The sequence below is a fragment of the Oncorhynchus keta genome, chromosome 26, assembly GCF_023373465.1.
Source record: "Oncorhynchus keta strain PuntledgeMale-10-30-2019 chromosome 26, Oket_V2, whole genome shotgun sequence".
Taxonomy (NCBI): domain Eukaryota; kingdom Metazoa; phylum Chordata; class Actinopteri; order Salmoniformes; family Salmonidae; genus Oncorhynchus; species Oncorhynchus keta.
The window spans coordinates 5,698,209-5,770,297 of record NC_068446.1 but is presented as its reverse complement, the minus strand read 5'-3'; the positions used below and the strand labels follow the sequence as shown (position 1 = coordinate 5,770,297).

The following is a 72,089-nucleotide window of genomic DNA, read 5'->3' as shown; positions in this document are numbered from 1 at the left end:
CAATTGGCCCAGCGTTGTTAGTGTTTGGCCGGGGTAGGCCGCCATTGCAAATAAGAATTTGAATCTTAAATGACGTGCCTAGTTCAATGAAGGTTAAATAAATTAATAATTCATTTTAATTAATAAATTAAAAGGGTCTCATGTTAGAATCCTTAGTTGCTACTTAGATTTTTGCACTTATAAATAAATCATATATACCCATTGCTTCTTGAAGAATATAATTTAGAAATGCCTCAGCTAAGTTCAACTGTCGTACCCCATCAGAACACAAAATATAAGCTTGTTTTCTCCAATCTTTATAAACAATGTACGTAAAAAACACTGTATAGACTCAAAACAAGGTTAAAACTAGAATTGTGATATCATGGATGGTCAGTCCTGGCACCCATAGATCTTTCTATCAATTTGACAGACATTTCTCCAGGCCCATCCTTCAGCTTTTTTTTAATCAAAAAACAGAGATGGGTTTTCTCATTTGTTATTGTTTCAATTAAGGACTCTAGCTTTAATAGGCCTATGTCAGGAGAAAAGGCAATGACTTGTTAGGCCTACATCTAAACATAACAGTTGGCCATTACCAGAGGATATTTTGTTATGGCAAAAAAACTAATAAAAACAACTCACCTCTCGGCTATCTTCCCATCGGAATAACCAAATTAGATTGTATCGGAAGAATTGTTCTTGGACAACAATCTATCCTGGGGATTAACCGAAAGAATTCCTGTCAGATGACTATGGTTTCAATAAATGCAATTTGAGACAACTGGGCCCTTCTTTCAAATAAATCAAATATTTACAGAGCGCCTAATGTGCTAAATCGGGGACGAGGACTCTTCTTGTTCTTGACAATAACTGTGGGTCATAGATTAAAGGGAAGTAAATGAACAGCTACTATAGAATTGTTGTGGGGACCCAAAGAATTAGGCTGTCATTTTGCAAATAGGTCCAAATTAAAGGTGCAGTTCACCAAAATTACATGTTGGTTTGCTTACCCTGTAAGCAGTCTAAGAACAAGGTAAGACATAATCCATGCTTTGGTTTTATTTATCTGGCCACTGTATTCAAATATTTCTCTGAATAATAAGTTAGCATCAACATCAGAGACAAAACGTTGGGATCAGTGAATGGCTGGGCTCATGGTGAGTTTTTAAAAATGGGTTTTCTTATTCATTGTTAATTGTTACAGTGGATATAAAAGCCTCTTGGTTTCCTCTCCATTCAATTGACATTCCTGATGGAAAAGCCCCGAATTCCTAATGAGCTTCAAAACATTACAGATACTGGCAGAAATCCAGATATCGCTCGGAGCAAGTGTCCCAAACATTCCCTTTCTCTCTCTTCAAGAATCCCTATCAACATCCTCCATCACAACACCGAGGCATAAATAAGAGATGTATGCAACTTCCTCAATGTTATCCTTCACTGGCTTGCTTTGTCTCAGATGTGTATCCAAACCATGTACATAGATGAATGACCCGGCTAAGAATTCCAGCAGCACAGCTAAGTGAAATGGCTTATGCCGAGCAAATGTAATATGTGGTTTTTCTCAGACAATACATGGGTTTGAGGGCTCTGCCATGCCCTGAGGCTGGGTGATAAAGAAAAGCAACACAGAGAAGAATGGAGCCTTTGTGAGATTCCCAAAGTTTGAAGGCCCCTTACAGGAGGATGACGCTGCCCTAATAGACGTGCAACTGTAGGACATTGTAAGAAACGACAGAGGTTCATACCAGGTAGACACGAACACAAAAGTAGGAAGATGTCATATGTGGAGCGGAATCGTGGAAAAGTATGAGAGAAAGGTCTTGCATCTTCATGTGTATCTACACTGAGTGTACAACACATTAGGAACCCCTTCCCCCTTCCCCCTTTGCCCTTTGCCCTCAGAACAGCCTCAATTCGTAGGGGGCATTGACTCTACAAGGTGTCAAAGGGCGTACCACAGGGATACTGGCCCATGTTGACTCCAATCCTTCCCACAGTTGCGAAGGTTTTCTGGATGTCCTTTGGGTGGTGGGCCATTCTTGATACGAACGAGAAACTGTTGAGTGTGAAAAACCCAACAGCGTTGCAGTTCTTGACACCCTCAAACCGGTGCACCTGGCACCTACTACCATACCTCGTTTAAAGGCACTTAAATCTTTTGTCTTGCCCATTCACCCTCTGTATGGCACAATCCATGTCTTAATTGTCTCAAGGCTTAAACATCCTTCTTTAACCCGTCTCTTCCTCTTCATCTACACTGATTGAAGTAGCATTAATAAGGGATCATTACATTACATTTACATTTAAGTCATTTAGCAGACGCTCTTATCCAGAGCGACTTACAAATTGGTGCATTCACCTTATGACATCCAGTGGAACAGCCACTTTACAATAGTGCATCTAAATCTTTTAAGGGGGGTGAGAAGGATTACTTTATCCTATCCTAGGTATTCCTTAAAGAGGTGGGGTTTCAGGTGTCTCCGGAAGGTGGTGATTGACTCCGCTGTCCTGGCGTCGTGAGGGAGTTTGTTCCACCATTGGGGGGCCAGAGCAGCGATCATAGCATTCACCTGCATTCACCTGGTCAGTCTATGGCATGGAAAGAGTAGGTGTTCTTAATGTTTTATGCCCTCAGTGTATATTGTAATTATGCTCATTATTATTAGTTTAATACTTATGACAAAAAAATAATGTATATAATGCGTCTTGATGATAAGTCCCCAAACTAATGTCTGGGATTTAGCTCATTGGGTTAAAACAGTCTTGTGGCACATAGGTGTCCCCGGATTCAAGCCCTGGTCTGTCACACAAACAAATTGTTTAGGCTCGTATTCGATCCCCAGTAACATCAAGGCACCCGAGGGCACAACACTGGGTGCTGCATGACGCCGGGCGGACACACAATTTTTCTGATTGAATTTAAACACATAAAGCACTTTGTAAACATTTGATAACATTCAAAGGGGGTCAGTTGTTCCAAATGAGATTACCCCACTAACACAAGTCATCTGACAGGAATACCTCTAATTTCTCGTATAGATTGTTTTGATGCAGAATTCTTACATGATAATTGAGTTTGCTGTTCTGGGCTCCCTCTCTCAAGTCCCATCACATGGACACAGTTGGTTAGCAGGTTCACTCTGCTGAGTTGTAAGAGATTACAGGGATAGCGGGGGATGCTGCCAATTGACAATTTGACACCGCGCTTTGATGATTTTGTCATGTGTTTAAACGAGACAAATTCTGATTCTCAGACTGTCATCAGACTGTCATTACAGACTGTCATCGTTTACAAAGTTGCACTGAACAAACTTTTGACACAACCGGGGCAAAAAGGCCGGCCTAAGAGATGCGCATTTGTACAGATTTGATATGCATAGGCTCAGCTGCATATGTTTGAGTTCATTGCAATCTTACACAATTCTTTAGCATTTTGCCACCTGATAAATAGCCACCTGATAACCAATTTCAACACCTTTCAAAGATACTATATGATAATCATAAATCACCATGCTTTCATCTATAAAAAAAACAGTTTTCCATGAGAGGATGTCCTCATTGGTGGACATTCTATGGACATCCTTTGTGTTGTCAGTGTGTTAATACTGTATCTATTACCGGTTGCAACCAACTGACGGCACATCACAATGAACGTTGTGCAAATGGGAGTTTATTACAGAACTGAATTTCTGATATGTATACAGGGAAACACTACCCATAGTACTTCTAACTTACAAACCTCTAGCATGATCAGAGATACACTTGCATGTTGCCCCACATAAAAAATACTACAGTTTACTATAAAATACTGTACTACTCACTATAGAATTCTGTAGTAAAATGTAGTATACTATACGACACACTGCAGTATCCCTCGATAATGTGTAGTACTAATTACAGAATGTTGTAGAATCCTGTACTCCACACTGTAGTATCCCTCGATCATGTGTAGTACTAATTACAGAATGTTGTAGAATCCTGTACTCCACACTGTAGTATCCCTCGATCATGTGTAGTACTAATTACAGAATGTTGTAGAATCCTGTACTCCACACTGCAGTATCCCTCGATAATGTGTAGTACTAATTACAGAATGTTGTAGAATCCTGTACTCCACACTGTAGTATCCCTCGATCATGTGTAGTACTAATTACAGAATGTTGTAGAATCCTGTACTCCACACTGTAGTATCCCTCGATCATGTAGTGCCTACTTTAGAATTTTGTAGTATACTGGAGAATACTTTACTACATATTGCAGTATCCCTCGATTGGGCGGCAGGGTAGCCTAGTGGTTAGAGCGTTGGACTAGTTACCGGAAGGTTGCAAGTTCAAGCCCCCGAGCTAACAAGGTACAAATCTGTTGTTCTGCCCCTGAACAGGCAGTTAACCCACTGTTCCTAGGCTGTCATTGAAAATAAGAATTTGTTCTTAACTGACTTGCCTAGTTAAATAAAGGTAAAGGTAAAATAAAATGTAGCGCTTACTTAAGAATTGTGTCGTATATGGAGAGTACTATACTTCACTCAATCGTGTAGTGCTTACTATAGGATGTTGTAGTATACCGTCAAATACTATACTACACACTGTAGGGTTTACTATTGAATATTGTAGTACTATTGTACACACTGTAGTATCGTTCGATCACGTAGTGTTTACGTTAGAATTTCTAGGTCGATTGGACTGCTTACCCAGCTTTACTGCTAGCTGTTAGCTTTGTCAATGCTGTTTTGATTTGAACATGCTGTCCTTGGGAAGCTCATGTTGGATATTTCCTCTGAGGTCCCCCCTCGATCGTGAAGCACTTACTATAGATTTTTGTGGTATACTGTGGAATACTATAATCCACACTGTAGTATCCCTTGATCGATTGATTTTATTTGGCTGATGAGAAACACAATACAAACACAAGTGTGGATACAATGCATTTAGAAACATTAGAACATGTTACACATTTACAGCTAACCCACATGAAAAAAATACTATAGTATATTATGGTCTAAATACGGTATCATTAATATATGTCTATACTATATTATTCACTGTATTTTTGCAGACTTTACTGTGGTATTCACTGTAGTGTTTTTGAGGACATGACTGTAGTATACTATAGTATTCACTGTAGTGTGTTTGAGGACATGACTGTAGTATACTATAGTATTCACTGTAGTGTGTTTGAGGATATGACTGTTGTATACTATAGTATTTATTCACTGTAGTGTTTTTGAGGACATAACTGTAGTATCCTATAACATTCACTCTAGTGTGTTTGAGGACATGACTGTAGTATACTATAGTATTCACTGTAGTGTTTTTGCTGACATAATTGTTTTATTTATACAGGGTGGGTCACCATTGAGACCAGGGTCTAATTTGCCCTGTGAACATTAACATACAATAAATAATATCAATAAAATAAATACAAGGTAAAAAATTAACTCTTACATATCACCTTATAGTCGATCTAAACTTTTCAATGGGGACCAGAAAGTCTATTTTCAAGGTGGCCTGAAGACTATTCCATGAGCTGGAGACATAAAAACAGCATTGTTCCCCCAGGTCAGTGGAGACGGGACCTCCAGAACCATCCAGTCCAGAGAGCGGGTCTGAAAATGGCTGGATCTTCAGTTGTGTGAGCCAAGGTAGTGGGGAAGCCTGAAGAACCGCTTTCTATACAAAAAGTAGCCAATGCTGGACCCTTCTGGTAGTCAGAGCCTCCCAGCAAACAGAACTCCACAAAATGCAGTGATATGTATGAAAATTGTCCCCAGTGACAAAACAGTGGCTGAGTGATGAAACTGAATCTAAAGGTTTCAAAGCAGAGGCTGCTGGGAGAAGTGTTGCTTGAACAATCTTCCTTTTACACGACTAATATACTGTTGCATTTACTGCAGTGTTTTTGCAGAGATGACTTTAATATACTGTAGTAACACCAGCTGTAGCAACACCACCAGTTACTGTTTAATGAGGGGAACACCTAAACTAAGAAAGGTTCGTGACAGGCCACCTATTGAGTTGGGTCAACAGTTTTGAGCAATGCAATGGACTAGACAACACCGTGGCAACAATATAAAATGTTTTATTACAATTGTACCATCTAAAAGGTTCTAGGTTCTAAGCCCGTTACATGGAAGCAGGACAGAGGCAGAACAACCACGAACGTTTAAAGCTCAGGGGATTAGGTTTGCTTGTTTGACACATTAACAAGAGTACATGAAATGATTAAAACACATCTCAACCTTTTATTTAACGAGGCAAGCCAGTTATTAAGGACAAATTCTTATTTCCAATAACGGCCTGTTACTTCCACTACACAGCTTTCTGAAATACAACAGTGATTTCACAGAGATTCAGTTGGCCAAGTTCACAAGATGACCAAAAACAGTGAAAATAAACAGTTGACCACTCCATTTACACAAACACGAGGTATTTTAGAAATACAAAATGACTTCACTTAAAGACGGTCAACTTATTGGAGGGCACTGCTAATAAACTGCCTGGATCTCAAACCAGCAAAGCCTCTCCAAACAAACTGAAAACAAAATGACATGGCAGGAGCTTTACATTAAATCAGCATCTTGAATATTGTCAAATGAATCAACTCAATGATGGTCAAACTCAACACATACCATTCAGAACAAATCGACCGCACCCCAAACATTTCTTCAAGACTCACAGAAATAAACCAACACCAACAATAGCTTGTACACAAACGACATTCCAGGTACAAAGCTCTCGCCTGAACATGCGGGTGCCCAGGGAAACAGTGACCAAAACTTTGGTTCACGGCCTGTTGCAATCTTGTAACTGAACAATATTGTGTAACTGATTGAGGTTTAGGTGAGGGTTGTGGCGACGCCCATCGACTGTGGGACTCCAATTAAAGAGCAGGCGGAGGCAGCGATGCAGTTCAGTTTACGAGTCTTTATAGATTCAGGTAGTGATATCTGGCAGGGAATGATTGACAGTTGACATGTGGCTCATCTTGAACTGAGACTTGGTTGGCTTTGTATGGAGATTCTGAAAGGAGACACAGAAAGGTGTAAATAATAACGGGCAATAACATGCATTAACCCGGCTATAAGTGGCAATAATCAATGACAATATGCAAATGCAATAAGCATATAAATGGGTAAAGGAAAGCCTAAATATAGCCAGAAAGGGATTGCAATAGAACAGTATGCTGAAGCTATAGCAGTTCAATTTAGCAATGGTAGCAAACAATCAACACAAAGCTAACAATAGTAGTACGCATGGCCATAAAGCAGGCCTAGTTATTATAACAAAGGCAACGCACAAAAAGTTTTACAACTATTAACGTGTCCATTAACACTACAAGTACATAAGTGAATAGATCGATAGACTCAAAGAGGCTGTTTGACAAGGCCATTAGTGGCCGATCTCAACCATACAAAACACAAACAATGATCGAGTCCTATTCTTATCCTCTCAAATAAGATAAAACACTTGTACTCACATTTACATATACAGGTTGTTATTTGTCGTGCTCAGCTACTCAGCTATCTGGGTGTAGGATCTGGATTTAAATTAAATATCCTCGAACCTACCAATATAAATACCTTGCCATAGAGTTATATAGAGGGCACACCTGCCACGAGTGCCCTCCCTCCTTACGTGACCATAGAGATGGGTGGAGGGCACACCTTCCACGAATACCCTCCCCCGCATCCACGTTACCAAGCAGGGAATTAAAAACCAACTGGCAGACAACCAATAACACCTACCCAGATAGTGGCTTGCTCTAATCATAAATACTTTGGACTTCAAGTCAAATATCATATCATCAAAGAGGATAATTTCATATGCCTAGCATATTTATGATTGTCCAAGAAAAGCAGGCAAACAACAGGTCAAGGCAGAGGTCAGTAGTCCAGAGCAGAATCCAAAGTGTACAGAATGGCAGGCAGGCTCAGGGCAGACAGAGGCCAGTAATCCAGGGTGGTGTGACAAGGTACAGAATGACAGGTAGGCTCCGGGCAGGCAGAATGATCAAAAACCGGGAAAGCTAGAAACCAGGAACTAGAGACAGAAAGGAGCACGGGAAAAAATGCTGGTAGGCTCAACAAACCAAAACTAACTGGCAACAGACAAACAGAGAACACACGTATAAATACACTGGGGATAATGAGGAAGATGGACAACTCCTGGAGGGGTGTGGAGACAAGCAAAGACAGGTGAAACAGATCAGGGTGTGACAGTTGTTTTTTAATCCGTACAGAATTCCCTGCTTGGTGAACAGTGGAGGCTGCTGAGGGAAGGATGGCTCATAATAATGGAGTGGATGGAATGGTATCAAATAGATGGTTTTCATGTATTTGACAGCATTCTATTCATGCCAGCCATTACACTCCATTCCCACCATTATTATGAGCCATCCTCCCCTCACCAGCCTCCACTATCAGTGACGTGGATGCGGGGGAGGGCATTTGTGGCAGGTGTGCCCTCAACCCATCTCTATGGTCACGTGAGGACGGAGAGCGCTATATAACTTAATGGCAAGGTATTGATACGGGCAGGTTAGAGGATTGAAACTGTCAACTGTCAAGACAAAGCTGAACACGACAAATCGCACTCACAAACGAGTGATGGGAAACCAAGCCTTTCTGAAGGCTTCTGCGCTTTCAACAAATTGTGCCAGAAAAAAACGGTTCATTACTCAGAACTTCATTATCTGTTCAACAACGCACATTAGTGACATCTGCTGGTCAACAATAAATAGCAGTGTGTGATTATCAGCAAAACTCTGTGGCAAAGGTAAGTCATTAGCTTTAGTAGCCTATAATCAAATAGAACATCAGGCTGACATCATGCTTTGCTTTTTGCCTTCAAGTTTACTATTCTTAAAAAACTGAATCTATGGCTTTGTTTAGGATGTTAAGACAGAAGCTTATACAATACTAAATAAACTGAATTCATACCCTCACGTCCTTGAATGTTCCACGGAACCACGGCGAAATCAGTGGGATCTCGCGTTTTGCAACACACGGTTTGAAAAACCAAGTGATCAAACAAAGCTTCGGACATCATTGACATACTTCTTATAAAGTGATACACGCATCGGCACACTGCTTCAAAGTCAGCTGCTTAGCGATTTCGACGCATGCCTCAGAGCTCCGGTATCAAACGTAGCATTACTATCACAAATAACCACTGCGTCATTAAAATGTAAATACAAGAGGATAAGGAGAGAACTCCCTCACCACTTATTTTTGTAGGCTATAGTTGATATCGGCCACTAATAGTGTTAAGGGACGGACTTGTAGTGTTAATGGTCACGTTAACAATTGTAGCACTGTTTGTGCATTGCCTGTGTTATGCTAACTAGGCCTGCTTTATGGCTATGGGTGCTACCTTCATTAGCTTTATATAGTTTGTTTGTTTGTCATGCAGCCATTGATAAATTAGCCTGCTATAGCTTCGGCCTACCATGGCGCATGCTACTGCACCTCCTTTCTTTGATTAACTGCTGCTCTACTTATGCATAACCAATTTATACTGAAAAAATATATAAACGCAACATGTAAAGTTTTGGTCCCATGTTTCATGAGCTGAAATAAAACATCCCACAAATGTTCCATAAAGCACAAAAAGCTTATTTTTCTAACATTTTCTGCACGCACTTGTTTACATCCCGGTTAATGAGCATGTCTCTTTTGCCAAGTTAATCCATCCACCTGACAGGTGTGGCATATCAAGAAGTTGATTAAACGGCATGATCATTACACAGGTGCACCTTGTGCTGGGGAAAATAAAAGCCCCCTCTAAAATGTGCAGTATTGTCACACAACACAATGCCACAGATGTCATGTTTTGAAGGGGCATGCAATTGGCATGCTGACTGTAGGGATGTTCACCAGAGCTGTTACCAGAGAACGTAATGTTAATTTCTATACCATAAGCCACCTCCAATACCATTTGAAAGAATTTGGCAATACGTCCAACCGGCCTCATAAGCGCAGACCACGGACCTCCACCCAGGATATATCCGCCACCCGGACAGCTGATGAAACTGGATTTGCACAACTGAAGAATTTCTGCACTAACTGTCAGATAAAAATTCTCAGGGAAGCTCATCTGTGTGCTCGTCGTCCTCACCAGAGTCTTGTGGCAGTTCGCCGTTTGTATATATGACTACAGTGGGCAAACACTCACCTTAGATGGTCACTGGTACGTGCTCTTCACGGATAAATTCCAGTTTCAACTGTACCGGGCAGGTGGCAGACAGTGTGTATAGCGTTGCGTGGCCGAGCAGTTTGATTGATGTCAACGTTGTGAACAAAGTGCCCCATGGTGGCGGTATGGGCAGGAATAAGCTACTGACAAATCAAATCAAATTTTGTCAAATGAGCAAGACCTTACAGTGAAATGCTTACTTTACAAGCCCTTAACCAACAATGCAGTTTTGAGAAAAATCCCTAAAAAGTGAGAGATAAGAATAAAAATATACAGGGGGCTACATACAGGGGGTACAGGAGTCAATTGTTAATGCAACTAGTCCAGGTAGCCATTTGATTACATGTTCAGGAGTCTTATGGCTTGGGGTTTGAAGCTGTTGAGAAGAACCTCTTGGACTTGGCGCTCCGGTACCGCTTGCCATGTGGTAGCAGAGAGAACAGTCTATGACTAGGTTGGCTGGAGTCTTTGATTTTTAGGGCCTTCCTCTGACACCGCCTGTAATGGAGGTCCTGGATGGCAGGAAGCTTGGCCCCAGTGATGAACTGGGCCCTACTCATTACCCTCTGTAGTAGTGCCTTGCAGTCGGAGGCCGAGCAGTGGCCATACCAGGCAGTGATGCAACCCGTCAGGATGCTCTCGATGGTGCAGAATCCTGAGACTTCCTTAGATATCGTGCACCAGCTATTGTTTACAAATATGCATAGGCCCCCACCCCGTGTCTTACCAGAGGCTGCTGTTCTGTCCTGCCGATAGTGTATAACCCGCCAGCTGTATGTTCTTAATGTCATTGTTCAGCCACAACTCAGTGAAACATAAGATATTACAGTTTTGTCCCATTGGTAGGATATACAGTGCCTTGCGAAAGTATTTGGCCCCCTTGAACTTTGCGACCTTTTGCCACATTTCAGGCTTCAAACATAAAGATATAAAACTGTATTTTTTTGTGAAGAATCAACAACAAGTGGGACACAATCATGAAGTGGAACGACATTTATTGGATATTTCTAACTTTTTTAACAAATCAAAAACTGAAAAATTGGGCGTGCAAAATTATTCAGCCCCCTTAAGTTAATACTTTGTAGCGCCACCTTTTGCTGCGATGACAGCTGTAAGTCTCTATCAGTTTTGCACATCGAGAGACTGAAATTTTTTTCCCATTCCTCCTTGCAAAACAGCTCGAGTTCAGTGAGGTTGGATGGAGAGCATTTGTGGACAGCGGTTTTCAGTTCTTTCCACAGATTCTTGATTGGATTCAGGTCTGGACTTTGACTTGGCCATTCTAACACCTGGATATGTTTATTTTTTAACCATTCCATTGTAGATTTTGCTTTATGTTTTGGATCATTGTCTTGTTGGAAGACAAATCTCCGTCCCAGTCTCAGGTCTTTTGCAGACTCCATCAGGACCATTTCTTCCAGAATGGTCCTGTATTCTTATTTTCAATGACAGCCTTGGAACAGTGGGTTAACTGCCTGTTCAGGGGCAGAATGACAGATTTGTAGCTTGTCAGCTCAGGGGTTTGAACTTGCAACCTTCCGGTTACTAGTCCAACACTCTAACCACTAGGCTACGCTGCCGCCACACTCTGACAGGGCTCCAGTTCCTCTGTGGAGATGGGCAAACCTTCCAGAAGGACAATCCTCTCTGCAGCACTCCACAAATCTGGCCTTTACGGTAGAGTGGCCAGACGGAAGCTACTCCTCAGTAAAATGGCACATGACAGCCCGCTGGGAGTTTGCCAAAAGGCACCTAAAGACTGAGAATGAAACCAAGATTGAACTCTTTGACCTGAATGCCAAGCATCACGTCTGGAGAAAACCTGGCACCATCCCTACGGTGAAGCATGGTGGTGACAGCATCATGCTTGTGGGGGTGTTTTTCAGCAGCAGGGACTGGGAGACTAGCCAGGGAAGGGAAAGATGAATGGAGCAAAGTACAGAAAGTACAGATGCTGGACTTGAACCCGATCAAACATCTCTGGAGAGACCTGAAAATAGCTGTGCAGCAACGCTCCCCATCCAACCTGACAGAGTTTTGGAGGATCTGCAGAGAAGAATGTGAGAAACTCCCCGAATACAGGCGTGCCGGGTTCCGAGCGTCATACCCAAGAGGCTGTAATCGCGGCCAAAGGTGCTTCAACAAAGTACTGATTAAAGGGTCTCAATACTTGTGTAAATGTCATATTCCATTTTTTTGGTTCATACATTTGGTAGCATTTCTAAAAACCTGTTTTTGCTTTGTCATTATGGTGTATTGTGTGTAGATTGTTTTTTTCCCCTCATCAATCTAATCCATTTTAGAATAAGGCTTTAAGGTAACAAAATGTGGAATGTGAAATGTGGAAGTTAAGGTGTCTGAATATGTTCCAAATGCACTGTAGGTAGGGATAAAGTGACTCGGCAGCAGGATAGACAGTAAACAGGAACAAACTATTTTTTTAAAACAACTTACAATAGAGCACGCTGGGAAATATGACAATGATGGGTGTGGTTTTGATTCAACTCTGGTTATTAACACCAACACTGCGGTTATTTTACACCACTGAGTGATAAATTTAACACCTGAATCAACAGGAGAAATGTTACACTGATAAAAGCAACACTAATTAACACTGGCCAATGTGCTTTGTGTTATGAAAGGGAAACATCTGCAGCTTCAGTGTAGTAAGCCTACTTTCTGCTTTGGGCCCTATTCCAAACTAGTGCACTAAATAGGAATAGGGTGCCATTTGGGACTTAGATATAATTACCTGCGAGGGGGGACTTGTGATCTTTTGAATTATTCTGTACTTCATTTTCTATCCCACCATTCAAAATGCAACATGAATATGGATTGCTACGAAGATCCATCTTTAAAAAATCTCCCAGGCCCATAAATTATACAACTTTGGTCCATATAGGGGATGGGGCGTGGATGGCGAGGCACAAGTGGATCTCTTTCATTGCCTATCCCCTCCGTCAGCAGCCCCAGTCTCGACCCTGGCTGTGAAGTGTCGGGGCTAATTGAATCGACTGCTCTTTGGAGCTGAAATGGGGGAGAAAGAAGAAAAAGAAGTAGGCCTACACTTGTTATCTTGTGAACCCCTCAAACATGTAAAAGATAGGAATCGCTTGCATGTCAGCAGTATGAGATGGAATTAACAATAGATTTTTTTTTTTTATTGTTGCAAAGGTTATTAGGGCTGATAGACAGGGGTAATTATGGAAATGATCTCCCCGGTTCTGCAGAATGTTTTCCCGCTTCCATACGGACTAGAGAGCCATTCAATCAGCCCCTCTCGTGGGAAAGTTCAGCCATAACTGCAAGTGTACCAGCAAGATCTAATTAAGCAAAGAGATTCCATTAGTATTTATAGCCTAAAGGAATTTGTAAAAGTACAGAGCCAGTGAAGTTATATGGGACTGAATAGAGTATAATTATTGGTTAATGACAAAGGCCATAGAAGACATGGGTGTTGAATAGATCATTGAATGGTGTTAAGAATGAACAAAAATTCAGGAGAGGGCCAGACTTGAAAGCAACACTTAACTAGTTGCCTTGAACGCAGCGCGATAGCAACTCAACAAGCACCAGCTGCTACTAATTGCCAATCAGCCTCCATGCCTGTTTGCATCACTTTAACTAGTTGACTTGAACAGAGCTCCTCAACAAGCATCAGCTCATTGCTAATCACACCTCCACACCTGTCCTCACTCTCCTTAATCACAACTACCGCCTTACTTAAACCTGGGGCGCCTTACTTAAACCTGGGGCGGCAGGTAGCCAGCCTAGTGGTTAAGAGCAATAGGATCAGTAACTGATTCAACTAGGTGAAAAATCTGTCGCTCTGCCCTTGAGCAAACCCTAATTGGTCCTGTAAGGCATTCTGGATAAGAGCATCTGCTAAATGATTTACATTTGGAAATGTAATCATTATTTCAAACAGTTTCTACTCACGTTTCTGTTGGAGAGATTTAAGGTAGGTCCCTCCCTGTTTGCTCAACCTGTCCAATAGAAACTCTTTTTTTCGTTGCAAACTGGAACTGTTTGGAGTAAAGATTACACCCCTGACCAAACTAACAGTCCTCTCTTTTGCATTGCAGGACACTGCATTACTGGCCTTAGGCTCTGCATGGTCAATCTGACATTGCAGTGGCTGTACAGAAGTCGAAGAGCTCATACGTCTTGTGCTTAGGAGCGCTGTCCTAAACATCCAATAATTTCGTCTGCACCGCACCACTCGTAGTGATTCAGGGCTAATCTTGATAGCCATCCAGCTAATTACAAACAACTAGCTGAAAGACAAGACCTTACCTCATCTGAGATGTGGCGTCATTTTCCTAGTGCTTGACGTAAGAGCTCACCCAAGAGCGCATGACGTAGGACTGCATCGTTTTCCCACAAGGATCCCATCGCAAATCTAACCATTGCTCCCCAGACAAATTAGCCTACATTTAGGCTGTTTATGTGTATTTCACATGTTGAGGTAGAAATCGGAGTATAATGCTTGTACGGATGTCAACTCCAATACATGTTCATGTCATTAATCAACTGTATTACAGGTTTTTTTTTAACTACAGTTAACTACCAACACCTATTTCTGTATGCTAGCTATGCTACCAGCTTATATGAATGGGAGTTAGCATTTAGTAGTCACTTAAATCTGGAAAAACTTCTAAATGTTACGCATCAAAAACAGCCAAATATATCCAAATCATTGTGGGCCTGTTACAATGACGGATTTGACAAATATCCACTGTTAACGTGGATTTAACGTTTATCGATTTCTTTATCGCATCCCCATTGCCTTCCCGATCTCTTTCCAGTAGTTCAAACAAATTGTTGTCTTTGAAATCCCTAAACATCATCATAAAGATGTTTTTTTTCTGGTAGCCTTTCCTCAAAATTATCAATTTAAGGTAGTGAGTTTCTGTTTATACGGGAGTTTATTTGTTTATAAAGCATGTATCACCATTACGTCCCCGATCTCTTTCCAGGAGTTCAAACTAATTTCGGTGTCTTTGAAATGCCTACGCAAGGTATCAAATGTTTATTTTTATTTTTTTTGTAAAATTGTTATCCTTCCCACAAAATAATGATCCATGTTTGTCATGGAAGTCAATTTGTGTTTTATACAGGATGTAAGCCACCCGCGTCTACCTTCAACCAATCATGTCAATACAGAGCTATATGGAGCCCTCAGCATTGTTACAAAATGTGGAAGGCGCACAGCAATGCTTGATTTGGCCACAGCAAGCCTCTGGAGTCTTCGATTGCATCACACCCTCTATATGGAGCCTCTGTTCTACATTTCCAGATCAAGCATAAATGGGCTTTTAATCTGCAGCCCTCTGCTTCATCCGGTCCATTCTCATTCCCCTCCTGAATCCTCATTCTCACATCCATTCAATTTCTTCAGTAAATATTCTAAACCCATTTAAATGGCTGGTCCTTAAAGTTGTGAATTGCATCTTTGAAGGGAAAGCTGGGGTGAAGTAAAATGCTAATGGTCTTGTGAGTGACTTTGGACTCTATATGGATCCGTGTGTTGTTGCTTTAGGAGAGTATAAGCCTGTAACACACACATAAAGTATATGCCAATATGGATGATAACATGCATGTAAATACAGTGGGGAGAACAAGTATTTGATACACTGACGATTTTGCAGGTTTTCCTACTTACAAAGCATGTAGAGGTCTGTAATTTATCATAGGTACACTTCAACTGTGAGAGACGGAATCTAAAACAAAGATCCAGAAAATCACATTGTACGGTTTTTAAGTAATTAATTTGCATTTTATTGCATGACAAGTATTTGATCACCTACCAACCAGTAAGAATTCAGACTCTCAACAACTGTTGACGCAATTATTAGAAAATGGAAGAAGTTCAAGATGACGGGTCTATCACCCTCGGTCTGGGGCTCCATGCAAGATCTCACCTCGTGGGGCATCAATGATCATGAGGAAGGTGAGGGATCAGCCCAGAACTACACGGCAGGACCTGGTTAATGACCTGAAGAGAGCTGGGACCACACTCTCAAAGAAAACCATTAGTAACACACTACACACTACGCCGTCATGGATTAAAATCCTGCAGCGCACGCAAGGTCCCCCTGCTCAAGCCAGCGCATGTCCAGGCCCGTCTGAAGTTTGCCAATGACCATCTGGATGATCCAGAGGAGGAATGGGAGAAGGTCATGTGGTCTGATGAGACAAAAATAGAGCTTTTTGGTCTAAACTCCACTTGCTGTGTTTGGAGGAAGAAGGATGAGTACACCCCCAAAAACATCACATCCCAACCGTGAAGCATGGAGGTGGGAACATCATTCTTTGGGGATGCTTTTCTGCAAAGGGGACAGGACGACTGCACCGTATTGAGGGGAGGATGGATGGGGCCATGTATCGCGAGATCTTGGCCAACAACCTCCTTCCCTCAGTAAGAGCATTGAAGATGGGTCGTGGCTGGGTCTTCCAGCATGACAATGAACCGAAACACACAGCCAGGGCAACTAAGGAGTGGCTCCGTAAGAAGCATCTCAAGGCCCTGGAGTGTCTTAGCCAGTCTCCAGACCTGAACCCAATAGAAAATCTTTGGAGGGAGCTGAAAGTCCGTATTGCCCAGCGACAGCCCCGAAACCTGAAGGATCTGGAGAAGGTCTGTATGGAGGAGTGGGCCAAAATCCCTGCTGCAGTTTGTGCAAACCTGGTCAAGAACTACAGGAAACGTATGATCTCTGTAATTGCAAACAAAGGTTTCTGTATCAAATGTTAAGTTCTGCTTTTCTGATGTATCAAATACTTACAGTGGAGCAAAAAAGTATTTAGTCAGCCACCAATTGTGCAAGTTATCCCACTTAAAAAGAAGAGAGATGCCTTTAATTTTCATCATAGGTACACTTCAACTATGACAGACAAAATGAGAAAAAAATCCAGAAAATCACATTGTGGGATTTTTAATGAATTTATTTGCAAATTATCGTGGAAAATAAGTATTTGGTCACCTACAAACAAGCAAGATTTCTGGCTCTCCCAGACCTGTAACTTCTTCTTTAAGAGGCTTCTCTGTCCTCCACTTGTTACCTGTATTAATGGCACCTGTTTGAACTTGTTATCAGTATAAAAGACACCTGTCCACAACCTTAAACAGTCACACTCCAAACTCCACTATGGCCAAGACCAAAGAGCTGTCAAAGGACACCAGAAACCAAATTGTAGACCTGCACCAAGCTGGGAAGACTGAATCTGCAATAGGTAAGCAGCTTGGTTCGAAGAAATCTACTGTGGGAGCAATTATTACCCAAAGGGCTCACATTCTTGATGTCTACCCTTACTAAAGGTGGGTGACGTAGTGTCCCCATGAGTGACAGAATACTGAGCCAATCACGGTGCAATGCTCCTATTTTCTGCTGGCCTGCCCATCCACCACAGAAAGCACTGAGCTCGGCTGAAACACCTACATTTTGGAGCTGCCTGTTTGTGTATGTGACACGTATTAATGGCAAAATAACATGTAAAACAGGCAAGTCCCCCAAAAATGTTTGGGCTTGATATATATATTTTTTTTTTATTTATTGAAAATGATTTGATCTCTGCCCCACTTGAACAGGAAGGTGGCACTGCTGTATTTTGCCAGTATGAGCTAAATTTTTTCAGAGTTCCCAGTTGTCTCACTGAAGTCTGAGATTTCCGAGTTTCCAGTTGTTTTGAACGCGGCAGAATGTTTATCATTTTAAGCTTCGAAAAGAGACCCTTAAACCCAGACTTGAACCACAACCCTCTCCACCGAATACCAGGGGAAGCAAAATAGTGATTGCTTTGCAAAGCTTTAAGTTAGCCACTGATTCCTTCCAAACCATGCATTGTTGAATTTGTGATTTCCAACTTGTTGTGTTATGGTTATGTACAATGGCTGATGAGCATGAATAACGTTTTATCTATAATTTCTCTTCACATGACAAGGATTGAAAAGGATTTGCCAGTAGATTGTCGACATGAAATATGATGACTGCTTGTCTAGCTTGCTAGCTGAGATTTTGAAAGTACGATGTTGACATCAGTCCAATCAAAGCTACGGTAGATATAACTTGATTTGACGCCATTTTATCTGTGGCCAATGACCTTGAGGCACTTCTAATGTAAATCTATGGCAGCACCCAAAGGGGTTTGAACTTTCCAGCTCTCCCTGTAGATTTTGCAGTAGTGTGTCCCCAATTGGTGGCTGACTAACGTAGTGTCCCCATGAGTGACAGAACACTGAGCCATTCACGGCGCAACTGGAGAACATTACCAACCCCTAAGCTCTGTATTTTCCGCTCGCTGCCCCTCCACCACAGAAAGCACTGAGCTAGGTTGAAACACCTGCATTTTGGAGCTGCCTTACTCAAGAATGCAAAAAAGAGATTGTTTGCAAACTGATAAGTGACTCGTATTAATGCCAAGTTAACATTCAAAACATGTTGGGCTTAAAACAGGTGGGGCTCTGCCAGTGCATAGAGATAGTGGAAACATCCTTATTAGTATCATCATTATTATTGTCCAGTTCCCCTACCCATTCCCCAAACTACCTTGAGTCAGTAAGTGTGCTCTCCAACTGCAGTGGGTCTATTCAAACCCCGCTGCAGTGAGGTTCTGAGAACGTTTTACTCTGGCTCCTTTAAAGTTTTCCTGTAAGGTTTTATTAATGCTGTGAGAACGGAAATGAGGGTTTTATTTTGAGGTGTTTTTAATAACTTAACCTTCCCTCACTGTTTCAATAAGAAGTTGTATTAACACTGCCAGCTTATTTGGGGTTAACTTTTTTTTAAACTCCAAGCACAGATAGGACACATGGAAATTAATTTCCTTGGGCATTACTCATGCAAACACATTTTTTATTTTTTATTGTGACATGGCATCAGTGAGATTCGACCCTATAATCTTTTGCTGGAATTAATCCAGTAAGCCACCAAGATGAAGCTAGCATACCATGTTATTTTTTACACATACAAAGCTGTTCATTTTAGTCTATTCAAACGGGCCCCATTTCAAAGGAAACAAGCACTCATTGAGATCAGGTGGGGTCAATTAGTGGGGCGCGGCCAACCCACCTGAACACACTTAACAACAGAGGATAGAGAGAGTTTTGTTACTGAGAACGGAATGTATATGTTTTAAAGTAACATTCTTAGATGTTCTCTGAATGTTACCAAAGTTTTCTAGTGTTTTTTTTTTTTATGGAAGGTTTTCTTAAAATAGCGTTAAGAATGTCATTAGAATCTTCGGCAACACTTTACTTAACACCTTATGACATATTCATAACCATGTCAGAATATGTCATAACAGCTGACATAACTTCTCATAATATGGTCATAACATTTTCATGACCCATATATTTACAACTGTTGCGACATATATTGCGTTATTTCATGGCTGGTTATCACACCTATGTAAGTGTCAAAACTCACATTTATTCAAATTAGTTTTGTCCCTGCCAAGAGGTTTCCTATTGTTTTAAAAGTTTGTTTCTTAAATCCTTTGATGTTTTAATGAATTCTTTAGTCATGTTTTTTCATCATATTTGAAATAACTTGTAGAAAATACACTTTACGACACTGTCATGAAGCATTATTACCATCCTGTTTCACTTTACTTGGACTAAGAAAATACATTTTAAGACACTGTCAAGAAGCATTATAAATGTCATAATCATATAAGCCAGATAGGCCTATCACATACATGCCCATATATCAGTCATCTGTCAAAAATAAGGTGTCTTGTCCTGGTCCTGAAATCTGCTCCTGCATTCATCCCAGTTATCAGCAACAGAGCATCGGAGTAGGTACATGTCTGACATTAATGTGTGCCCAATTACAATGATCATTTATTAAGGTCAATTAAATACATACAATGCATTCAGAAAGTATTCAGACCCCTTCCCCTTTTTCCACATTTTGTTACATTACAGCCTTATCCTAAAATGGATTAAATAAAAAATGTTCCTCATCAGTCTACCCAATAATGACACATTGAAAACAGGTTTTTAGAAATGTTTCCAAATGTATTAAAAATAAAAAACATAAATACCTTATTTACATAAGTATTCAGAACCTTTGCTATGAGAATCGAAAAATGAGCTCATGTGCATCCTGTTTCCATTGATCATCCTTGAGATGTTTCTACAACTTGATTGGAGTCCACCTGTGGTAAATTCAATTGATTTGACATGATCTGGAAAGGCACACACCTGTCTATATAAGGTCCCCCAGTTGACAGTGCATGTCAGAGCAAAAACCAAGCCGTGAGGTCAAAGGAATGGACCGTAGAGCTCTGAGACAGGATTGTGTCGAGGCACAGATCTGGGGAAGGGTACCAAAACATCTGTGAAGCATGGAAGGTCCCCAAGAACACAGTGGCCCCCATCATTCTTAAATGGAAAAAGTTTGGAACCCCCAAGACTCTTCCTAGAGCTGGCCACCAGGCCAAACTGAGCAATCAGGAGAGAAGGGCCTTGGTCAGGGAGTTGACCAAGAACCCGATTGTCACACTGATAGAGGTCCAGAGTTCCTCTGTGGAGATGCGAGAACCTTCCAAAAGGACAACCATCTCTGCAGAACTACACCAATTAGGCCTTTATGGTAGAGTGGCCAGAAGCCACTCCTCAGTAAAAGGCACATGACAGCCCGCATGGAGTTTGCCATGTAACCAAGATTGAACTCTTTCGCCTGAATGCCAAGCGTCACGTCTGGAGGAAAACTGGCACCATCCCCCTATGGTGAAGCATGGTTGTGGCAGCATCATGCTGTGGGATGTTTTTCAGAGGCAGGGACTGTGAGACTAGTCAGGATCAATGGAAAGATGAATGTAGCAAAGTACAGAAAGATCCTTGATGAAAACCTGCTCCAGGGGGCTCAACACCTCAGACTGGGGGCGAAGGTTCGCCTTTCAACAGGACAATGACTCTAAGAACACAGCCAAGACAATGCAGGAGTGTCTTCGGGACAAGTCTCTGAATGTCCTTGAGTTTATTTTTTAAACATTTGCAAACATTATTTTTTAAACTTTTTGCTTTGTCAAAGGGGTCTGAATACTTTCCAAATGCACTGTATATATACAATACCAGTCAAAATTCCAGGGTTTCCTTTATGTTTACTATTTTCTACATTGTAGAATAATAGTGAAGAAATCAGAACTATGAAATAACACATATGGAATCATGTAGTAACCAAAAAATGTGTTAAATAAATTCAAACATGTTTTATATTTGAGATTCTTCAAAGTAGCCACACTTTGCTTTGATAACAGCTTTGCACGCCCTTGGCATTCTCTCCACCAGCTTCATCAGGCAGTCATCTGGAATACATTTCAGTTAACAGGTTTGCCCTGTTAACCTCTCTGCGCACGGAACCCGGTAGCGGGATGAAATTCCACAACATACGGTGGTGATCTTAAACATTCATGAAAATACAAGTGTCTCACATGGGTCGAAAGCCTAGAATATTGCTAATCCAACTGCGCTGTCAGATTTAAAAAAGGATTTACTGCGAAAGAATACGATGCGATTATCTGAGGATAGAGCCCCATAAAAAACAACTATTTCAACCAGCACAGGCGCAACAAAATCACAAACTGCAATAAAATAAATTGTTTACCTTTGACGATCTTCCTCTGTTTGCAATCCCATTGTTACACAATGAATGGTCTATTGTTTGATCAAATCCATTTTTATAGCCTAACACGAAACATTTTGTGAACCGCTTGTGTCGTTAATTCCGTCTCATTCCATTTTCGACGACACACTCGAGGTAAATACACACATAGAATGTGACTTTTCCAGTCATGTTTGGTTTCATTGCAATCAACTGGTTTGTTTGTAACACAACCAAACCTGATGGGTCATTTCGCGGGATGTATTGACTGAAAGAAACCAATTTGAAGACAACAAGAAATGACATCATTGTGCACCAATGATATGACCGCTGTTTCATTGATTGACTGTATTTTAACCCAATGACCACTGATCATCTTGAAATCTTGCTGGGTAGATCGCCAATGAGCTGAGGTAAACGGCAATATGTAATGTTTATGTGTTGGAAGACCAACCCATGTAGTAAACTCCAGCGTAACGAGGGTCATTCGCCATTGAAGTTTCATACTGGAAGGAGCAAAGCATGTTGCGCACAGCGTTGTTTTGGTAAAGCGCATATTCAGCTGTTTATATATCAATCAGTATGGCGACTAAGTCAGGGAAAACTCAATCTAAGTCTAGATATACAGATGTACACACAATTTTCGAAGAAATTGATCGAGGACGATTCATTTAGCGATTCCCAAATGGAGGAATATTTTTTGAATGGAGAGGACATCGTTTTGGACTGGTAAGTTCTTCTCATGCTAATGCTGTTGTTTGAAATTAATAATATAAAATATTATTTGTGAAATGAAATAGCCTCTTTGAGGCTGTTGAGGGGAGGGCAGGCCCACAACAATGGCCAAAGTGAAATGGAGACAGTAGATACAGCTGGTCTGTTGTAATATATTAAAGATAGTAGATCTAGCTGGTCTGTCATAATATAATAGAGACAGTAGATCTAGCTGAAATGTCATAATATAAATGAGACATCTAGCAGGTCTATAATAATATATTCAACCTTATGTTCCCTGTACTCTATATATATCTGTTTATTATACCTGTTGATACAGGGCTCATATGTGAAACTATTCTAACTGAACATTTTCTTTCACAGTGACACTGACTCCGAATGGGAGCCCCCAGTGCCAAGGTGTCCATCCCCCACTGAAGCTGGTTCATCCAGCTCCTGCCACAAGTGATGTTCATCTGCCCAAATGTATTTCTGCAGGCATCGATGTGCTATGGCACCTGGCATCAGCAGCATAATATTGTGAAGAGGACTGAGGGTCTTCCAAATATTGAAAGTGTTATTTTGTAAATGTATAATTTTTTTTCTTAATTTTGTTTGGGGTGGGGGGTGTTGGAATACCATTTTGGTATTTTGTATATAGGTATTGCATTCAAAATGTATAACTTCACAAATTTGGCCACTTGGGTACATTTGGGTTACTTGTGTGGGACACCTGGGTGACTTCATGATAAATAGCACACTCATTTTGGAAGTTATCATTCTGAAACTTTGCACAAGTACTGTTGCCCTCTTGTGTTTTTCACTGAAATTGTCCCCATCATCCTATCTGAATGTTTGTTTTATCTTGTTCATTTTAAAGATGATGACACAACAATAAAAAGAAAACAACGTATGTTTTTTTTTCATTGTATTATCTAAACCAGATCTATTGTGTTATATTCTCCTACATTCAATTCACATTTACACAAACTTCAGAGTGTTTTATTTCAAATGGTACCAAGAATATGCATATCATTGGTTCTGTGCCTGAGCTACAGGCTGTTAGATTTGGTTATGTCTTCAGGCGGAAATTGAAAAAAGTAGGAGGGTAGCCACACTTTGCTTTGATAAGAGCTTTGCACGACCTTGGCATTCTCTCCACCAGCTTCATGAGGTAGTCATCTGGAATACATTTCAGTTAACAGGTTTTCCTTGTTAAAAGTTAATTTGTGTAATTTATTTCCTTCATGCATTTGAGCCAATCAGTTGTGTTGTGTCAAGGTAGGGGTGGTATACAAAAGATAGCCCTATTTGGTAAAAGACCAAGTCCATATTATGGCAAGAACAGCTCAAATAAGCAAAGAGAAACGACAGTCCATCATTACTTTAAGACATGAAAGTCAGTCAATGCGGAGAATTTCAAGAACTTTGAAAGCTTCTTCAAGTGCAGTCGCAAACACCATCAAGTGCTGTCATTTAACTGGCTCACACCTCCTCCTCCATGCTTCACGGTGGGAACCATACATGCAGAGATCATCCGTTCACCTACAAAGACATGGCAGTTGTAATCAAAAATCTCACATTTGGACTCATCAAACCTAAGGACAGATTTCCACCAGTCTAATGTCCATTGCTTGTGTTTCTTGGCCCAAGCAAGTCTCTTTTTCTTACTGTTGTCCTTTAGTTGTAGTTTATTGGCAGCAATACGACCATAAAGGCTGATAAAGCCCTGATTCACGCAGTCTCCTCTGAACAGTAATGTTGACATGTGTCTGTTACTTGAACTCTGTGAAGCATCTTTTGGGCTGCAATTTCTGAGGTTGGTAACTCGAATGAACTTATCCTCTGCAGCAGAGATCACTCTTGGTCTTCCTTTCCTGTGGCGGTCCTCATGAGAGCCAGTTAAATGATAGCACTTGATGCCGTTTGTGACTGCACTTGAAGAAACTCTCAAAGTTCTTGAAATGTTCTACATTGACTGACCTTCATGTCTTAAATTAATGGACTGTCATTTCACTTTGCTTATTTAAGCTGTTCTTGCCATAATATGGACATCTTCTGTATACCACCCGTACCTTGTCACAACACAACTGATTGGCTCAAACACATTAAGAATGAAATAAATTACACAAATGAACTTTTAACAAGGCACACCTTTTAATTTAAATGCATTCCGGGTGACTACCTGATGAAGCTGGTTGAGAGAATGCAAAGAATGTGCAAAGCTGTCATCAAGGCAAAGGGTGGCTACTTTGAATAATCTAAAATATATTTTACTTTGTTAAACACTTTTTCTGGTTATTACATGATTCCATGTGGTATTTCATAGTTTTGATGTCTTCACTATTATTCTGCAATGTCGAAAATAGTACAAATAAAGAAAAACCCTGGAATGAGTAGATGTGTCCAAAATGTTGACTGATACTGTATATATAACATAAACATATTGTTGACACCTTTAGACTATAGTGTAATGGAACGTTTTGCCTTGTGTGGTAGGTTTTGTTGGTTTTGGCGCTCTTATGTAGGTGTCATAACCAGCTATAAAATAACTACCTGGTAGGTTGTGTGGTATTTTACGCTCTTATGTAGCTGTCATAACCAGCCATAAAGTAATGCAATATATGTCACAACAGACGCTGAATGTCAAGTAACGTGTAACCGAATCTTCTTCTGATGTATCTTCAGTAGCCGAGGTGTTTCCCGGAGTCTTCGTTTAGTAACGTGCATGGCTCGTAAAAACCTTTGCACATCTATGAGTGATCCAGACCACGCCAAAGGCAGCCAAAGTGCAGAACCTACACGCTTTTTTTTTGCATTTCCGCGTCACTTCATTCATAGATGATCTCTCAGCTAAACATAGAATCAAGATGTTTAGGTTATCTGTCTGATTGTGACTGCCGATAACTTCAGAAATAAGTTGTCTACGATCACAACGTTGCCAAAGTATTTGCAACGGTTACAAACACGTGAAGGGTACAATTATGCTTCAAATGAAAACCGAGATGACCACATTAAAAGATACATAGGCTATTTCAATCATATTGAAGTCAATGTCATGTTCAATCAATTGAGTTGTATTGCGTAACTAGGCTACTGTCTGTCATTTTTTTGCGTTATTATTGGGTAGGCGTAGCCATAGATGGTAGGCCTAATATCTCTCTAGGAGCTGATCCGTCGACAGTAGATTTATTGTGGAACAATTCTAGGTAAGATTTGAATGGAGACAGCTATTCTGAGAGCAGCGCTGCTTTTATTTTGATCCTATAAATATCGACACGTGGTATAACGACGAACCTAGCGAATGTTCACTCTATTTGCTTGTTTGGGAAACAAAGTTGGCTTGTAAATAACGATGCACCTGGTACGATTCTCATAATGCTTAAGTTACAGTGCAACTGGGAAAAGAGGCCCTGAGCAATAGGAAAGGCCACAATTCGTGCGTGTGCGTGCGCTCAAGCTTGTGCAAAAAGTGTTGTGTGTCTTGATTCTTGTTCAACGTGTTGTAATCATATTCTCTAATCGCTGGTTTGAAACCAACATGGCTGAATATCTCCACCAGGCGACCAGAAAAATTAGAGACCAGAACTAGAGGTTTTATCAGGTCCAAAAATACGGACCTGAGGACAACCCGACCTAGACCCGACCTGTACCCGAACAGTTCCTGGTCTAGACCAGACCCGATGGGAACCGAGTGACCAAAAAATGATCTTTATGAGCCAAGTTGCTCTTCTGGTTAATGACTAGGTCTTTATATGTTGGATAGGTCTTCTATACGTTAATAAATTCACCTTATTAGTGTAAAATAAATATGATATAGGCTATGCCGAGCCATGGTCGGGGCCATTAGGGTCCACTCTGGTTTATCAGCTGCAGTTAAATAGACCCATGACCCCATGATAATCAAACAGGACCCGATCCACCCCTGAGGGACAGGTTTCAATTTTGGACCCAGACCGGCTCGGGTCCCAAGTCGGTTTGCGGGTATTCGGGTTCGGGTGTACCGGTGAAGACCTCTAACCCCAATCATTCATTCTGACTCCCGGGGACAATCGCTACTATTCACCATCATTAATGGGCTCTGGAGCAGAAGACATCGTGTTTTCTTTGTTGTTTTACGTAAATGAAAGTGTTTACTTTTCTTCAGCCCCATTCCTCAGCTGTAATTGGCAGGGCTACTGTGATTTTAAATGATGAATTGTGCTTCTAAATGGTTTGCTTATTTGTGTGTCCCTTATTTGTTGTTTATCTTTTGCATGACTTCAGTTTGTAGCTGGAAATTAATAACTGAAAATGTACATGTTTGTGTTTTACCTACAATTTGTCATGATTGGCCATATGTCATTATGCATTTCTTCGAGGCTGTGTATTAAACGTTGCAACATAGTTATTGCTAGATGTATTTGTACTTTTACAAATGATCAGGTTCTGTAATAGAAAGAAGGTAGAAAAAATATAACCCAGCAAGAGCGTAAGAAATTACCCACTGCTGGGTAAATAAAAATAAAGTAATGATTACCCAACAATGAAGTAAAACATGAATAACAATAACCTGGAGTACACCGAGTGTACAAAACATTAGGAACACCTGATTTCAATGACAGATTGACCAGGTGAGTCCAGGTGAAAGCTGTGATCCCTTATTAATGTCACCTGTTAAATCCACTTCAGCCAGTGTAGATGAAGGGGAGGAGACAAAATATAGGATTTTATGCCTCGAGACAATTGAGACGTGTGTGTGTGTGTGTGTGTGTGTGTGTGTGTGTGTGTGTGTGTGTGTGTGTGTGTGTGTGTGTGTGTGTGTGTGTGTGTGTGTGTGTGTGTGTGTGTGTGTGTGTGTGTGTGTGTGTGTGCGCGCCAGCCATTCAGAGGGTGAATGGGCAAGACAAAATATTTAAGTGCCTTTGAAAGTGGTATGGTTTGTGTCAAGAACTTCAACGCTGCTGGGTTTTTCACGCTCAATAGATTCCCGTGTGAATCAAGTATGGTCCACCACCCAAAAGGATATCTAGCAAACATAACACAACTGTGGGAAGGATAGGAGTGAAGACGGGGCATTATCCCTGGGGAACGCTTTCGATACGTATACCTTGCAGAGTCCACGCACCGATGAATTGATGCTGTTCTGAGGACAACGGGGGTGCAACTCAATATTAGGAAGGTGCTCCTAATTTTTTGTACACTCAGTGTATATTTCGTTACAAAAAATCTGTCAATGGATTTGTCAAATGTTGAGGATAAAGCGAAAAACGACACTCAAATGTCCTATTTCAATGCACACAAATTGAGTGAAATCAACTTAAATTTCAGACAATATTGACTAAATTACTGAAAATATGATGCAACTTAAAATTGTTATTTTTAGGGACCAGTAGGACATTATCTATCAAAAGGTATGGAAGAAGAGCAATATGAAGCAAATTCATGCGTCGAAAGTGAAGGCCTAGAATCATATTGTAATATGTGATATTATCGTGATCAATTGATCATGTGTCCATAGCAAATCCCTTTCATATCCATCATCAGTGCTGCTAGCTCTACATTTAAGGTGTTCTAACTCAGGTGTCCATTCGATAAATCAGCCATAGACCAGTTTACAGGCCGTGATATTACAAATTGTCCATGTTGTTTCCTCTTGGCTGTTAACAGTATCATCCTGTCATGTTGTATTTTGTATAGGCCTACCAAAGCAATTTCGTCGTTATCATTCCGGCGCATCTGCAGAGCGCGACACACATTCTCTGTTTTGGCCACTTTAATGCATTGTTATGACGGTGCGAGGCTCTGCGATGATTCTACAAAAGGGACGGTTAAAAATGGGCTACATCATATTGTTTGACAGAAAGTTGCAGCTTGATAGAGTGGATTCTTCAACGGGGTGAAATGGCGAATTCCCCCAAAAAGGAACGGCTGAGATCCTGCCTTCTGGTGGGTAGTTTATAGCCTTGAGGGAATCGCCTTGTCTACCGTGAAAAATCTAATTTGAGATTGCGTTTAAATTAAAAGTTTTTTTCTTCTTCACTCAAGTAGCCTATAACATGACACCTTCCTTTTTCTTTTTCCTAGATGAAAAGAACATTTTTTCCAGAGAATGGCACGTGACGAGCTGATCATTCGGCAGCGATGTAAAATAATTAACATAATAGCCGTAATTAAAAGACCGCTAACAATGGCATTAATTTATCATACCGTTTTACTCGCTTGCTGCCCCCAACTGCTCTCCGATAATTAATTAAATCAGTTGCCTTTCAAAAATCTGTTTTTCAGGAGCAGCTCTTTGCACACTTGAACAAATTCTAACTTCGCATTTTTGCTGTCAATCTTCTTCATTATAACAATGGTTATTTCCTGCACCCTTTTGTGTACCCATTGAACGCCTACATCCTTGTTGTATCACACTCTGACAAAAGGCCCCTCATGTTATTAGCGAAATGCACCATTTTTTTTTAAATATAAGATCAGTGGCCTAGTCAAGTTGTACAAATCGTTAAATGAACCTTATCGACAATACACTGCTATATCAACCAGAACACTAACTGGAAATATTTTGAAACGAGTCGTTGGGCCAAACCAACATGTTCACGTCAGATTTATGTATAAAACCATCTTGATTAGATTGATTCCAATAATCTCAACCTTGGATAAAATAAATCTCAAAATACAGTCTGAGACGCTGAAACGAAACGTGGTGAACGCGAACCATCAGGCTAATAACAGGAGCCATAGCCCTTAATCTGCGGCAGCTCCAGCTCCAGCTCCACATTTTCCTGGAAGGGAATGGTTTAAACAGAGGAGAGAGCATCCTTTGATTCTGTAGCCACCACTAAAGCGATTATGCACAGTTCACCAAGAACGCGCCGAGTCTTCTGATTATTTTTCCTCTGCAGACAATAACACATTATTCGATGTTTAGAATGTTTTAATTGTGTATGATATTAATTAATAGTGAAAATAATGGAGCATTATGGCGTATACAAGTACAGTGCGGGAATATATGGCTGTGCGTAATTAAATATGTAGCGGTGCGTAACTATTACGCGCCGTTCTTGCTTCAAGTGCAGCCTTCAACACCCCTTCCCGTTTCCATTCTAGGAATGTATTTTTCTTCAGAGCATACATTTTCTCGCTCTCTCGCTCTCTCTCTGCCACACCTTTCAATTTCAACCTTATCTTTTTTATTTAAGCAATTTAATTATGCAGAAATTCTACACGGTTTTTGCCGTACAGGGTGGCATTTGTTTCTGACCTTGCTTGGTAATCACATTGCAACGCAGCGACGCGGCGACTGTATACGGTCTGTCAACTGCTATCTGCTATCGCTGCTGCGTCCTCTAATGGTTCATAGTGAGAGAGTTAGCTTATTATTCTAAAAAGGTTTTTTGTCGGGCTAAGCCGTGCATGTGCTTTAAATGTAGGCTACATTTTATTATTAAACTGCGAAGGTATAACAGCGGATTTATGAGGCTTCGAAAGATCACAGCGAGGAGGGGTTTGAACCCCTTTTTGCTGTAATATCGTAATAACCCATTTACGCTGCCCGTCTTTCACAACATGCTGCACGTCGGATTTTTAAAAAATGAGCATTTTAGGATAGCCTAGACCTGTCTCTAAATGTTTCTAAGATGCCCAAATCTAGTCAATAATGCACAAATAAAAAGAAAAGTATCCCCCCCAAAAAAACAACAACAATATAATATAAACATAAAAACTACCTTGTGAAAAGGGAAACAAACATGTTACGCAAATAGTTGTGTGGTCTCATGTAATGTAAATGGTGTCATTGGTAGCTAGATCGGCTATAGAAAGGAGTTGGTGTGCTGTGATTTCATCTGCTAAAATAGCCCAGTATTGATAGACTACACATCACACAGGTCACCGGATGCTCGCAAGAGCTGAAGATTAGCTGAATGCATGTCTAATCGGAGGGCCTTGTCCCTTTTCACTACGACACAATTATTAACGACATGATTGAATTAATACGACTTTTATTCAACAAAAGGAGCAGACGCGTGATAGGTGCAGCACTAGGCACGAGCCCCACGAGCCATGGGAGAATTAAAGGATAGAGAGAAGACCGAGGTCGCGGTAGCGAGGCGCCTGTTTTCAGATTAAATCGCATCCAAACCCTCGATAACAAAATACAGGCTCGGGAATGAGGAATCTAATGATGCCAGAAATTATGTAGCCTAATATTAGATCCTCAAATTGTAGAATAGGTTTCCTTTATGCCTTGGTAAAGGTCTATTTTCGATGTACGTATAGCCTATAAGAGCATATTGTTTGAAATAAAATCATTTGGACGGTTTCTCGATAACAATGTAAAATATAGCCTATAAATATAATGGTTATAATATTGTTATAATATTGCAAAATTATAACATTCAAATAATAATTAGGTATATTATTATTAACAATAGGCCAAATTGAGTATTAATAATAGTTTCATTTTAAGACCTAAATAAAGATGATGTTGTCTACATAATAGTGTTTTATACGCAAATAATCAAAGTATTAGTGCTATGTGCTGTCTGAGGGAGTTGCAACATCAATTGCTGTTTAGATTTGGAGGCCAGACGAGGGGCTTTGAACTGAGCGAAATAGACCTTGTCATGGTTAACTGCTACTCCGTTCCCATCGTAAAGTAATTTACACATTTTTGTTAGTTCTAATGGAGGGGTGGTAAGAATAATTGATTCTGTTGTCAATTAAATATATTTTCATTAAGGCAGGAGGTGGGTTTCAGACCGAATCAATAGGACTTTATATTGCTTGTGCACATAGAACATGTAATATAGGAAGATTCTCCTTTTAAATGTATTCTAAACAAACCATGCAACGGCAGACCTAATAAATGAGCAATGGACCATTCCTCTTTTGAATAGATAAACAGTGCTTTTTGTCCGACCATCATCAGGCTGTTTGCGCGCTATTATCAGAACATGAATGGTAATAACACGTACTTCTCCTGATCAGCCCCATCCGCTCGCTACAATGACATAGGGCAACATTTTCTCATAAGACGCCGGAAACTTCTCGATCTTCTTTCACGAGAACAGCCCACATAAATGGCGCATCTTCATGGTTGTGAATGAAACTTTTGCGTGCACCCGGTCCCGTATTTCCTACTTATTCATATGACAACACTTACAATAATTAGGTCTTAACACCTCTGGCAAAATTCTTTATTTATTATTTTCCATTGTTGTTGCCTAATACCCTTCTCACCTTTGACAAATCCACTGAATTAATCGACTGAATATTTACCAACACATTATCTGGTTATATTTACAAAATCCAGCGTGAAAGTGAAACTTTATATTTTTAGTAGGCCTATAATAGTTTTTCTTATAGACAGTAAAATAAGTAATATGTATTTTACCAAATGAGTCTTATCCCTAAAGTAATAATAATGCATCAAGTAATGTGAGTACTGAGCAAGTAAACATTATAGACTAGCCCAATAGCCTATTTCCCAATTAAATAACATTATTATATTCAATGCATACACAACAATAACTAGAAGAGATTCAATTAACTTAGCTGTCGACGTTTTCATTCAGCAGCTTTCAACACGAGCAATTTGTTTTAAGCAAAGTTAAGATTTTGATTTAGCGCAGCCCCGAGTTAATGCGCATCAGATTTTTCAATCACGCAGGCCAATTTTATTTTTTGCTTCCCCCAGCTACGGTTAAATTGTCTATGACGGACGAACACAGCCAGAAAGTGGAAAGCAGCATTACTGTTGTCCCTTTGTTGACAAATCCATGAAACAACTTCAGTTTGCATGGCTTAGCACGGGGACGTCTGACGTCACCCAATCACGTGGCAGGACTGATAGTATATCTTAAACTGAAAAAGTAATCTTTCAGACAGTCCTTAACATTGGCTTTAAAAGCACTTGTCATCTAAACTTCGCACTCAAAAATCACTCTTACTATGAAATAGCGGTTGAAGGACATCGTGGCGTGAAGCGCACCCACACCAAACCCTAAAGAAGAAGACGCTTCGTAGCCTAGTAGACTGGATAAATATTTTCAGACGTTTAAGTTTCTCTGGCAGACCGGTCCGACCTGCATTTAGAATCCGGCGACATCTGATCTAACCGCTACGTGCCGCGTGCGCACCCACGCACCTAGATCCCTGGTTGTTTCTCGGTAAAGTAAGTTGTGATGACCCTGTCTGGTGGCAACAGTGCCAACGACATGTCCGGTCAGACAGTGCTCACTGCCGAGGATGTGGATATCGACGTGGTTGGCGAATGCGATGAGGGAATGGAACGGGACAGCGACTGCGACAGCCAGGGAGGCATGCACGACCGCTCCGAGGAGGTGGAGGAGATAGAAGTGAAGGAGAGGTCCGGGAGTCCCTGCGAGAGCGCCGGGGAGGGAGAGGCCAAAGCAGACGGCACGGAAAGCGCGTCTGGTTCCATAAGCAGCAAGCCAAAAAACAGCCTGGTGAAGCCACCCTACTCCTACATCGCGCTCATCACCATGTCTATACTCCAGAGCCCACAGAAGAAACTCACACTCAGCGGGATCTGCGAGTTTATCAGCAGCCGCTTCCCGTATTACCGGGAGAAGTTTCCAGCCTGGCAGAACTCCATCCGCCACAACCTGTCGCTGAACGACTGCTTCGTGAAAATCCCCCGGGAGCCGGGCAACCCTGGCAAAGGCAACTACTGGACCCTGGACCCACAATCGGAAGATATGTTTGACAACGGCAGCTTCCTCCGGAGGAGGAAACGTTTCAAGAGGCACCAGCCAGATATTCTCAGGGACCAGACAGCCCTCATGATGCAAAGTTTTGGGGCTTACAGTATTGGGAATCCTTACGGACGTCACTATGGAATTCACCCAGCCTACACCCACCCAGCGGGGATGTACCCTTACATGCACCCGGTAGGTCCCATGCTCCCCCCGACTGTCCCTCTTTTGTCCTCCGCTGAGCTGAACAGAAAAGCGTTCAACTCCCAGCTCAGCCCCAGCCTTCAGATGCAGCTTAACAGCCTTAGCACAGCGTCTATGATCAAGTCCGAGCCCTCCAGTAGACCGTCTTTCAGTATAGAAAACATCATCGGGGTATCCACGTCCTCGAGTGCACAGACTTTCATGCGGCCTCCGGTGACTGTTCAGTCTGCATTGTTGAGCGCACATGGCCTAACCAGGACAACAGCAGCTATTGCACCAATTCTTAGCATGCCATCTAATATCATGTCGGGACAGTTTTTACCCTCAGTAACGTCAGCAGTGTCCAAATGGCCTTCTCAATAAAATACTTACATTTTTCTAGAGACTTGGAGGGACTGTATACAGCACGATATAAGCAGCACTGGACTCTGACGTCCGCCAATCTGTAGCCATGTAAAAACAACAAAAAAAAAGAGAGAAACGGAATGCTTTTTGTACAGGTAATATTTGTACATATTTGTAAAAAATAAAGAATTTGACTTGTTTGACCTTTTACCTATTTTCTCTTTGGTGTTTGAACTGAACAACAGTTGTAGTTAGTTATACGAGTGTTCCTGATATTCTTTTCTATTTTCTTTTTGTATGGGAGCTCACTGTTAGTTCAACATGATCAACTATTTTGCTTTGATTTTTCCATACAAGATACACCATGTTCTTATTCTAAGTCTGGACAAATAGTCTATAAATTCAAATATATGTATTCTATGTAGCTCTATTGTGTTGTAAAATGGATTCATTTGTTAATAAATCCACAAAAAAATAAGCATTAACAGTATTCATTTTCTTGATGTGGTTTTTGAACGATCTGATAAATAGATCTGCTGTGTGATAATTACTATTGAAACGTCTCTAATTGAAACCATTTTAATAGTTGGAAATAATCTGAAAGTAGACTTGGATATGATAAACTATCAGTATGGATTTGTAAGCAAATAGCCTAGATAAAAATGTAAACATATTTAACAATTAAAACAGATTGCAAACCGGTGCATTTAATTGAAGGCCAATAATTAAGGTAGGCCTCTATCCTTTCAATATTTCTACTGCCATGCTTATGATAATTAGGTGAGAGGGTCGTAACGTGTTTATTACCGCGAGCAAGTAATAAATTAGTAACTTAAAACACAGGTAATTAGCTAAAGTTCAAATGTAATATCGATATAAAATATGCCTATTGATATTACAAATGAGGAAATCTTTAATTTAATTTAATATCCCTTCATTATCAATATCAATTTACAGTTAGGCCTAAATTGTCAAATTGTCAATTGTCTTTAAAAGTAGTTTGTGGCTCGTTATTATGATATCATCTTAAAATTTCGCATGACAATAACTATATCATTATAGCCTATTTATTTACAGATGTGAAAACAATTAAATATATTTGAACAGGAATAGAATATAGGCCTAAACACAAATCAGAAATTAGGCTACTCTGATGTCTTGAAATGATAAGACCACAGAACGCTCGATTCAACATTCCGCCTCCTTGTCACTACCTGGGGCGGAAGGTAGCCTAGTCGTTAGAGCGTTGGGCGAGTAACGGAAATGTTGCAAGATCGAATCCCCGAGCTGACAAGGTAAAAAACTCACTATTTCTAGGCCGTCATTGAAAATAAGAATTTGTTCTTAAAACTGACTTCCCTAGTTATATTTAGGTAAAACTTGAAACAAACATAGAAGCATTAGAGCCGGTTTGCAAAAGATTTTGGTGTCTCAAAATAGTAAAATACTATATTATCAAATACGTTTTTTCTAATGTTTTCACTGACATTATTAACTTGAAAATGAAACTGTATTTCATAATGAGAAAGCTTATGCAGTGCAGATGTCGAGACATTAAGGTGTCCTATTACAAGAGAAACTAATAAGATATAAACATGTTTGCATGTCGCTACTATAAAAGTAACACTTAGTTTCACAGTTGTGTCTGGCTAATCAGTTTTACACAAACAGCAAATGGTGGATGGTGTGTGTGGCCGGTGCAGTGCACAAGGGTTGGGGGGGGTATTTTTTTAACGGATACTCGTGTGAACAGGGAAAGGGCTATCTACTTGAATTCACTTTCAGTCTGAAGAAGCTGCTGAGGCAGTGCTTCTCAATGACACTGGATAACGGGGCGCCCATTCCACGACTGACTTCTTATTCATTCAGATGAGACTACATTGTTATGCGCATTGCTCCGATTTGATATCACATACCACCGATGATTTACAGTACGTAGCGATGCAGAGGCTTCTCTCAGAAGACGTATATCTAATATGATGCCATATAAGCCCAGGTCTACTGGCTTTCGAGGAAAAATACTGTAGTAAACTGTAGACCTTGGGACTTCTTGTGAGGGGAGATTTGTAAGGCCTACAATCACTTCGATAGGCGATTGTTGGTGGTATATTAGGCTGTAATGTCTTATTGAAATGTGTGCATTAATAAACGAACTCTTATCAACCGACGGTTGTTCATTAAAATGTTTCATTTTAATTGGCAAGCTGGTTATTTTCCCCAAAACTCTGACTGACGCAATGTGGCTATGCGTATCATAATTATTACCATGTTCTCTATTATGTCTTAAGTAAGAGTAATACATTTGAATTAAGCAGGCAGTATAACACTTCATCTCTAGCTAAACAAAAACATCAGCAATTGAGAACACTTAAGCCTACATAGGTCTACAGTCTATATTGTCATGCAATACCGGTAGGCTTTAGTTCGTTAAGAATATGGCTTTTATTCGATGGAGCCATTCCGCCCCCTGTCTTTTTCGGATCTGCCTGGTCTGTGTTCACTGTTAAGAATGTAACACACAAATAACATACACATATGACCGCGTAACAGCAATGACTTGTGAACATCGCTAGGTGGCGTTTATTGACACCTGTAATTCTTGTGCAAAGCAATTTAAACACAGAGAAACATAAGGCAATTCCTAAATATCTGCCCTGGGGCATTATATGGGTGACTTTCACCAGGGGCTACTGTTCTGTTAGAATAAGTAGGTTTCTATACTGGAGGGATTTGGTAGATGTTATTTATCTTGGAATAGGGACACTGTGACATTGTTTGGATTCAACGGGATTTAATAGTGTGTCTATTTTAGGGGCAGCTGGTGGGAAATAGTTGACTCTTTAACAAGTGCAAGGTTATAATAGATCCCATGCTTTTTATATAACTGACGTCAAGTAGTAACCTTCGATGGGTATTGCAACCGTGGACCACCAGAGCTCCTTAAGCAGACTGACAGGGGCTGCCAACTCGTTTTGACAATCACAATCCTCAAAATAATTGGCTGCATAATGTAAGCTTCAATACCAGGACAAAGTTAATATACTTTTTTATTCGTGTTTCAGTCTCAGGTTGCTTTGACGAATTGTTGTGCACAATATGTAAGTAAGTCTTTTCATATTGTGCACAATTAAATAATTGTCTTTCCCATAATACTTTCTTAGAAAAACAAATCCGAGAGCCGATATGAAAAATAAGCTAAAACTATTTTGACTTGAATTAAGACGAAAAAACAAGAATAACCTATTTATGGACAACAATAACGATAATATGTATAGATATTAGTTATATGAATAAACTTCAAATTGGTATTTAAACATTCATATTTATTACAGGTCTCGATCAAATACGTTTTTGGATGGAAATGACGCATGACAAGTCTGGTTTAGCCATTTTGAAGGTTTTCAGGTTTTTGCCGTATAGATAGGGTATATAGTAAGCTACTATATGTCAATTATGATGAACAGGCTAATATTCATACTGAAATAGCCACGTCTTCTCCAACGAAACGGCTTACAACACGGGAAGAATGATAACCTGCGCACAAATGTTTGGACGCGTTTCCGTTTTCTGGTGGCCTAAAAATCCTATAGAGCTCTGTTGAAAGTTGCTGCGCTTAGTAGATTGCGCGGGGCTCACAATCACACACGACGTTGACCTTTGCAGCTGCACCTGCTCTCGCGCCCTGCACAGGTGGGGTGTATGGATAGCGAGGACAAGCGGTTCCCACAACCCTTAAACACACTCTCAATACTGACAGCACAGTCAGCATGGAACACCACAGAGATTCTCTCGTATACTTGACATAAATCAAATAAAAAGAGTCTTGCATTAATACAGTAGATCCATATAAAATCAAATTTGGACTGTAAATTAAATCTTAGCTGAGTATACAGTATATAGCAAGGCATTTTGAGTGAAGATTGAGTAATACTAATAGCAATATTACAGTATAGCCTCACCTATTATTTACGTTTATTTACAGTTGTGTCTGTGTATAAATGTGTTCTAAATGTTTGTAATTGACATGTACTAGGCCTACAACAGAGAAATCAAGGAACACATTTCCCATATAGTTGCACATAAGGGCTGGCCTATGTCATCTGGTTGACACACATTGATTCACCATATAAAATAAATGCTCTAATATGGAACTCGGACCTCTAATATTGCAAATGACCGATTCCCATGATGATCACTCTGTTTCGTACTGCCTACTTTATTAGCTGTAAAAGGTGTTTCAGTTGGGAATGTAGGCTACGATTTGTGTAGCCTATTTGTATACAACGAAGAATACTTTATTGATCCATTTTCCAGGTGACACATAGCTAATATTCCAGGTGACATTCCCAAAATAATATCTCTCTGTTTTGTAGGCCTATTTCCCACTGTTTCTTAAAAATGAGAATACTTTATTGATCCATTTCCAAGGTGTTTCAGTTTATCCAAAGTGCAATTTACTGGGAATGTGTATGTATGTGTGTGTGTGTGTGTAATGAAATCTACAAATACATTTCAATAATTACCTACGATCTATGGCAAATGGTCAATAATTATATTAACTGTGCAAACAAAACAAAATGGTTGCATATTATTATTATTAGTATATTATTATTATTAATATGGTTGCATACCTAGTTGTTGCATTTAGCTACCACTGCCATTGTGCCATTACAATGTTGCTATTGTCATAATACTGTGTTGTAGCAACAACAAGTGTCACCTATTGGATAGAGTTACTTCATTACTTAATTGATCCCTTCATCCCCTAAGGGCAAACAGACAAGCGTCCACTAGAGTCCAGCAGCAGCACCTTCAGTCATTGGTCACCCTGATGATGGTGATGATGATAAGAGTACCCCAGCTTAAGCTGTTTCCGTTCCTTTTGTCTCCTGCTCCACATCCATTTCCCACTCTATTGGATTGGTAGGAAACATAGGTATAGTAAAAAAAAAATAAACATATAGACTCAAGTGGCATTGGCAAGCAAAGAACAAGGCTGCATTGCTTCACTTCCTTCTCCACAACCATTGCCTACTCTTTTCTATGCATTCGAGACATGGGCAAAGGAATAACCCACGATTGGGTCTGCATTTGAAATGGCACCCTATTCACTATATAGTGCATTAGGGAATAGGGTGCCAGTTCAGACACAGTGCATGGTCAGGCAAGACCTGGAATGCCTTCAATATAGAATTATAGCAGGGGTGACAAGCCAGGCCAGATCATAGACAGTAAATGTAGATGCAGCAGTTACTGAATATTTAAAAGGCACAGAGATTAAGCAATAAATGACAAAGTAAAGCTGGCACACCAGGGTATTAATAACTAATGGCCATCAATGAGTTATAGGCTTCTCATTGTAATGAAAGTCATTGCAAATCAGCAGTTGTCCGAGGTTATTATTATTTATAAATAATTGATGCGTGAACCACAAAGAAGTGATGTGTTTTATCCAATACCTTCTTACCCCTCAGAATGGAAACAGAGACATGGTTGTAATGTAGATGTCACTGGATTGAAAGGTCATACAGGATGTGCCTCTGGCAGAAAGTAACTGGACTGAAGGTGACAACAAGCACCTTGGTGACACAGTATAATCTGCTACAGTATTTTGATATTCATAAATTACCTCATATTGTTGTCACATATTGTTGTGATTAGTCTATAGCCTCTCTCCTTTATGTCAATCCTCCAGAGAGAATCATGGCTTTCATAGCACTCATCACAGACGTTTCAGGCTAATCATTTGCATGAAAATAAGTCAGTCTAATGTTCAGACTAGGCATTTGTTTATCATTTGGACCAACACCTGGAAACGGTTGCTAAGCGTTCAAACTCATGTGTGCCTACCACTGCCATTTTAAAAGGACATTTGTGGAAAACTGGTTCCATAAATCTCCAAATCACAAATGAACAAACAAAATGGATACATCCTTTACTATCTCTGCTTTTTCACCTCTTACCTGTGCATATTTGACACATGATGTGAACATGTCGGTTTATGCCAATTTCGATGGGGATCGAATATTCTATATATCGACCTCATTCAGCATCATCCATCTCTAATCCGAAAGGCACAGAGGAAGAGATGTACGTCATCACCCAGCGCCCGCTCTGACGTGTCCATGAAGTGTAAACAACAATCCTGCAGGAACATGCAACATGCACCGAAAAGTAAAGCATTTCGTTGCCGATAATAAAGCTATTTTATGCTCGCGGGCACGGAGAACTGGAGTCTTGTATCCCTTTGTGTTTTGCTCGGTTTTACGGCGAGATGGGCTGTATAATCCTTGAACTCGTATTCAGGTAGGAAGTGGACTAGCTAGCATTATTTGTGCTAATGCTGAACCTGCAGTGCTCACTGACAGCTCTTAGTTTCTAACATAGCTATCGTGGCATTGTAAACGTATCAAATTGCTGATTTTGAGTGGTGAAAGGCAGCCGGTATTTTGGTGCAATTATTATGGCCATTAGACGAACAAAAATATGAGAGTCAGCTTGCTGCCACTCTTCAGTAGCATGACTGTGCTCTCTTCCTCTGCATATTATTGCTGTAGCTAGCTAGTAGATATTATCATTTAGCAGCATATTCACATATTTATCTTCTTTCCAGTGGCTGGCAAACCACCTATGTAAGGGGCGAATCTCAACGGCACTGGCAAGAAGTGACATATAATCTGCCTGTTTATGAATGGTAGGCTGGTCTTGATGCACCTGTCCAATAGCCTATGCTATTGTCTTGCATTTGTATAGGTTTTTAGCAATAGCTAAGGAACTCACATTTTTCTTTATCCATCCAGGTACTTCAACAACTTGAAATGCTGGGGTTTAGACTGACCCCCTCCTAACAGCCTAACATAGCCTACTCTGTGCTCATGTCTAAGTCTGTTTGTACACACACACACACACAAGTTATTTCTAACACTATGTCACCATGTGTATGTGCTTCCCTGCAGAGTCAAGCGGATAAACCCAGAGTGGGTGGAACTGCACACGTCTCAAGGTTATGAAAGCTTAGCCCATAAGATGTTTACGAGAGCCACAGCTAAGACTACTGAAGGACAGGTATCAAACAGCTGTTAACCCCCCCCGTGTGGTTTTCAATATCATCATCTACGATACATTTGACATAAAAGTTCTATAGGTGATTATTTGTGGGTCATCCACGAAATGAGTCCCTTTTGGGTAGTGTAACTTGGTGGGGGGCGTATTTCACCAAATTATTACATTCTGTCACATGTTCAATTTAATAAAAAAAACATGTTTTCCCATATCAAGAGGTTACATTTTGTTTTAGTATGTGCCAAATAAAGTAACAGGTTGGCTTCAACAAGGTTGACGATTGATCTTAAGATCAGCTATAAATCCCCTTGTGACAGGGGGGAATGGAAGCTTGTGTGCAACAGGGAGGGGCAATTGAATGCAAGCTTCACAACAACAACAAAATGCAATTGTTAAGACATTTCTAGCCTGTCTATCTACGGGTAACAGGGTTGATGGGTTATGCTCGACCCACTCAGTTTTCCACCACAAAATACCAGAAAAATGTCCAAAAAGAGTAGAAACAGCTGCTTTTACACTATGATTAGACTGTTAGATGTTCAATGTTGTTTTGGTTTGTTTTAATATTTTAAGGGGAATAGTTTCATCATACATGACATCAGAGGTCAGGTTCTCCACTTCATAGTTCTGTCGGGGCACCGCTCACGGCAAGACAATGCCCCCCATTCTTCCCTCTAATCGGGCTACTCTTGCACATTTTTTTTGTCTGAATGAGGGAATTGCTGCAGACGTTGAGGAGTATAATAAATACTGCTTCGACGTCATACAAGCAAACCACACACCCCTGAGCCCAAATGTTAACAGTCCCATATTTGAAAACTCATGTCATTTACATGATCAACGTTTGATCGTCACTGTGATGGATCTACAGTTATAAGGAGGACAGGTGATATAACCTGGGTTGTCCTGAACACAATGAGCCTGTGTTTGTCGTATTGTGGGGGAAATGAGCCGCCAAACACGCACTTGAATGCACTCGTGACTCCATTCTATGCGCACCAAAATTACAATCTGTTTGTCTGATGTGCCTTTGGAAAGCCTAACACTGTAAGATTGTATTTTAAAGCATGTCGGCAATAGGATAAGCGGTCAACAGATTGTGATTTATTTTGGGATGTTGGGGACACAGGGCTGTGTTCCAGACCAAAAAAACGACAAGTGTGCTGCCTTTAGTCCCTCAATGGCAAAGCTGGGAGAGCTCAAAAAAGCATCTGATAGTTGAAGGCCCTTTCATTGAGTCATAAAAGTGCATTGAAAGGACTTATGTACTGGGTACACTTTGGAGAGGTGTGTGGCCACCTGGAAACACCACTTAGACTTGTCATTCAAACCCTTGTCATCGTTTTTCCCCCTTCTTATCTTGCACCCACTCCAACATTTCAAATAATATTTTTTATAATGTTTCTGAATGTGTCAGGAGTATTTTCCGATTTGGCTATTGACAAATGCTGTGTAAAGTACAGTAAATGTAAAATGCACAAACAATCAACCGTGTATAATGTTTGGATTCAGTCTTGTGTCAGTGTGAACTGTTGTGTCTTCCCCTTTGGTCTGATCCTTTCTCCATCATCTCCAAACGGTTCTGTTTCAATTACTACCATGGTCATGCGTATGCTTTTTATAGTTTCTTCTGTTGGAAACATTTCAATTTGGCCCGATCCATATTGACCAATGTCCACGTGTTCTCGGGGTTAACCGTGTCGCCATGTCTATATTCTTTAACCTGCCGTGAAATACAACAGTGTAACCTGGGCGTTGCCCTATGGGGTGTGGTGGGTTTGGGTCTGGGCTGGGACATGCTAGGCTCTCTGGCCTCAGTCCTGGCCCCTCAACTACAAACAGATGGAGCTCTACCACTCCCTGCCCTTCTTCTGCTACTTACTGGGCAAGTGTTTCAGGCAGGGCCTGGCAGGCCGAGGGTGAGTTAGCTGACTTAGACTTACAGCCCTGGCTAAGGAGGTTTGTGTGTGTGGAAAGATGTTGTGTGAGAGCCAGCAGAGAATGTATGATTTCACTCTATAAAATTAATCAATCAGACAATCAGTTTTACCATCAAGTCTGATGGGGGAAAAAAGCATCAAAGATCAGATTATTTTCATTAACTCTGAATCACAGTCAGAATGATTATTTTTCAAGAAATACTCTGAATCAACAACTTCCTGTAGCCAGTGGACAAAACATGGCCCCAGGAAGTAGCCTGTACTATGTCTATTCTCCCGAACAGAGTAGCGGAGTTATTGAGGCGAGGCAATCCGGTTGGATGACTGTTACTAGTGTCCTCACATTTGTTTATCTAGTAACAATGTACCAAGGGCATCTGGTAGCAAATGGATAGCTGGATTAGATGGGTAGGGGAAGATATGTCCAGATGACACTATCGCCATGCCCAAGCTCCTCAGCTATTCCTGTGTGTGCAACTTTACCACCACACAACTTCTACAGCTGACCTACTGTGAAATACTTTTAGCTGATGCATGGTCTTCACAACATACATTGACTAACTTGGGATGCACGGACAGTCATGGTACACAGCTGTTGTCTTTTTGGTGTCCGCTACATCAATCTTAATTCTCAGAGGAACATGTGAGCGAGAACAACAGAGAGAGAGCTGAGATTCAGCCCATGCATACTGTTGAAAATATTCATTTGAATGTTTTACTGCTTTACAAGTGCATTTATAAAGCATAATGGTTAAGGGCTTGTAAGGATTTCATGGTAAGGTCTACCGACGCCTGTTGTATTCGGCGCATGTGACAAATAAACATGGATTTAATTTAGAGTTCATGTACAGACAGTGCCCGAGTCAGTTTATGTTTTGGGTATATGACCGTTTTAAAGTGATACTTGGGGATTTTCCTCAGTCAGATGAACTAGTGGATACCATTTTTATGTGTCTGCATGCAGTTTGAAGGAAGTTGCTCACTCGCTCTAGCGCAATGACCTAGCAGATACCCATAGGCTTCCAGTCATTGCAGTAACGCTAGTAAGCATTGGCTTGCGAAACTACCTCTAACTTCCTTCATACTGGACACAGAGTAATACAAATGGTATCCACAAGTTCATCTGACTCTGGTGCAGTAGATAAAGGTTCCATTTCAAGGTTCGGTGTACTTTATCATTTGTCTTCTCACCCACCTTCTACCGAGGTCGTTCCTGCTAGTAAAGATCGCTGTAACAGTCCTGGTGACGTTTGCTGGCTGCCATTCCTGTCTGACCCCAGCCAGGCCCTGTACTGCCTCTTTCCTGTGGAGTGGGGCCGCTTCGAGGTACATACTGTGTAATTGATAGTGTCCCCAACATTTTTCAGTGTTCAAGCCAATTAGTCATACTCTCAAGTTGACGTTTTACATAATTAAGCAGACGCTCTTATCCAGAGCGGCTTACAGTAATGAGTGCATACATTTTCGTACTGGTTCCCCCGTGGGAATCGAACCCACAACCCTGGCGCTGCAAGCATCATGCTTTACCAACAGAACCACACAGGGTCAAGTTCTTTCCCTAATATCCTGCGATGTGAGTCACCTAAAGTTTCTAGAACGGGTCGACAACAGTAAATTATGTTTTTGGCCCCCAAAGTTTTAGTTAAAAATTTATTTTACTAAATTCACCAGGATTTCAGCTAAACGTGTGTTTAATTTAGGAAGTCTGTTCACCATGTATTCCCACAAATAAATCAAGAGACGTGATCGTGTCTCAATGTAATCAAGGTATCAACTGATTGTTATTTTCAAGTACAATCTATTTTTGGGCAATTTGCAGTGCACAAATAATTATAATTATGTTCCGGTTCTCCAACCAAATCGTCCCACGGCTGAATCTAGATCCCTGTTCTGGAATGTTGTGGTGACCAACCGATGTTATGGTGACCAAACCAGGTTCTTCATCCACAGCCCAGTCTTTTGACATAAAGATGGATGATGTAAGACATGAGTTTTCAGACTTTTGTTGCCTAGGGAACCCCACCCAGTGGCGGGAAAAGTACCCAAATGTCATGTTTGAATAAAAGTAAAGATACCTTAATAGAACATAGTAAAATACTACTTGAGTAAAAGTCTAAAAGTATTTGTTTTTTAAATATACTTAAGTATCAAAAGTAAAAGTAAATGCTATAAATAATTTCAAATTCCTTTTATTAAGCAAACCAGACAGTACGATTTTCTTCTTCTCTTTTTTTTACAAATAGCCAGGGGCTTCAACGCTCAGACATCATTTACAAAAGAAGCATTTCAGTTTTTTGAGTCTGCCAGATCAGGGAGCAGTAGTGATGACCACACTTTCTCTTGATAAGTGTGTGAATTGGACCATTTTCCTGTCCTACTAAGCCTTCAAAACGTAACAAGTGATTTTGAGTGTCAGGAAAAATTTATGGGTGTAAAAAGTGCACATTTTCTTAAGGAGTGTAGTGGCGTAAAAGTTGTAAAAAAAATATTAATAATAAAATACCCCAAAAAAATGACTTAAGTAGTACTTCAAAATATTTTTACTCAGTTAATTTACAACACCGCCCCTCCCAGGCAAACTGGTAACACATGGACCCCCCATCATATGTTAGCAAAACACCTTTTTAACATCTTGTATTATCATCAGGTGAATGATAATGGGAAGAAGTAATCAACATTTTAATATGACGATATTTGGTAGATAGCTTTTCATTATTTTGATATCCCCACAGTTCTATAATCGGAAGACGAAGTGTTGTCTCTAACATAGCCAATTAGAAAGGTAATATAACGCCAAACACATTCCTAGCTAATAGCAGCCGCTGGTTAAATAAAGGTTAGCCATGTTTTGGTCGAGAAAGCAACAGCACTTGCCACGACTAGTGAAGCGCGGGTGATTTTTCAAAGCCTATGTCACAGATTACAGTGTAATTAGCTATTAAGTTGACATCATTAGAATATTTTCCTGTTTTCTACTGTAGGTATGTAATTCAAAATCGATTTATTCTGTTGTCGCTAGTGATATTCAATAAAAAAAAAAAACATTTGAGGAGGCCCTGCAGTACCTCTGCTGCTCCACCCCTATATGAATAGCCCTGATTTAGGATGTAGAGGATGCCTACCCATCGTTTAGGTAACTGCGTTTTTTACCTGAGGGACCACAATATCTGCCAAGTTGAAATCAGTTGACGACGGGGCTAAGGTAGTTAACACAGTGCTGCCCCTTATAGACAGGAGTGGTGCACTGTGCCCCCTGTTCTTTAAACCACAGCCTACATGCTCTCTCTCTCACGCACATGCACGCACACGCACATGCACGCACACACACACACACTCAATTCCTCTGTGCTTAGCAAATTGGAAATGGATCCCATGCAGGATCGTAGAAAACAGAGGAATACAATGTTGAATGGTTGGGGGACTAGGTGGGGGGGGATACAGATAAATCTAGCTAATTTACTGCCAGGGTCATTTCAGCACATCATTGTGGGGCCATGTTTTAGCCATGTGATGTGGTGCCAGGGTCCAATGCTATCCGTGTCAGAGTTCATCCATTCGTTGTGCAAAATGTCGTCAGCCAAACCGCTGCGTCCTTGATAAGGGAACTTACACGTGTGTATGTCCACACGGCGAGGCCACACTGGAAGAGAAGGGAGAAAGAACGAGGGAGGGCGGGAGAGGGGGGGAGGAAATTAAAGACGAACGGACAATGATGGATCACACAGGGGACATTAGTGAGAGCAGCATCGCAAACACTTCCGCGGCACTGTTGAAAGGGTGTCATGATCGAGGTGCTGAGGTAAAGTAACACTGTTATGGGGGGGGGGGGGTGTAGAGGGGGTCGGCAGCTGAGGCCAAGGCTCGCGGCTCAGCTTTTTGAAACCTCCCCTATGCCCGACGTGTCCTGTAGACCTACCCATTCCCGGAGGTGGCACGCAAGGTGCGGTGAAGTGAGAAGTAATTGAAAATTCTGTGAGGCTGGTCAGGATGGCAGTATGCATGGCAGTTGTTTGTTTATGAAACGATGCAAACATAATACACAGGGTGTGAGTGACTCCATAGCCCTACGGGCCGCGGTGCGAGGGGCTCCAGGTGAAGCCTCTCTGAACCTATTGTGAAATTGTGTAAGCGGAAGCCGGGCCAAGAAAAGCGGACATGGCGAGAAGTGGTGGGAGGGTGAGGAGGAGGGGATCGGGAGTGAGGAGGGGAGGGGCGGGGCGGGCGGGAGGATAAGTTGTAAGTTTACCCATCAAACAGCACTCTGGCCATCTCAGTTTTCCTGCTTCACAAAAATGGCACCAAATGCTGCAGCCTGTGACATTCCACAGAGGCTTAAAGGTGAGGAGCGCCACCAACGGCACTAACCCACATTTGCTGCCGAACCCCATGGTTCATGTGTTGAACTCAGCCCAGGCGGCATTGGGGGGACATTCCGGTAGGGTACTTATTTGGCGAGGCTATAGGAGGGGGGTGTTCGAGCAGAGATGAGGCCTAGATGTCGGCAGTACGGCCTGCCTGCTGACTGGGCCTGTCCGTAACCTCCACACACACAGCTGTGCTCTGAGCAGCTGTAGCAAGGCCCAGAGGACCTCGTAGAAATTCACACTATAGAAGGGACCACACTGTCGCAAGACGTGGTTAGACCAGTGTTTCCTAACCCTGGTCCACCAGTACCCTTAACAGTACACACTTTTGTTGCAGTCCTGGACAAACACACCTCATTCAGCTCATCGAGGGCTTGATGATTACTTGTCAGGTTGAATCAGGTGTGCTTGTCCAGGGTTACAATAAAAATGTGTGCTGTTGGGGTACTAGAGGACCAGGTTTGGGAAACCCTGGGTTACACCGATCTATGTATTGCATTTCTACATTGTTTAATATCACAGAAACAGCAGGGGGCCTTAATATCTGATCCCAGAACAACTTCTAGGGCACTTAAATCACAACGGTCCTAACTCCATCTGCCTTAGGTGGGTGTGGTGGGTGGACACTGTGACACTACAGTGGTCTTCTATGGGGTGGTCTGAATGTGAATGTGCCGAAGTATGCGGAAGTTGTTGTAATGTGATTATCTTTTGAACATTTAACCCTCTGTCCCCAAGTGTACAAATAAGTGCATTGCTTCTAGTGACATCCCATTCCCTGGACCCTGGCAAGGGCGATTTATGAGGCTGGTAATGCTTCCCGAAGCGCTCCTGTGTCAATACACTGTGGAATGCACAGAAGGGATTTTTATTGCACTTTCAGTTGGGCCATTTTTACTTGGAGCAACGCCACTTGTTTGCTTCTCTTCAAAACATTGCATACTGCAATACCATATATGTGAGTTTCTACATTTGGAACCCTTGTGGCTTGTGATGAGTTTTGTAAACACATTGTATTTGATTCACATGGATTATCAACACTTCATTAAAAATAAAAAGTATATCAGTATAGGAAGTGAGCTATTTTCGTATTTAAAGGTGTGTGTGTGTGTGTGTGTGTGTGTGTGTGTGTTGACAGGATCAAGTGGCCAACACATGGGTGCAGCTTGAACGGCCTGATAAAGATCAAGACCATCCTGTCCACTGATACCCAGCTCTACCTCGGGTAATCCCCCTCTCCATCTCTTTATCGTTCTCTCTCACTCCATTTCATTATCTTTCTTTCTGTCCCTACTCTTTCTCTCTCTCTTTCTCTCTTCTCTCTCTCTCTCTCTCTCTCTCTCTCTCTCTCTCTCTCTCTCTCTCTCTCTCGCTCTCTGAGAAGCCTCACACGAGAGCCTCTGTGTTATAGCAGAGTGAAATGAAGATTATCCCTTGTAATAATATGCGAGAGCAGCTTCTGAATACTGAGCACTACCAGCTGCTATGGGCTTTTATCGGCCCTCTGACAACTGTTGGCAATTTGCTGATGAGATTTCAGATTTGGAAATCCACAATAAACTATTTAAACCATTTCTGTTTGGGGGGTGGGGAAAGCAAGATACAGCTAACTTTTCTGTGGCGTCAAAGATTATTCTCCCCTAAGGTCCACATGAATGAGGAGACGCTACAGTCAGTCATAGAACCCTTCTCTCATCGTCATGGTGGTGTGTGCTTGAATAACCCGTGGGGCTATATTTAGGGGTGTGCACTCTGAACAGGATGGACACTCTGAACAGGTTCCTGCCAGACTGTTAAGACCAGGGATTAACTGGGAGTTCTGTGACTGCAGCGTATTTAACAGAAATGAAAACACTAGATATTGTTGGTCATGGGTGAATATTATAATAACTGTATGTTGCGAGGGGAGGAAGGGTATACTTCTTTCTATGGCCTGGTATCACTGGTCACCTTACTGTTACAGTTGATGGTTTATGGTTGTGGAATACCACTAAATAGTTCTCAACAACCCCAGAAAATGATCTGTGAACTGTACTCTAAATCACCCTGACCCTCCAGCCCACTCCCATAGCCCACCCATCCATTACCCCTCTAAGCACTCCTCTTGCCCCATGTTAGGGGCCCTGTTGCCCCTTCTCCCCAGGGGCCCTTTAGGCCTTAATGGGGCCCATGACACAGCTGCCCTCACCTCTCACTCATGTGCTGCCCTACCTTACCTTATTACCTTACCCCTTCAGCCGGAGTGGAGGTACCCCTCTGGTCCCCTCCCCTCTCACCCCTCCCTTCCTCTGTCTATCCCCAGTGAGTGACAATTCAAGGGTTAAACTAATGCTGGGGTGCCCTAAGCGGGCCAGTATTTGATACATTTCCCACATAGCTGGTGGTCTTATGGGTGGACCGTGCTGGGGTTAAAACGAGCCAGCAGCCGCACAGTTCGGTTTCACCATGAGGTTTAGGTTTCTGGGCTGGGCCATTCACTATTTGGTCCGATTTATCATAGCATTGTTTCTATGAATGATGATAGATTACTTCATTCTTCTCTGTTATTGTTTTCTTTTCAGTTTGGCCAACACTCTCCTGGCTATCCTACCTATGTCAATCAAACTATTGGTGAACACTACTCATTGGCAGTTCAAACTTCCCTTGGTAAGTGAGTATTCTTGTCTTGTTTTCTGATGTTTGATTCCATTTGAGGTAAATTCCTCTCGGGCATTCTTCCTCTTCTCCTTCCAAGTTCACGAAAAATCAATCATCCTGCCTGCCTTGTGAGTAGAGGGGAGTAGGGGTGTGTGTGCTCACATGCATGTGTGTGTGTGTGTGTGTGTGTGTGTGTGTGTGTGTGTGTGTGTGTGTGTGTGTGTGTGTGTGTGTGTGTGTGTGTGTGTGTGTGTGTGCCTTCCTGCCTGCATGCGGTTGCTAATCATTTACCTCACCAACCGCAGTGCAGTATATAAAAAGAAACAGGCAACTGTAAGCACTAGGTTATCTAGGTTTTACTGCACAGTGGGATTTGGTTCCAGATTTTGCTGATCTGTTGCTGCGGTAACGATTGAGTTCTATTTCCCACCTGTCTGTCCCTGGATCTATCAGTAATGTCCTTAGGGAGGAACGCCGGGATGTGGAGCAGAGGAGGGCTCTGTTTGTGGTTGATCAATTCTCGGGGCTATAGGAAGGAGTGTAACTGGATATGCAAAGAGTACCACTGTGGTTATACAATCACCCTAATCCCTATGTAGTGCACTACTTTTGACCAGGGCCCGTAGGGTGTTTATTGTTCAATGAAGTGTGTATAATTTATGGGTGTTTAACCTGTTCTCCTCCAATGCTTTCTGTCTTCCCCTAGACCACGTATGCCTACTACTGAATGGCCTCCCTCTGCCAGCCATCTGTTTTGTACAGGCCTCCCTGTTCACGTAAGAAGCTACAGTAGGGGGAACCACTGATGGAGAAAGTATACTGGCCAATAATAGCAGACCAACAGACCAGGTTAAAGGTCATAGGAGAGACTATTAAAAAAAAAAAGTACAATCCTATCCATTGAATGTAAACTCCTAAAATCGCTGTTGGACAAATCCTCGGAAAGTATAGGATGCTTTGTCAGATGAATGTTTGTGTTGATGTTCTATGGATGGTTTTATTCCCGGAGGAGTCACGTAAAGACTCAAATGAAGTCGGTATGAAGGGACCAGTCGGAGAGGAAGCGAAACGGACTAACTTTCACCAGCTGTCGTTAACTTCTTCCAGCAGTACTAATTGCTGTGCGTGTGGTTCAGTATAGGGATGTCTGTGGATTACACTGCATCGCCAGCATACCTCTCCTCTAAGCATGTCTTGTATAGGGACAGCAAGTCATTCTGTGTATCAACTCTAGTACAGTCTAATTGACAGGGTCCGCATTGTGCATCTCCACTCCACCCATTGATGGAGACATACGTCTTTTGTTTGGGTAAATTGAAGACATAATTGCATAATTTAGTCAAATGGTTTCTTAAGCACAGTTATTGTAAGAGCGTCTGAATGTGCTGGCTTTGTTGAACTGGCGAAGTATGTATTTAAAAAATAAATGTGATGGGACATTTATTTTGCCAATGAATAGATGGGGTTTTTTGTTGGATTTAAGAAGGCCCTACTATGGCTGTATGAATTGTAAACACACGTCTTTATGTGACATAGTCAGAGTTTATTGGATGGAGATATGTGTTTCTGAGACGACATTGTTCTTGCGCTGCCCCACTCCCTCCCCCTCTATCTTTCCTCCGCAGTATGCTGCCATTGGAACTGAAGGATGGTCTGTTGGTGCCGTACGCGGTCACCTCCCTGGCCTTCCTGTTCGTCAGCGTATACCTGCTTTTCCACCCTTGGAGCATTGCTCAGTAGACGAGCTGCGTCTGGGGCCCTACCACCGCCCCATCCGTATGCCCAGCATGGACCTCGGAAGGGTCGCCAAGTGGGAAGTAAGCGCAGCCTAGTGGTGTAAACATACACCCTTTCACGTTGCACCACCTCTATGTCTCTCTGTGATAGAAGGAAATGCTAAAGTATTCATTCATCCATTCATAGCGAAACATTTATCCGATTGCAAAGACAACACAGATTGCGTTCTTTACCAGGCAGATAGTTGCAATGTTGTCTGTTCTAGTAGGGCAGGGGTTGCCCAATATTTTTTTTTTTTACCTTACTCAAGTTACTTCAGATAAGTAAAAAAAAATGTTCACAGCCACCTGGTGGGAAGATGAGCTGGAGGTTTTTGTCACAGTAATTTCATGGTAATTTCAGAAGGTTGTTGTCACTAACCACGTTTCCATCCACAGTTTTTATGTAAAGTCATCCCGTATAAAACAAACAAATCACGACAGCTGTGACGGAAACAGGGAGACTGGTGGGGTCTTTTTGTGTCTATAAAATAAATGATGTGCTAAATGGTTGGTGGAAACGTCTTTATGCGCAAATATGAATACAATAACCATTCATATCGAAGTGAACTTGGAGTCACGCGATGATATCACAGGAGGTTGGTGGCACCTTCATTGGGGAGAACGGGACTCGTAATGACTGGAGAGGAATCAGTGGAATGGTATCAAATACTGTACATCAAACACGAGGTTTCCAGGTGTTTGATGCCATTCCATTTGCTCCGTTCCGGACATTATTATGAGCTGTTGTCCACTTCATAATATGGTGTGTCGTCCTCCCACTATGACTCGGGGAAAGCATGCAGTTTATTAGGCTACGGATGAAATAAGTTACGATGAACTTCACAGGGTGGTGAACGTGTTCTTGATGCTCCTTTCCAATAACTATCAAGGGTCTTATTCTGGTGACATGATGATCGATGCTTGACTGCCATTTGACAAATAAAAAAATATTCTGGCTTTTATCCATAATAATCTCATCATGTAGACTAGCCTACCCGCACAGTATCAGCAAGCTGTTGGCTGGAATGCACATGCCAAGACCAGAGTAGGCACATTTGCTATTTAACTATTTAACAATGTTTTGGTACAATGGAAACACGTAGAACTTTACATTGTTTTTTTCCGTACGTGACAAATGAAGTGAAACAGTACATGTTGTGTGCACTATGTCATCACGCACCGATTTTTTTTTCTGTCCGCAACAAGTTTGTTTGGTGGAAACACCACTGGTGGGAAATGCGCATATTTTCTTTACGCAGATTTGTTCAACATTTGCATGAAAATCTGTCACCTATTGGATGGAAACCTAGCTACAGTAATTTCATAGCCTGAGTTGCATCAACGTGAGAAGATGCATATCTCTGCAACTGTATAAATAAATATAATGTGCCACGGACTGTAAGCTGTGTAAGCTGCCTGGGATGAAAGCCACTGCCAGGCCCCAAGTATTATTTATCACTTATTTAAGATACAGGCGTCTGACATGGCTTCCTGGCCCTGCCCAGCTCTACAGCTGCACCCTCCCCTCCCTTAGCGACAGAAATGGGCTGCATCCCAAATGTCACCCTATTCCCTATAGTGCACTACTTTTGACCAGGCCCCATAGGGCTCTGGTAAAAAAAAGTAGTGCACTGTATAGGGAAAAGGGTGCCATTTGGGATTGGGACGTAGCCAGTGACACCGCTACTGGGCGGTGCTGTGCGGTGTGGGAGATCATGAGAAGGAAGTGGTGTCTTTTTATAGAGTCATTAACACAAGTTTTGCCTAGATATATTTATTTACACAAGAGGCATAAATAAGGAGGCCCGGCGTTGGGGCTAGGGTTTAATAGGGTTGGTCTCATACGGAGGCGCTTACGCAACCTTCCCTCCCAGATGCCTTGGCCCGTAGGTCCCAAATAGACATGTTAATGTTGATCCTGCTACCAACACTGTTTGCCTTTCTGTTCGGGACGCACCGGCCCAGGCAACATAAATGTCAGCTTGTGATGAGGTAGTGTCCTGTGATGAGGTAGTGTCCTGTGATGAGGTAGTGTCCTGTGATGAGGTAGTGTCCTGTGATGAGGTAGTGTCCTGTGATGAGGTAGTGTCCTGTGATGAGGTAGTGTCCTGTGATGAGGTAGTGTCCTGTGATGAGGTAGTGTCCTGTGATGAGGTAGTGTCCTGTGATGAGGTAGTGTCCTGTGATGAGGTAGTGTCCTGTGATGAGGTAGTGTCCTGTGATGAGGTAGTGTCCTGTGAGTGTCCTGGTGAGGTAGTGTCCTGAGGATGATGAGGTAGTGTCCTGATGATAGTATCCTGTGATGAGGTAGTGTCCTGTGATGAGGTAGTGTCCTGTGATGAGGTAGTGTCCTGTGATGAGGTAGTGTCCTGTGATGAGGTAGTGTCCTGTGATGAGGTAGTGTCCTGTGATGAGGTAGTATCCTGTGATGAGGTAGTGTCCTGTGATGAGGTAGTGTCCTGTGATGAGATATGTGATGAGGTAGTGTCCTGTGATGAGGTAGTGTCCTGTGATGAGGTAGTGTCCTGTGATGAGGTAGTGTCCTGTGATGAGGTAGTGTCCTGTGATGAGGTAGTGTCCTGTGATGAGGTAGTGTCCTGTGATGAGTGTCCTGTGATGAGATGAGGTACTGTCCTGTGATGAGGTAGTGTCCTGTGATGAGGTATCCTAGTGTCCTGTGATGAGGTAGTGTCCTGTGTGAGGTAGTGTCCTGTGATGAGATAGTGTAGATGAGGTAGTGTCCTGTGAGATGTCCTGTGATGAGGTAGTGTCCTGTGATGAGGTAGTGTCCTGTGATGAGGTAGTGTCCTGTGATGAGATAGTGTCCTGTGATGAGGTAGTGTCCTGTGATGCGGGATCGTCATGCAATGCCTCATTTTATTTTTGATCTGGTCTACTTTGAATAGTTATTATGACTAAGCCACACCCATCCCACTCACGTTAGCAGTCCAGAACGAGAAAGTGTAGGCTATACAGAAATATTTGAAATTGAAAATCATTAAATGAAGTAATGAGGATGTCTACCAGGCTAACTGAGTTGTAGATTACGTCTCACCTTCCAGTGTTCGAACTGGAATGGAGATTTCTCTTCGTGCTACTTACTCCGTGCAGCCAATTGCGATGTCTGCTTTAGGTATAATGTAGGATAACACTTGTAGATTTGACCGCTCTAACCCAGTTCCACCTCCAACACTACCCCCCAAAAAAACTTCTATGCTGGTATCGGCTTTCTCGGATCTGATAGAATCCAGCCCTTAAATAACCTAAAATCTATTCATGTAAAATGTCATTACGACATTATCAATTTGAATGGCATGTCAAATTCAGTTTCTGATTTGACTGGGCAATGAGAGGGCCTTGGCTCGTGGTCTAACTGTGACGGCTTAACTCCCTTAGAAAACTATAGACCTGAAAAATCTCTCTCCATCTCTCTCTCTCTCAATCTCTCCTGCAGTTCTACATCTCCATCGTGGCCATGGCTGGTTTGTGCTTTATGAGCATGGCGCTGGCCCCTCTGGCCAGGCTGCCTGATTTGTTTCCCCTCCTGGTGTCAGTGTTCTTTTCCACCACTTCCTGGGCCTCCTCTTCTACTTCAACCTTGTCCAGATTGCCGAGCCGCCTCCACCTGGGAGTAAGAATCAGAGTAGTCGCTACCCGGTAGAAAGAAAACTTACTGAAAAGCAAACTATGCACAGTGCCTCAGTCACTGACCACCAAGGACCAATAGGACTCATGGAGAAATGCTACTAGTCTATAATCTTTATTGTAGGGATAATCCTCCTGTCAACATGAATGGTTGGTGTTTTGTCAATGCCTAATTATGTACATCAAACTTACATTTATGTTTTTTTTTTAACTTGAATTGTTTTTCAATATTTCCAAATGTTTGTTCCATCATTGCAATTATTTTGTACAAATTGTATTTTTCTTGAAAAATAAAATCACCTCAGATATGACTTTTCGATGAACCTCGATTTTTACAGCCGTATTGCCAGCACGTATATTAGAGTCGTCTCGAAGCAGTTTCAAATAAGCCCCTCGTAAAGTGTCCACCTTCTCCAAGTGTTCAGCTAGCTAAATCACAGGCGGTAATAGTGTTGCACTGTGTCGGAGCCAGACAATAATTAGCCAAACCATGTCTTTCAACCATTTTAATTTAGCTTCATAAAATATTCATTACAATAGCTAGATACAAGGAGAGTCCACACAGCACACAAAGGGCTATGCATTTAAACACAGAAAGCAGTGACAGGTCAGACAGGCCCTAAAACTAGGATGATGGAAGATTACATATCTGAACATAATGTCATAAAGTCGAAATACCACAGGAAAAAAATGGTACAAGCAATCTTTTTCCCCCTCTGCCTGTGAGTTAATGACAGGCATAAAAAAAAAATCCATTACAACGATAAATGTTATCGGGTCACTGAGGGCCGGCTGCTATGCTGTGTATCTGCAGCCGCTGGCCCTGCAGCCAATAACACTCGAGATAGGAGAGTGAAGGGTGAGATATCCAGAGGCCCGTGCCCTTAGAAGTACCACTGTGGAAGGACTGGGAGGAAGGGGACAACAGATGAAGGTGTGGAGTTTTAAAAAACAAGTACAACGTCTATGGCCATTACCAAAACGCTGTCATTTTCATAAATGCATACTAGGCCTATTGTATTTATGACTAGAGATTACATATAGAAAATTGTATAAATTCATAAATTCATGCACCACATTCAAAGCATCGCCATAGTGCTGGCCTAAGTGGCCTGTGTCATTGATGGGTAGTGGGCTGGAGACGGGGGGTGAGACCGAAGGACAGTGGGAACCTCGAGGAGGAAAGGGTTGGTGGGGTCGAGGTCTAAGTTGATACGGGTAGGAGCCAAGCCGGAGGTGGGTTGGATTAGCGGGAGTGGTGGTGGTGGTTGGGGGGTGTTGGCTCGCCAAGGGCCCCTTCTACCACCTCCAGAGGGCCAGTATGAAAACATTAGTTTTGTTTATGGGCGTGCTCATTTTGTCCTTCACATGGCCTCCAAGGGTGATAAAGTGAGAGTTATATGATCCACCTTGGGCAGAAATAGGAAATGTGTCTGTGCACACCAGCTGTTGCTTAGGTCGCTTGGGCTGCAAGAGGCCTCGGCCTTCCCAGGCACAGACAAATAAAGAGCCGGAGACTGAAGTGTGTGCCTGAGTGTGTGTACACGTACGTGAATATTGTAGCCTCTCCTCGGAGCCCGTATTCATGTTCTTTACTTTTCCAGCTAGAGGAAATGGTGAGGGTGGATTTCACACAGCATCGGGTCTAATAGGACGAGGGGGTTCGCTCGCTGAAAGAAAAAGATTTTCGCAGCGCTGCGTCGCGGCCGTTATTGTAGAATCAACATTGGTCACTGGCGAGGGAGAGGCTTTCTATAGCAGACAGGGCTCAATGTAAATGTGTCTGACGTCTTAACGTTGCCTTTTCACTTTCTGACAGGTTCCCCCAATGACTGACAGGCAACCTCCGAGACGTCTCTCCGCCTCACAACTGACAGCTTGGTTTCTATATTCATCAACCGGCCATCTCCGAGGAAGAGGAGAGAGTAGCTGTTCCAGTTGCCGTCGGTAACCTACAGGAGGATATCAAGAGAGGAAAACATGAGCGTAACCCTGCTGTCTGTCACACAGTAATATCACCACTTTGAGATAACGTTGTAGGCTCTATAATAACTTACTTTTATAAGGCCATTATGGATTTCATCAAATCAGAGGAGATGCCAGACAATACCTGTAGAGAACAAAATGTTATTAGATACTACTTCACATTTAGAGGTTAAATACAGTTACCGCTTTCAGAGGAAAATTACAACTGACACTGCAAATCACATCCCAAACGGGCAAATCTGAGGGCCCAAGTGGTTTGATTTAGCAGTGAGATAAATATCTTAATTTTTTTTGTTTTTAAATACTCACCTAATTGATTGACAATAACGTAAAAGCATAGTTCTCCTTCACTGGAGAACTGGAAAATACAACGACATAGTCTGTGTCAGAAATCATCTCTGAAGGAGTGCGTAGCCTGAAGCCTCTGGGGGCGATCGAACTAAAGGCTGCAGCTCTGCAAGCAGGCTTAAGTTTCACCGCTCCTTTTTGCAGCCTTTTTTTAAATCAAAAAGCATAAAACTCCTCCCAAACAGGTGGCATGGGTCTGAGGAGGAGGAGAGAGGATTGATGTGGCAGATAGTGGTGAAGCCTGGGCCTTAACCCTGGCCCTGGAAACACCAGCCCATCTCATCGCTTTTATTACATTTAAGGAATCCTTTCTTTAATACACCCCATTACTGCTGACATACAAATCTTCCTCAACATGGACCCATCTATGGCCTGATCAATTTTTATACTGCTGAGCCGTCCCCTTTCTCCTCATTTTGTCATCTGAAAATTCATATTATATAGGGTTTTCTTATGGGAAAATGACAGTAAAAATCGGTTACTGCCCAGAAGATGTCCACACGTTGTTGGGTTGCCCATGACTAAAACTAAAATGTGTTTCTGTCGTAAGCAGAACTGTTTAAATGTTATTTATTTTTTATCCTCCTAAGAAAATATATTGTGAAGTGCAACATCGATTTAGAACATAACCAAGTCTCTGTATGGGTTGGAGGGGGAGAATTTATTCATCCTTTGCACAACTCCTTTAATTGAATTTTCCAAATCTAACCACACAGAAATAATCAATACCTTCTGCTGAGGGGAACTTATCTCACAATGATTATGGCCTTCTCTTTTCAATTCTGTAGCTATCAGCACATACAGTGCAGGCAGGTGTCCTTCCTCCTGGTGTATTTGTAAAAGACTGGGCAGAGCCTGAATGCTCACGAAAAGTGACTTCTCCAGAATGCTTACGAAACTTTCTTTAACCTTTTAAAAAGAATGGCCGTGAATCGCTTCTCAACACCACGGGCCCGGGGCACTTTGAAGAAAGAAGATTTTCAAAAAGGGTGCTGCTTGCTACTGTCTGTAACTAAAAGAGGGAAGGAGGAAGGACCAGATGGGGGAAGTGAAGTGGCTTCAGAGGTTTTGACCGTCAATGCTAAAATATCCTTGTCGATTGACCCGGCTGCCTTGGCAGTAGGTATGTCCTGCCCTGGCACTGAGCTGCAGCCCAACAACTTTTCCTGGAAAGTGCAGGCGGAATAATCGTCTCACCAAATCAGATTTGCCATTGTATTCATTGTGGACTAACTGACGACATGAAAGGCTGACAGGTAAATTAGAGGAGATCAATCATTCTGGCGAGGTCCTCGGGGAAAGCTGACATTACGTCACATTGACTTACTCACCTAGCCTGGCAAGCCGCTGATCCCGCAGGCGTACATGAATGTTCGCCGGGTGGATATCCATGCAGAAAACATTCATGTAAGCTTACAGGATCAGTGGCTTGCCAGGCTAATACTACTGCCATAAGTACTGTGTTTTACCCATCTCTTCCTGAAAAACAAATACGCAAACCTTCAGTAACCCAAGAAAGGATGTTCGTGAGAGGCTCTCAAGTTAACAATCTGTCACAGCAGATGCCATCTTCAACAGCCATCTCTCCCACTGGACACAGACGTCAGATCAACGCCTATATTTGATTTACATTTGGTTGCGTTTGTCAACTAACATGAATTCAATGTGAAATCAACAACAAACAAACTAAATTGGACTTAGGTTAATAGTCGGGTGATAAAAAGACGAAGGGCCCTCATGTTGATGACTTTTTGCAAATCCAATCGGTTGTCCACATTGATTCAACGTCATGGCGTAGATTCTTGTTGTTGTAATTATGTGGAAACAACGTTGATTCAACAAGTTTTGCCCAGTTGACTAAATTTAAAGCGCTTGAGTGCACTCTTAAATGTAGCCTACTGGTCATAACTGAGTTGTCAGTCACGTCTGCTAAATAAATAAAAATAGCTATAGATGTGATGCAGGTCCAGAAGAACGCAGTCAGCATGACAAAGCACTTACCCTTTTCAACACAGCTTCTTACACCTCTCCATGCATTTAGCACGTGAACCCAGCGCCTGAATGCCACAAGCGTCAAGTCTAAACAAACATTTTACACTGGGCAGCAGAACCATGCCTCCGTCAGGCTCCATGACACGATCACCATCATCTGTCTGGATTTCATGCTCCCTCCACAGCACAGATATGTGCCAGCACTCCTCTTCCTCTGACTTGGATAACAGCTTGTTTATTTTAAATGTGTGTCTCAAGGCAACAGAGGAGCGATTCTCCTCCCTGAGCTATCGACTTTGACGTTGTAAACTTTGTTGTTTATTAAGTGGGTTTATGCACAAACAGTAAACGCCATGCTCCACCATGTGATATATTTATTGTTTTACATTTGACAAAGCAACACATACACTACATGACCATAAGTATGTGGACGCCTGCTCGTCGAACATCTCATTCCAAAATCATGGGCATTGATATGGAGTTGCCCCCCCCCATGCTATTACAGCCTCCACTCTTCTAGAAAGGCTTTCCACTAGATGTTGGAACATTGCTGCGGCGACTTGCTTCCATTCAGCCAAGAGCATTTGTGAGGTCGGGAACTGATGTTGGGCGATTAGGCCTGGCTCGCGTTCCAATTCATCCCAAAAGTGTTCGATGGGTTTAAGGTCAGAGCTATGTGCAGGCCGGTCGAGTTCTTCCACACAGATCTCGACAAACCACATTTCTATATGGACCTCGCTTTGTGCACGGGGGCATTGTCATGCTGAAACAGGAAAGGGCCTTCCCCAAACTGTTGCCACAAAGTGGGAAGCACAGAATTGTCTAGAATGTCACATTGTATGCTGTAGCGTAAAGATTTTCCTTCACTGGAACTAAGGGGTGTAGCCCGAACCATGAAAAACAGCCCCAAACTGTATTCCTCCTCCACCAAACTTTACAGTTGGTACTATGCATTAGGGCAGGTAGCGTTCTCCTGGGATCCACCAAACTCAGATTCATCCGTCTGACTGCCAGAGAACCCGTTTCCACTGCTCCAGAGTACAATTGCGGGGAGCTTTACACCACTGCAGCCGGCGCTTGGCATTGAGCATGGTGATATTAGGCTCGTGTGTGGCTGCTCAGCCATGGAAACCCATTTCATGAAGCTCCCGACAAACACTTCTTGTGCAGATGTTGGTTCCAGAAGCAGTTTGGAACTCGGTAGTGAGTGATGCAACCGAGGACAGACCATTTTTACGCTCTACGTGCTTCAGCACTCGGCGGTCTCGGTCTGTGAGCTTCTGTGGCCTACCACTTCGCCGTTGTTGCTCCTTGACGTTTCCAGTTCACAATAACAGCACTTACAGTTGACCGGAGCAGTTCTAGCAGGACAGACATTTGACGAACTGACTGGTTGGAAAGGTGGCATCCTATAACGGTGCCACGTTGAAAGTCACTGAGCTCTTTAGTAAGTCCATTCTACTTCCAATGTTTGTATCTATGGAGATTGCATGGCTGTGTGCTTGATTTTATACACATGTCAGCAACGAATGTGGCTGAAATAGCCCATTCCACTCATTTGAAGGGGTGTCCACATACTTTTGTGTATACAGTGTATGTTAGACTTCTTCACTGTTAATAATTAAAACCATTTCTAATGACCTTATCGGAAAACAAGCCCGACTTCCCTGACAATCCCCCTATTCATTTCCCACAAATCACCATTATGTGATTGGAGCACAAGTATAGCATAATGTGTGCCTAATAACCAAAAGAATTATCTGCCTGGGAAATCGACAATGACAAACAGCAAATGACTTGTTTGTGTTACGAAAACAAAATGTTGTTTTTCTCCAAAGATTCTTTTTTATTGGAAAAATAAATACATATTGGGATTAAATGAATACTGAGCCAAGTAATAGATCAGATCAAGGCCCAGTAGATCATGTCTCAGCCTGTCCAGTTGACTGCATTCGAAACCATCACACCCCTGTCATCAGTCAGTGGAACCCCCCAAAATCACTGTCCCCTCATTTATGGAATCAGGTCACCATCATAATAACAATCTAATTTGAACCAATTCAGGACGTAACTGATCTGAATGTCATGGACAAGAACATCAGAGACAATGCAACTATTAGTGTTATAGGTGTTGTTATCTGATTAGTCAAAAGGAGAGGCGTCAACACACTGTTAGCATTTTTTATTTGAAATGCTGCTAATGTTTTGGCCCTTACTGTCCTTCCTCAGAGCATATTATCTGATCATAAAATGTTAATTAAAGCTGTAAACACCCCCCGAACACACTTTGAAGAAAATATTCTGAGACAGTATAATTGTGTCAATAAAGTATTGTTTCCCCTAAACACTATTTATAAGTTCATTGCACAATTAGAGTACCAATTACCTTGCAAACAACTCTGGCCAGCGTCATCCACTCTGAGACAGGACTCTGCTTTGGATGCTAAAAATACATGTTCCAAATTTCATAACACATTTGCACAACAACAAGCACACTGACAAATAGAAAGCGAGGTGAAATCAAATATTTTACAACCATTTATTTGCCCTAACTAACCCCTGGCCCCCGACTAACTACTCTTCAAACGTAAGTAGCTCAATCCAGTTTTAAAAAACTAAACTAAACATTTGCCATGTACAGATGTGGGATCTTAATTTGATCACTCTTTTGTTGTTGAGAAAATGCAGATGAGCTTCGTGATTTACATAAATTCCCAGAACACCCCCCCCCATCACATACACACATGGTTATATAAAGAGTATCAGTGTTTCCTCTACATTGTAGAATAATAGTGAAGACATCAAATCCACACTGCCTTGATGACAGCTTTGCACACTCTTGGCATTCTCTCAACCTGCTTCACCTGGAATGCTTTTCCAACAGTCTTGAAGGAGTTCCCACATATGCTAAGCACCGTTGGCTGCTTTTCCTTCACTCTGCGTTACAATTCATCCCAAACCATCTCAATTGGGTTGAGGTCGGGTGATTGTGGAGACCAGGTCATCTGATGCAGCACTCCATCACCCTCCGTCTTGGTCAAATAGCCCTTACACAGCCTGGAAGTGTGTTGGGTCATTGTCCTGTTGAAAAACAAACTATAGTCCAACTAAAGCGCTTACCAAATGGGATGGCTTATCGCTACAGTGTCACAGCAAGGCACCCCCACACCATCACTCATCCTCCATGCTTCACTGTGGGAACCACACATATGGAGATCATCCGTTCACCTACTCTGCATCTCACAAAGACATAGAGGTTGGACCCAACATTCTCAAATTTGGACTCATTAGACCAAAGGACAGATTTTCACCGGTCTATTGTCCATTGCTTGTGTTTCTTGGCAAGTCTCTTCCTCTTATTGGTGTTCTTTAGTAGTGGTTTCTTTGCAGCAATTAAATCATGAAGGCCTGATTAACACTGTCACCTCTGAACAGTTGATGTTGAGATGTGTCTGTTATTTGAACTCTGTGAAGCTTTTTTTTGGGCTGTAATCTGAGGTGCAGTTAACTCTCATTAACTTATCCTCTGCAGCAAGGTACTCTGGGTATTATTTTCCTGTGACGGTCCTCATGAGAGCCAGTTTCATCATAGCGCTTGATGGTTTTTGCGACTGCACTTGAAGAAACTCTCAAAGTTCTTGAAATGTTCTGCATTGACTGACCTTCATGTCTTAAAGTAATGATGGACTGTCATTTCTCTTTGCTTATTTGTTCTTGCCATAATATGGACTTGGTATTTTACTAAATAGGGCTATCTTCTGTATACCACCCCTACCTTGTCACAACTGACTGTCTCAAACGCATTAAGAAGGAAAGAAATTCCACAAATTCACTTTTAACACGGAACACATGTTAATTGAAATGCATTCCAGGTGACTACCTCATGAAGTTGGTTGAGAGAATGCCAAGAGTGTGCAAAGCTGTCATCAAGGCAATCTCAAATGTAAAAAATATTTAGATTTGATTAACAATTTTTTGGTTACAACATGATTCCATATGTGTTATTTCATAGTTTTGATGTCTTCACTATTATTCCACAATGTAGAAAATAGTCAAAATAAAGAAATACCCTGGAATGAGTAGGTGTGTCCAAACATTTGACTGGTACTGTACATTGAACAAAAATATAAACGCAACATGTAAAGTGTTGGTCCCCTGTTCATTGAGCTGAAATAAAAGTTTCCAGAAATGTTCCATACGCACAAAAAGCTTATTTCTCTAAAATGCTGTGCATAAATTTGTTTACATCTCTGTTAGTGAGCATTTCTCCTTTGCCAAGATAATCCATCCACCTGACAGGTGTGGCATATCAAGAAGCTGATTAAACAGCATGATCATTACACAGGTGCACCTTGTGCTGGCGACAATAAAATCCCACTCTAAAAGGTGCAGTTTTGTCACACAACATTATGCCACAGATAACTCAAGTTTTGCGGGAGCGTGCATTTGGCATTCTGACTGCAGGGATGCCCACCAGAGTTGTTGCCAGAGAATTGAATGTTTATTTCTCTACCATAAGCTGCCTCCAACGTTGTTTTTGAGAATTTGGCAGTACATCCAACCGGCCTCACAACCACAGACCATGTGTGTGGTGTCTTGTGACCGAGCGATTTGCTGATGTCAACATTGTGAACAGAGTGCCCCATGGTGGAGGTGGGGTTATGGTATGGGCAGGCATAAGCTACTGACCACGAACACAATTGAATTTCCTCGATGGCAATTTCAATGCACAAAAATACCTTGATGAGACACTGAGGACCATTGTTTTTAGGTATCTGTAACCAACAGATGCATATCTGTATTCCCAGTCATGTGAAATCCATAGAGTAGAGCCTAATATATGCATTTCAATTGACTGGTTTACACATATGAACTGTCACTCAGTGACATATTTGAAATTGTTACAAGTTGCGTTTTATCATTTTGTTCAGTATACAGTATATATATATATATTTCTGCCAGGATTTTAAATGAATAGTTATTGGCTGAATGATTGGAAATCTATGGGAACAGCTAGCATGCCGCTAGTCGCTACCCTTTGACCAAACGTTTACATTTTGCTGTGACAATATGTGTCAAATTAAGATCCTACATCTGTACATTCAAATCAAAATCAAATTTTATTGGTCACATATTTAGCAGATGTTATGGCGGGTGTAGCAATGCTTCTTGGAACTATTGCTTTTTGAGCATATATCTTGACTTAGTTCCACTACAGCTTATTGAATTGCCCTTGTCATCATACCATATACTGTATGGTTATACTAAGTGGTTAAATCCCCACTCACCAAGCTCTCTGTGTCTCCTCATTTCACTCTTCAGTTCAGCAGAGCCTCTCGAGAAGAAACTCTTCAGCTCACTGCTGCCCCCTGATGGCAATAAAACAAATGATCATCAATTATTCAGACCGATATGAAAAGGGTGAGCGGTTCCTTTTCTCAAAAGTAACATCACAAATATAAACTCTCCCTACAGTGGATGAAATGACCTGGAAATACCAGAGCAAAACCATGTTTAAGGGCGTCGTATAGACGCATCTCAAACTGGAGCTAGAGTACGATGGAAGTGCAACATTTCCTTTTGAATTCATGGTGATATTAGACACAAAAAAAATGTAATTTACTACTATTTCCTCCAGGCCCCACCTTGCCTTGATAAATGAGGCTACTGACCTTTTCAGTTTAGATCTGATGACATGTTGCCTGGTCCAAATTAATTAAGGTCCAAAGTAAAGAATTCAAATCAGGTTAGAGATGTAGGATTATGCTACTAAAACAGTGCAATATGGAGCTTATTGGGCAACCCGACCAAATGCACATACAATCTGTCAGTCTCATTTAAAGCAAGTCTAAGAAGTGGTAGATCTGTTCTATCTGCATAATTTCTATGCTTCCCGTTCTCAAATTGATTTTTTTCTGTCTTTTACTTTCGGTTTTGTACACCGGCTGAAAATACAATATTTTTGCTTATGGAAAATATATTTCACAGTGGTTTCGATGGTAAAATGATTCTCTACACCGGCGGTTCTTCAACTTTTTCAGCCTGAGACCCACATTACAAGTGTTGTGTTTCCCTGGGACCCAAGCTCATGAAAACATGCAACTATGTGTGAATATTGGTACATTTTAATCTCCCTTATGCCTAAAACAAAAGCGATATAGATAAGAGCAAATAACAACGCAATGAAATACCCATATAAATAGCTTTTCCTGTTTGTTTTTCCCATTGAAAACACTCATATCTGTCTAGGTTGGAACTGTTTCTGTTCAAATACAATACATCATATTTATTCTGAACTGGAATAAACTGATTGATCACATCACACAGATTTAGAACAGAAAACACACACACAGGCTCAGTTGTTGATAGTGAAACCCTAAGTAACAGAACAGGTGAGAAATGATTAGGCCTACTGTACTGTAGAAAGTATTGTTGAAAAAAAAGTCCATATTAGAACTGTTGTTGTTAAAATACAATAAATATGTGTTTATTCTGAACTGGAATAACTATTCTGGGCTCAGGTTTTGAAAGTGCAACACGGAGGTCATGCTCAGCATGGAGTCTTGTTTCTGTACTTGTTTTTTAAGTATGCCAGAGTCCCATAAGTATGTGGTGCCAAACTGGATCAGAACATCTACTGCTTTCTCAGTCAGGCAGGAGACCGCTTCCTGCTGTAGATGATGAACAACACAGAACTATGTGTGTTTGCCTCAAAAAGCATCTCGCTTCAATCAATTTATTCAAGTCCAGAATAATAATTATTACTTGTATTTTAACAGCAACAGTTTCAATCTAGATTTGTTTTCAACAATCATTTCTACAGTAAGTTGGACAGTAAGCCTGATCATTTTTCATCTTCATCTGTATTTACTGTAATTTACGGTTGCACTCAGTAGCTAGCTAGCTTACTTGCTTTGGTTAACGTTAGCTATTAGCTGTGTACTAGGCCACGGGATTGTTTGGAAGAGAAACTCACATCAACTACAAGAGATAGTACTCCCTTATTTTTGGGGCGGCAGCGTAGCCTACTGGTTAGAGCGTTGGACTAGTAACGGTTGCAAGATCGAATCCCCGAGCTGACAAGGTACAAATCTGTCGTTCTGGCCCTGAACACCCACTGTTCCTAGGCCGTCGTTGAAAATAAGAATTTGTTCTTAAATGACTTAGTTAGTTAAATAAAATACATTTCTGCTTCTGTTATAAAATGACATCAGTGCCTTGCTAGCTGACGTAGCTACTTTTCCACTGTCAAAGCAGTGTTTCCTGAAGCATTCTGCCCGGTACTGAAAGAAGTCCCTGGGTTGACCTTCATGCTGAGGATGTTTGGTGAGGACATGTCGTTATATTCATTCGTTTGAGACTCATCTCCAGTGGCGATTTTAGCATGTAAATCTTGGTGGGGCAAAAAAAAGCGGAATGCAAGGCCAGCAAAGCCACTGCACTGCACATCACAACACTAAACAATACATTAATTGCACTTTACGGTGACAAACGGTGCTCACAAACTGTTAGGGCAAAGTCCCAACAGTTTACCACTGCTACACCTGTTAGGGCCTACACAAAGTCCCAACAGTTTACCACTGCTACACCTGTTAGGGCCTACACAAAGTCCCAACAGTTTACCACTGCTACACCTGGCTATCAGCGGAGCCTTGTCTGGCAGCGAAACAATTCATTCATCCTCGTTTACAGCCTTTAAAAAAAACATAGCTGATATGGCTGACTTGCTTCAACAAATGTCGTTTCTAATGACATTTGAGATGTACAAACTATGGCATAAGGGGACTACAAGCGGATAAGAGGCCATCCGTAATTTCGATTAAGACAATGAGCGAGCTAGGACGGACGTAACATTAGTCAATATAACTATTTGTTTAGCACTTTTGAAATGTACAGGGACCGAATTCAGAACATGGGCCGTTCTTACAGGGTTCTCCCTGTACACCAAGTCAGAGCCGTAAGGTAAATAAAGGGGGAATATAAGCAGAGAATGAAAGCTCTTACAATATTCAATGATTACATTTCTCTAAAACAGGTTATAGGCTACAGTAGAACAGTCAGAACAGTAGACGAAATAACCCCACCACCCTCATGGGGCACTCTGTTCACAACGTTGACATCAACAAACCCCACACAACGCTGTATACACTGTGTACCATCTGCCCGGCACAGTTGAAACCGGGATTCATCCGTGAAGAGCACACTTCTCCAGCATGCGAGTGGCCATCGAAGTTGAGCATTTTCCCACTGAAGTCGGTTACAACACTGAACTGGTCAAGACCCTGGTGAGGTTGACGAGCATGCAGATGAGCTTTCCTGAGACGGTTTCTGACAGTTTGTGCAGAAATTCTTTGGTTGTGCAAACCCACAGTTTCATCAGCTGTCCGGGTGGCTGGTCTCAGATGATCAAAACTGCACTTTTTAGAGTGGCCTTTTACTGTGCCCAGCACAAGGTCCTCCTCTGTAATGATCATGCTGTTTAATTAGCTTCTTGACATGCCACACCTGTCAGGTGGATGGATTATCTCGCAGAGGAGAAATGTTAACTAAACAAATTTGTGCACAACATTTGAGAGAAATAAGCTTTTTGTTAGCTCATGAAACATGGGACCAACCAGGGCCAGATTAAGAAATCATAAGGCCCGGGACTCAGATTGTACAATATTAGAAGAACATATATATACAGTATATTATAGGCTACAGTAGGCTAAACACAATTTCCAGTTGCACACTGACTCACCTAATTATGAAGATGAAGCCAATGGCTACTCACGGTGATGGCTGTTGCTCTCATCGTGGCAGTAGTCTATCTCAAGATGAGCTACTTTGAAAAACAGTGCTGCTGTTAGCTAAAAATTGGGACTTGTTGAGAATTGTTTTCCTTCTATGGTTCTACAGACAGATTAGTCTTCTCTTTTTAGCAGTAGGCATTTGCTTTCCAAACTGTACGTTCTATCCCCCAATTGTATTTTGAAATCCCATAAGGCAAACCAACAGCTGCAACCAACCATAGAAATATAATCCATAGATGTCACTTCCTATTCAAGTCGGGGCTAGCATCCATTGCTATTGTACCCATGAGTTTAACAGTCAAGTTGACAGGGCAAGAGGTTACAAAACCCTTCTATTGATTATATGTCTTTGACCACAATGCAACAAGCTGTATATTTGACAAAGCATGCTGCCTAAACTGCAGCCTTCCCATCTGTAGGCATACTGGTAACTGCCAAAATAAAGGAAACACTTGAGTAAACAAAGTATGTTATGGTGTAGGGTGCATTTTCCTGGCATGGTTTAGGTCCACTTGAATAATCTATGCCATGGTGCATTGAAGCTGTTCTGGCAGCTCATGGTGGCCCAACACTCTTTAAACACATTTTATGTTGGAGTTTCCTTTATTTTGGCAGATACCTTTATGCTCTTGCGATAAAACTGAATCCACAGTTATTTTTTATAAACTATTGATCCTCTGGGGCTAAATTATGTTCTCTGGTGTATTTTGAACATTGGAAGCGGGCTCCTATTGTTGGATAAATAATTATAATGAATAAAAAACGTTATTTATTTAACATTTTGCCTCAAGAGCTCACCTACGGGCTTGGGCCCAGCCCCTGACTATAACAGAATTGACCAGTCACATTTATTTATTATGCAGTATTTATTTTTATGAATCAGTTCCCCAATCAAGACAGGGCCCCCCCAGTTACCCACATGGGCCCCCTACCTCCTCTCCTCCCCCCATCTGATGATTAGCAGAGTGGCAGCCGGCAGCAGCAGGCTGTCTACACTCATAGAAAGAGGGCTCCTGAGAGCAGCTCCTGAGTAAAAAAAAAAATATATATATATACTACATATACTGATATTGTATATACAATATATACCCTATATATTTAATAAATTTAGCATTTTTTAACATTTATTATATTTTATTACACTGAACAAAAATATAAAAACAACTTGTAAAGGGTTTCATGAGCTGAGATAAAAGATCCCAGAAATGTTCCATACGCACAAAAAGCTTATTTTTCTCTAATTTTGTGCACAAATGTGTTTACATCCCTGTTAGTGAGCATTTCTCCTTTGCCAAGATAATCCATCCACCTGACATGTGTGGCCTATCAAGAAGCTGACTAAAAAGCATGATCATTACACAGGTGCTCCATGTGCTGGGGACAGTAAAAAGCCACTCTAAAATGTGCAGTTTTGTCACATAAAACCATGCCAAACATGTCAAGAGTGTGAAATTGGCATGCTAACTGCAGGAATATCCACCAGAGTTGTTGGCAGAGAATTGAATGTTAATTTCTCTACCATAAGCTCCCTCCAAAGTGGTTTGAGATCATTTGGCAGTAACGTCCAACCTTTACATTTATTTATTCAGTATGTTATTATTATTTTCCCCCCCTTCCTCTTGGGCCCCCCATGGGCCTGGGCCCAGGGGCTTCAGGCCCAGTAAGCCCCTGCATTAATGCGGCCCTGGGACCGACATTTTACATGTTTGTATTTATATTTCTGTTCAGTGTAATACGCCGTGATGACAGAATGTCTAGTCTATCAAATACATCGTGACCATGTTTAAAGGGTAACATTTATTATAGATCCCTCTTAAAGGACTGTCAAAAGGGGTATTCTTTGGGGAAGGAAATGGCTCTGAAACTACTCTTATCCAAGTATTTTTAGTGCTAATGTAAATCACTGATAATTCGGCCAATGATGAATCCACTTCATTGCATGTCTCCTATCATTAAATTCAGATTTTTCATAATGACCATCAGCCAAGTGTGTCAATGGAAATATCCACGGATAATAAAGGGAGACCTCCCCTTCTTTCCCAGTATCAGAATAAATAGGTTTATTTTTTGGTTCACACAGACTCAGTTGAAATATCCACGGATAATAAAGGGAGACCTCCCCTTCGTTCCCAGTATCAGAATAAATAGGTTTATTTTTTTGGTTCACACAGACTCAGTTGAAATATGCAACAATTTGACAACCACTATTTTAGTAGCTACTAGCTCATAAATCAATGGCTAGTGCGACATTACTAGCTGTAAACCTTTGGCGGTACTTCCTCAATTCCCGACTTGCAAGCGCACTGCTGTCTTCTAAACCTCCATGGCTAATTGCAGACTGGATGTGCTGGATCCCCTATAAAAATTCCCATTGGATTCCCAAAGGGAAAATGCCATAGGATTATCTCATATTCCCATTGGATGTTAATGGGTTATTCATTGGATGGGGTTGCTATACTATTACCATTGGTTATTCATTTGATTTTTGTGTGTGTATTTAATGGGATTTATTCAACATGGCCAAAGGATTAGAAATGAATACCTAGCTTTCATCTAGCACAAAAAAAAACATGATTTATTAATAGGTTGTTTTCATTTATTTTATTCTGCTTTTGGCTTCAGTTGGGTGACGATGTCCTGTAGCTTGTAGACCATGACTGGCAGTCCTCATTGAGGTCTTGTCCACCCCCTAAAAACATCTCTGGACACGAGCTAAAAAAGTATAAAACACAAATATGAATCATGACGTACTGTACATCATTTGAATAATATACCTGCACGCTCTTACATTCATGAATCAAAACAAACCAAATGTTAGTTGTCACATACGCACGGTTAGCAGATGTTAATAATGCGAGTGTTGCGAAAGCAACGTCATAAGGAAGATCTACATCAAAATGTAACAATTTTAAGCATAGCTCATTAGAGTCATACCAACAAGAGTGAGCTCTTTGGTGATTGATAAAGCTTTGTCACAGAGTGATGTTTGATTTCCTGCCCGACACGGAGAACAACACCATCTCCTCCCTGGTGAAGAGCACCTCAATCAGGCCTTGTTTTTTGTTTTTGATCAGGAACTTCTCCTTGGCCACCTGAACGCCAAAGCTTAGATCAACCTAGAGTTTCAGAGACACAGATCACAGCTTGTTATTGTTTTTCATAAACTAATGAAATCTATAGTGATCTATTTTATTAGAAATAGGATGTCTATGATGTAGCACTGGAAGAAATGTTGCATTGCTGCATTTTTTTTTCATTGGTTTCATTTAGGTTACATATTTGCCAATTTCCAAACGAGCCATACTCCCTGAATAAATGTGATCAAACAAATGAAATGATTATACTCACAAAGTCCTCTCTCTTTAAATCCTTTGGCATTTTGGTGACCGCACACACCAGCTACTCAGGTTTTTCATTTTCAACTGATGTCCTTTGATGAGAGAGAAAGAAGAAGACAGAACAACATTTTCAGTTGGATTATCAATGATCATTTGTGTCTTTGCATCAAACACAAAAAACTAACAATTTTGAAAATCAAACAAAACTGCACAGCATCTTGAGATATCATTTTAGAGTGTGCTTGCGTTATGCTTTGGCAGAGATAACAGCATCTCCCTATTGTCCTTTGTCCTGGCTTCAGACAATCTCTGAAAGAAAACGCTGAATCTTGTAATGCATGTCTTTCTAATGGCACATGTTAATACAATCTTACATGTACAATGTAATACAAACGATAATACCATCGTGGGTTCTTTATCACTCTTACTTGGATTGTAGTTTATTATTCAAAAT

The 72,089-nt window shown here is 41.5% G+C and overlaps 1 protein-coding gene, 3 long non-coding RNA genes and 1 pseudogene across 4 annotated transcripts; 4 read left to right on the top strand and 1 right to left on the bottom strand.

The window, feature by feature from the left end:
• Nucleotides 1-13,921: 13,921 nt before the first annotated feature.
• LOC118358689 (uncharacterized) lies at nucleotides 13,922-15,834 on the top strand. Its single transcript, XR_004820507.2, has 3 exons — nucleotides 13,922-14,139; nucleotides 14,264-15,199; nucleotides 15,299-15,834. It is a non-coding gene; the product is annotated as an uncharacterized LOC118358689 (long non-coding RNA).
• A 16,551-nt stretch (nucleotides 15,835-32,385) lies between these two features.
• On the top strand, nucleotides 32,386-35,388 carry LOC118358864 (forkhead box protein D3-B-like). Its single transcript, XM_035736834.2, has one exon. It carries the CDS (start codon nucleotides 32,671-32,673, stop codon nucleotides 33,769-33,771), a length of 1,101 nt encoding a protein of 366 aa, XP_035592727.2. The 5' UTR covers nucleotides 32,386-32,670; the 3' UTR covers nucleotides 33,772-35,388.
• A 4,445-nt stretch (nucleotides 35,389-39,833) lies between these two features.
• Nucleotides 39,834-55,484, top strand: LOC118358861 (dolichyl pyrophosphate Man9GlcNAc2 alpha-1,3-glucosyltransferase-like; annotated as a pseudogene).
• On the top strand, nucleotides 51,584-54,015 carry LOC127911995 (uncharacterized). Its single transcript, XR_008080018.1, has 3 exons — nucleotides 51,584-53,760; nucleotides 53,842-53,949; nucleotides 53,986-54,015. It is a non-coding gene; the product is annotated as an uncharacterized LOC127911995 (long non-coding RNA).
• Nucleotides 55,485-55,677: 193 nt separating the features above from the next.
• LOC118358863 (uncharacterized) lies at nucleotides 55,678-59,811 on the bottom strand. Its single transcript, XR_004820550.2, has 3 exons — nucleotides 59,515-59,811; nucleotides 57,237-57,289; nucleotides 55,678-57,131 (listed from the first exon to the last, which is right to left on the bottom strand). It is a non-coding gene; the product is annotated as an uncharacterized LOC118358863 (long non-coding RNA).
• Nucleotides 59,812-72,089: the final 12,278 nt, after the last annotated feature.

Coding starts and splice junctions, on each gene's coding strand:
- LOC118358864 (XM_035736834.2), top strand. CDS start 32,671: ATGACCCTGTCTGGTGGCAACAGTGCCAACGACATGTCCGGTCAGACA.